Raw genomic sequence first — 72,089 nt, forward strand, 5'->3', positions numbered from 1 at the left:
TTTATTTTGTTATTTTATTTTGATTAATGAAATTTAATATTTATTTTATTATGTATGGAGGTATGGGTCATACTGATGGAATGATTAATTCCAAAATGATTGGTGAAGATTTGTGTCTAGCAGACAGTTGTACAACGCACACAATTCTTAGAGATAAGAAATATTTTCAATACTTAATATTAAACAAAGCTAGTGTCAATACAATATCAGGTTCATCAAACCTAATTGAAGGCTCTGGAAGAGCAAATATTATATTGCCAAAAGGAACAAAATTTTGTATTGATGATGCTTTGTATTCTTCTAAATCTAGAAGAAATTTAATCAGTTTTAAAGATATTCGTCTAAATGGTTATCATGTTGAAACCACTAATGAAGGCAGTGACGAATATCTTTATGTTACTTTAATAATTTCGGGCCAGAAGCTCATATTGGAAAAACTGCCTGCTTTCTCTTCCGGGTTGTATTATACAACAATAAGAACAATTGAATCACATGTTGTGATGCACCAGAAGTGCTCTAATCCAAAAATGTTTATGCTTTGGCATGATCGTCTTGGACATCCGGGAGCAATTATGATGCGTCGAATAATTGAGAACTCTCATGGGCATCCCTTAAGGAACCAGAAGATTCTTTTACAAATTGATTATTCTTGTGCTGCATGTTCTCAAGGTAAACTAGTAATAAAACCATCCCCTTCTAAGGTAATTCTTGAATCTCCATCATTTTTACAAAGAATTCAAGGGGATATATGTGGGCCAATTCACCCTCCATGTGGGCCATTTAGATATTTTATGGTTTTAATAGATGCATCAACTAGATGGTCACATGTTTATCTACTTTCTACTCGTAATGTTGCATTTGCTAGACTTCTTGCCCAAATAATTAGATTACGGGCACAATTTCCTGATCATCCAATTCAATCTATTCGGATGGATAATGCGAGTGAATTTACATCTTAAGCATTTTATGATTATTGCATGTCAATCGGTATTAATGTTGAGCATCCTGTTGCTCATACACACACTCAAAATGGTTTAGCTGAATCGTTTATTAAACGACTTCAGTTAATTGCTCGACCTTTGCTTATGAAATCAAAACTACCTATTTCTGCTTGGGGACATGCAATATTACATGCTGCATCATTAGTTCGGATCAGACCAACATCTTACCAAAAATATTCTCCTTTACAACTTGCATTTGGTCAACCACCAAATATTTTTCATTTTCGCATTTTTGGTTGTGCTGTATATGTTCCAATTGCTCCACCTCAGCGCACTAAGATGGGACCTCTACGTAGACTTGGGATTTATATTGGTTTTGATTCTCCATCTATTATTAGATATCTTGAACCTTTAACTGGTGATATTTTCAAAGCACGTTTTGAAGATTGTCATTTTGATGAAAATATATTTCCATCACTAGGGAAAGAAAAGTCATTGCCAGAAGCACGACAAGAAATCACTTGGAATAATTCGACGTTATCTCATTTTGATCATCGTACAAATCAGTGTGAACTAGAAGTTCAGAGAATCATTCATTTGCAGAGTATTGCAAATCAATTGCCGGATGCATTTACTGACAACAAGAAAATAATTAAGTCTCACATTCCAGCTGCTAATACTCCAGCAAAGATAGAAGTCCATGTAGGACAATTAACTAATACAGCAGCAAATGAGTCTAAGGCACGCCTGAAGCGTGGAAGACTTATTGGTGCAAAGGATAAGATTTTCCGGAAGAGAAAAGCACAAGGAAATGAAATCGGCACTCCTGAAGAGGCCTTACCCACAACAGGAAACGGAAATCGATCCATCCAAACTTTCTGTACAAAATTCTCCTGGAAAAAAATCCCCTTAAGAGGAATCTCCTGAAGAGCTACCCCCTAAAGAGGAACAGGTACCTGAAAATAATGAGATCTCAATAAATTATATAAGTACAAGAGAAATATTGGATAGAAACAAAATTGTTGTCGACAACATATTCTCATTTAAAGTTGCATTTGACATTACCAGAAGTAATGATGATATTGAACCACAATCCGTCGAAGAATGTCGACATAGAAATGATTGGCCAATGTGGAAGGAAGCAATTCAGGCAGAATTGAACTCACTAGCAAAACGTGAAGTATTTGGACCTGTAGTCCAAACACCAGAAGGTGTGTCACCTGTTGGATACAAGTGGGTATTTATACGAAAACGTAATAAGGAAAATGACAATGTGAGATACAAAGCAAGACTTGTTGCACAAGGTTTCCTGCAAAAACTAGGTATTGATTATGAAGAAACATATTCCCCTGTAGTAGATGCAATTACATTTAGATTTTTGATTAGCTTGGTAGTTATAGAAAGTTTGGATATGCATTTAATGGATGTGGTTACAGCATATTTATATGGATCACTTGATAATGATATATACATGAAAATCCCTGAAGGATACAAAATGCCGTAAGCATATAATTCAAAATCCCGAAGTATTTATTCTATCAAACTACAAAGATCTTTATACGGGTTAAAGCAATCCGGACGCATGTGGTACAATCGTCTCAGTGAATATCTATTGAAAGAAGGATTTGAGAATAATCCAATTTGTCCATGCGTTTTCATTAAGAAATCAGAATCTGGATTTGCTATCATTGCAGTTTATGTAGATGATTTAAATCTTGTCGGGATTCCAGAAGAGCTCACAAAAACTGCCACTTATCTAAAAAATGAGTTTGAGATGAAAGATCTTGGGAAGACAAAATTTTGTCTTGGCTTTCAGATTGAACATTTTCAAAATGGAATTCTTGTTCATCAATCAACATACACATAAAAAGTCCTGAAGCACTTTTACATGGAGAAAGCTCATCCTTTGAGTACTCCAATGGTTGTTCATTCACTTGATGTGAAAAAGGACCCTTTTCATCCTCGAGAAGATGACGAAGAAATTCTTGGTCCTGAAGTACCATATCTTAGTGCAATTAGCGCACTCATGTATCTTGCAAATTGCACACGACTTGATATAGCATTTTCAGTTAATTTACTAGCAAGATACAGTTCTGCACCAACTCGAAGGCATTGGAATGGGGTCAAACATGTTCTACGTTATCTTCGTGGAACAACTGACATGAGATTATTTTATCCAAGAGGTTCAAATTCACAGTTAGTTGGATATGCAGATGCGGGTTTTCTTTCTGATCCGCATAAATGTAGATCTCAAACAGGATATCTATTTACATGTGGAAGTACTGCTATTTCATGGAGATCTGTCAAGCAAACACTTGTTGCTACTTCTTCAAATCACTCAGAAATTATTGCAATTCATGAAGCAAGTCGGGAATGCATATGGCTAAGATCACTAATTCAACACATTCAAGAAAAGTGCGGTTTATCCACAATCAAAGATAACCCGACAATATTATATGAAGATAATGCTGCTTGTATCACACAGATCAGAGGAGGATACATTAAAGGTGATAGAACAAAACATATTTCACCAAAATTCTTCTATACACATGAGCTCCAGAAGAGTGGTGATATTGATGTGAAGCAGATACGATCAAGTGACAATTTAACAGATTTATTTACCAAAACATTACCAACTGCAACATTTAAGAAGTTGGTGAATAACATTGGAATGCGCCGACTCAAGAATCTTTCATCATAAACAATTGAAGCTATTCATGCTAATGAGGGGGAGTAAAATGATTATGCTGATTGTACTCTTTTTCCTTCGCTAAGGTTTTTCCCACTGGGTTTTCCTTTGCAAGGTTTTAATGAGGCAATCCTAAAGCATATGACGACACACAAGAATAATGTACTCTTTTTCCTTCGCCACTGGTTTTTCCCACTGGGTTTTTCTTGGCAAGGTTTTAATGAGTCATATTCTTAGTGTATGGTCATCCAAGGGGGAGTGTTATTGTTGGGGATAAATCCCACTCAACCCGATCCAAAGAGGAGATTCAAAAGTCAAATAGGTCCAAACAAATAAGAATAATGATCAGATAAGAATAATGATCATATCAGAAGTCTAAGAGGATATCAGATCAGAAGTCTAAGAAGATATCAGATTGGAAGTCTAAGAAGATATCCAGTTAGAAGTCTAGTAAAGGATTGAAGTCCAATTAGAACTCGGACAGCAGTTCTAGATCAACAAGGAGCAGGAGTCCTAATCCAGGTTTGACTCCACCTCTATGCCTATAAATAGGCTCATACCCCAGGTATAAACTAAGACTCAATTTTATGCATAGAGCATTATTTTCTCACAGAAGCTAACTTAGGCATCGGAGCGGGACCCCCGGAAGGGTCCCTAGGTTTTGTTGTTTTGCAAAGTTATTGAGAAGCGTGAAGAACATCAAAGGAACGTGCAGATTCACACCATACCGGAAACTGTACCAACAGTTTGGCGTCGTCTGTGGGAAACGATTATTCGTTCCTCATAAAAGAAAAAGAAGATCCAGCATGGTGATGAACACACGTTCCGGAAGCCAGACCAATCGATAGCCCGTGGCCCCACAGGAACCGGTTATTCAGAATAATTTGCAGCCTCCACCGAACCCTCCCCCGGGGGGTGGAGATCAAGATCGCATAGCAGCGTTGGAAGCCCAGATTGAATCCTTAACACAGTGGAATGCCGAGTTACTGCGAAGGAGGCCGGAACAGCCCAATCCCGAGATGAACAGGGATGAGCGTGAGGAAGAAGATCACAACAGCAACATTAATCCTCAGAGGGAGGATGACCACCAAGGAGATCTGAGCAGAGTTATTGCCGAGATGGAGAGAAGGTGCACGTACATGGAGATGGAAAGAAATGACAAAAGTAGATCCGTAATGGTGGACAAGCTCCTAATGGGTACAGACTCACCCTTCACCAGACGGGTGGCAGACTATCAGCTTCCCGATAAGTTTAAGGTACCCCAAATTCTAAGTTATGCAGGAGACAGAGATCCCTTGGATCACCTAGAGAATTTCAAAGCTCATCTAGACCTTCACGGGACACCCGATGAAGTAGCATGTCGGGCCTTCCCTCTTACTCTTTCGGGGAATGCCCGAGACTGGTTCAGGAAGCTGCCCCCGAATTCCGTTGATCAGTTCAAGGAACTGTCCAAGATATTCCTAACGGAGTTCTTGGCTTTCCGGACAAGGAAGAAGCCTTCGGGATATTTGCTATCATTGCACCAGCAGGGCAACGAGAGTCTTAAGGAGTTTATGGCTTGGTTCAACCGAGAGAAGGCTACGGTCGAAGATCCGACCGAGGATATGATCTTTGCTGCCATTTATCAGGGAATTTCACCCGAGGAGCCTTTGATGAAAAAGTTGATCCGGAAGCAACCGAATACCTTGCAGGGCCTCATGGATAAGGTAGAAGAATTCATTAATCAGGAAGAGACGCTGAAGTCTATGGCCAGTTCTAGACTACCCCGAGAGACAGCCCCAGAAAAGAAAAGGAAAGAATTCAGGAAAGCTGATGGGGAAGAGCAGAGGCAGGTAAAGAAGTTCAAAGATTACAACTTTACACCTCTCAATGCCGAGATATCAGAAGTCCTTATGGAGATCAAGAGAGATCCGGCGTTTCGGGAACCGCAAAAGATACCAGGTAATCCTCCTTATAGGAATGCAGGGAAGTATTGTGATTTCCATAAACAAGCAGGTCATTACACCGAGGGGTGCGTAACCCTAAGGTTGTTAATAGAAGAATTCATAAAAAATGGCAAGCTAGTTCGGTTCTTGGGAGAGCGACGGAACCATCCAGGAAATAACAGGCCTCGGAATCATCAGGACTATCAGCCTCGAGATCAACAGCCACGGGATTACTATCCCCGAGACCGTCCTCAGCTAGACGAGAGGCATCAAGAGAATGCTCCCCGAGATGACATAGAAAGAAGAAAGGACCGAAGAAGCAGAAGCCCACAGCATAGAGAGTCGAGGCAACAGCAGTATCTGCCCGTGATCCCATAAAAAGGACTCTCGGGAATTTCAAGCTTGCTTTTATTTTTTAGTATTTATATTTGCAAAGAACTAGACTTTTATTTTTAATTCAGACTAGACAGAAAATTTCCCAGATTTTGGGAATAAGTATATTCAGAATAAATGAATAAAGCTGACTTAAGCATCGGAGTGTTTCCGGTCTAGGGACCGGGAACCCGTTGATGTCGCTTCTTTTGCAGGCAAAAACTCTCGGATCAGTCCTAGCTGAGAGTCTCGGATCAGTCCTAGCCGAGTGCAAGAAGAAATCTCTCGGATCAGTCCTAGCCGAGAGTCTCGGATCAGTCCTAGTCGAGAGTCTCGGATCAGTCCTAGCCGAGTATAAGAAGAAACTTCTCGGACCAGTCCTAGCCGAGAAGGAGGCTCTCGGATCAGTCCTAGCCGAGAGCAAGAAGAAACTTCTCGGATCAGTCCTAGCCGAGAAGGAGCCTCTCGGATCAGTCCTAGCCGAGAGCAAGAAGAAACTTCTCGGACCAGTCCTAGCCGAGAAGGAGCCTCTCGGATCAGTCCTAGCCGAGAGCAAGAAGAAACTTCTCGGATCAGTCCTAGCCGAGAGCAAGAAGAAACTTCTCGGACCAGTCCTAGCCGAGAAGGAGCCTCTCGGATCAGTCCTAGCCGAGAGCAAGAAGAAACTTCTCGGATCAGTCCTAGCCGAGAGCAAGAAGAAACTTCTCGGACCAATCCTAGCCGAGAAGGAGCCTCTCGGATCAGTCCTAGCCGAGAGCAAGAAGAAACTCTCGGATCAGTCCTAGCCGAGAGCAAGAAAAAACTTCTCGGATCAGTCCTAGCCGAGAAGGAGCCTCTCAGATCAGTCCTAGCCGAGAGCAAGAAGAAACTTCTCGGACCAGTCCTAGCCGAGAGCAAGAAGAAAGGGGGGTTGGATTTAACCCTCGGTTTTTGCAGGTTTTTCAGGAGTTAGCCATTCCAAGAGACAGGGAGAAAACCCTAAGGAAAAACAAGAAAGTAATAGGGGGTAAGATTTAACCCTCAGGTTTTGTAGGTTAGCAGGTTTTCAGAAGGAGACAAAGATCGGGTTTCCTTAGACATGGAATTCCCATTATTCAAGCAAGCTTCGGATAAGGGAATTAGGGGGTAACTGTTGGGGATAAATCCCACTAAACCCGATCCAAAGAGGAGATTCAAAAGTCAAATAGGTCCAAACAGATAAGAATAATGATCAGATAAGAATAATGATCATATCAGAAGTCTAAGAGGATATCAGATCAGAAGTCTAAGAAGATATCAGATCAGAAGTCTAAGAAGATATCAGATTGGAAGTCTAAGAAGATATCCAGTTAGAAGTCTAGTAAAGGATTGAAGTCCAATTAGAACTCGGACAGCAGTTCTAGATCAACAAGGAGCAGGAGTCCTAATCCAGGTTTGACTCCACCTCTATGCCTATAAATAGGCCCATACCTCAGGTATAAACTAAGACTCAATTTTATGCATAGAGCATTATTTTCTCACAGAAGCTAACTTAGGCATCGGAGCGAGACCCCTGGAAGGGTCCCTAGGTTTTGTTATTTTGCAGAGTTATTGAGAAGCGTGAAGAACATCAAAGGAACGTGCAGATTCACACCATACCGGAAACTGTACCAACAGTTATGAATGCATTCATGCATTTGGTGGATGACCATTTAGTTTCAGCTATTGGAATTCTACACATTCATGTCATCTTTTAGAATTCCATAACATTCATGTTATACATTGATGTAGCCTTTTAATTCATGTCCTATCATTTCCTATTCCTTAACCTCCCACTATGATTCTATATTTATAAAAGGGAGTATTGGGTACTTTGTAAAACACACAATTATAGAGAAGAATCATACATAGTTCCTGAAGAACTAGTTTCATATTTACAATGTCTTTATCTTGTCTTGTTATTTTCATTAATTTTACAACAATATATATATATATATATATATATATATCAACAGAAAAGAAAGACTTTCTCTCTCTGTGTTTTTTCTACCAAAAATAGCAGAGAATCACTTGAGCACCACTTTTATTTATCCTTCTTTAGTCGTGAAAAAACCCACCATATTCATACTTAACATAAAGCACAATGTAATGAGTCTAGAAATATATCCTTGCATGAATATCAACACACCTAGAAAGATGTACAAAAAATGGTTGTAGGTGTGTCCGGTTTTTGCAATTACTCTTTAACCTTTTTTCTTTAATATAATTCGGTCGTTTGGTTTTGTCATTCTCGTAGATCTTATCACCTAAATCCATTGTAACATAACATGCTTTACTAAAGCAAAAGCGAAAAAAAAAAAAAAAAAAAAAAAAAAAAAAAAAAAAAAGGAAGGAAGAAGAAGAAGAAGAAGAGAGAAATTCAAAAAGGAGGTTGAAAGGCTGTGAAGGATTTCACCTTAAAGAGAGACATTAGGTCACAAGGTGGAGACTCTAATAAGTACTAAAAAAAAATAAAAAAAAAACTTAAACCCTAGAGAGAGAGAGAGAGATGTGAGTCACAATGCTGGTCCAGTCGTGGCTTTGGTGGTGACTCAAGCTAGGTCACCCAATCGTGACCTACAATCGGTCACATCACAGGGTCACAAGGTGACCCAGTTGTGATGCGCGCGGTGGGTCTCAATTTTTTTTTAAAATAATAATAATAATTTAAGCTCTTTTTTTTAAAAAAAAAAAAAAAAAAAAAAAATTGAAATTAATGTTCCTTTTGTTTCAACCTAAAATGTTTTCCTTCTTAAAATATTTTCGACGAAATTCGAAAAACGATTTCCCTGAAAATATTTTTCGGCATTTGGTTCTTATGAAAAAAACACTAACAGTGACAAGATTCCGTCACTGGCCTGCAAAATTCTGGCTTTCACCGGTTCTAGCTACTATTGCTGGGTTCTGACAATGGAGGACGTAATCTGCCCATTTGTGTGAAACTGACGGCAATGGTTTCTTTGGTGACAAGTATTTCAATGTTTAGATCAACGGACTAACTCAAGTGGCCTCCATGTTTAAAGGTGTTGCCAATTTCGTCGGCATGAGCTTAAGGAATGAGCTCCGAGTCCCCAAACAGAACTTGAACAATTGGTACAGGTATTTAGGGAAACAAATCATCTTCAGTTCAAACAAATCAGAGAGTATTCAATTTCTTTTTACATTTTTTTGGACAAAAAAGCCCCTACACTAAACGGAACTAGATATTCTCCAGTTCATTTGAACCTGGCGAGTATCGTAATACTATATACATGGATGATCCATTTTTTGTAATTCTTTACCTGATTTTTCTTTCTGGGGTTAATTAATTTCGCTTTTGTAAATGAAATGATCGAGAAGGTACATGCAGAAACAAGCAGAAGCAGTGCACTCGGCGAACCCAGATCTTCTTGTGATTCCCAAGCCTAAGCTACGACACAGATCTATCATTCCTCCGAAATCAGCCGCTTAGCCTCACATTCACCGAAAAGCTGGTATTTGAGGCGCATAGGTACGGATTCACATATGACTACCTGGAGAAATGGCGACGCAAACGAAGCGTGTGGGCAGGATTTTCACCGGCATCTGGCCTAGTATGGCCGGATTCTGGCATATATGACTAGATTATGACAATTTGGCTAGAATTTGGTTTATCAGAATTTGGTTAATATATATAACCAGAATTTGGTTATATATATTAACCACATACTCTAAAATTGCTATATATCCACATCTGCACATGCGTATAGTAATTTTTACTAATCGCATCTGTATGTGCGAATAACGAATACGAATGGATTAATATCCACTCGAGCACTCCTACAAAAGACCCTTGTTATTCGAAACCTCTCATGAGAGTTTCTATACAATTCAGATTCTGCCTCGGAAGCATCTCGTCTTAACTTGAGACTTGAGTGACTTGCTGAAGATGCATGCATCATCTATCTGTTGAGTTCCTTGGTGAAAAACAAAATGAAAAATAGTAATTCAAACTTTTTTCTTTTAAAATAAACATCCCAAGCATTGTTAAATATTTCTCAAAGAATCGGTAAATCATGTTTGGGAAGAGCAGTGATCTCAGGTTTTACGGACTGAATGAATCGATTGAGTAATATTTTTCTATCAACAGAAAAGAAAGCCTTTCCCTGTGCGCGTGTATTTTTTTTTTTTTACCAAAAACCACTTGCATCGCTTTTATTTATTTTTCTTTAGTATTAAAGAAACCTCTTATTCATACTTCAAATTATTCCACCTCCTTATTTTGAGGTATTAATAGTAGTGTCACGTGAAAATTTAATTATTTTTACTTTCTCACGTGTATTTTATGGTGGGGTGTTAAACCTCTTATTTCAACTCGTTTTCAGCCGCCAGAGAGAGAGAAATGAGAGGGAGAGGAAGCTTTGGAAAGACTAGTCAAGGAGAAAATTACGATTAAATCAAAGTTCAACAGTACTAATTTATTCTAAATTTAATGATAATTTTAAAAGCCACATTATATATATTACATTTGTAGGGATAATAGAGAGATAAAAGTCTTTATTCTAACATTACTCTTCACAATAACATTGGCCGACCCTAAATCTTTCGTGTCAAAATAATTTCATGCAGCGTCTTGGTAGAATTAATTAATTTGAATCTACTGTCGGTAACCATATTGGGGGTATAAAGATCTCCAACAATTTTACTATGAAAATCCCATATACAGCCCGATAAATAACCATATATATATGTTATACTGTACTATAAATAAATACATCAATCACTTTCCATTCACGTTAATTTTAGTCATTGCTAAGTGTACAAGATCAATTTGTTCACGTCACTGCTTTGGTATTTGTCTCAAACCATATAAATAATTAAATATTAAGCAATTCAAATAATTAATTCTTGTCGTAAACCATCCCACCACCAAGAAAGGTTGATCCATCGAGGGAACATATATATTTTTAAAATATTAATTACTTAATATACAGATTACAAATTATGAATGGCAGCAATAGAACCAAATGCCTGACAGAAACAACTTCAACGAAAATTTCGATTTCTTCTTTTTGTTTAGAATTAATCTTTGAAAAAATAATAATAATAATAATAAGTGAGCATGCCATCAGTCTTGATAGCATGGTTGTAATCAAGGCCAGCTAATACTCTAGGCGAAGTAGACAATTTCCAAAGGCCCCAAAATAACAATAGCATAATTAAGTTTCCTTTTATTAACAAAAGTTTTAAGGCCTTAATATAATTATGACAAAAAATGTTAGCCAGTAAAAAATAATTACAAAGAATTGAGTCTCAAAATATTGACTTTAGAGAAAAAGAAAAATGAAAAATTCGAAAGTCACATTAATGACACCCTTAAATCAGTAACTAAACTCATAATTTCACCTCAACTTAATACAAACATGTCGACTAAGGTCGTTCATTTAAATATTTTTAAAAGAAATTAAATTTTACTTTGCACAAATTAAATTCTACATAAAAAGAATTATATGCAGCTCAATACAAAATATGTCATTTGCTGAAATTAAATTCTACATAAAATAAACTATATGTAGCTCAACATAAAGTAAGCCTCAAAATTTATCAAGCCAGTCTTAAATGTAATAAATAATGTAAAGAATATCATTATTCATGAAAACTTGGCAATGTATAATATAATGCTCTATTTGTTAATTTGGGTGTAAAATATTTCCTGTATTTTTTCAATGTTTGGTGTAACAAAAAATGATGGTCAACAGAAATCATTTTTAGTATGAATGTAAAAGCCTCTTTAATTTTTGGAAAACGATTTACGGTTTTCAAAACTATGAATCGTTTTCTGGATTTAAACTCTTCATTCGAGTATGTTGGTGGCTTGAATCTACTGTCGAAGGTCCTTAAATTTTGGTATTCAATCGCTAGATGCAGGCGCCGGCGATCGCCGCCGAAATCAAGCTGGTGCTAGAATCTGGCACAGGTCCATCGGAATCCATCACTATCGCCAGATTCCAGTGACTAGATTCCAGCCAGTACAACCGAATTCCAATCAGCTTGTCAAAATTTGATCAATACGGCCAGAATCCAAAACGAATGGCTAGTACAACCAGAATCTGGCCAGTTTGCTGAAATCCGCTACAAATTTTCAGATTCCGACCACCTTCATCGGAATCTGGCTGTACTGTGCCAGATTGGCTAGAATTCGGCAGTACTGGGCCAGATTCCGACGAAACTGGTCAGAATCTAGCCATTATCGTCGGATTACGGCCTTCATCACCAGAATCCAGCAACAGTAGCTGAAATCCGATAAAAGTGGTCAGAATTCTACTGGCAGTGATGAAATCTTATCACCGGTGATTTTTCGTATGAACCAAACGATAGAAATAATTTCAAAAAAATCATTTTTTCTGAAAAATAATTTTGTTAAAAATATTTTCAAACAAAAAACAATTTTATTTTATTTTTTTACATCAAAACAAACAGAATATAAGAAAGTTAACGGTGTGTTAACTAGGTGATTGCCCGCCACCAGCTGCCTCAATAATTATTACCATTTATCTTAATTATTCCTCGTATTTTTTTCTCAATCCTGACAATCTAACTAGTTTTTTCTTACCTACCAAAAATAAAAATAAAATAAATAAAAACTAGTTTTTTCGTATCTACAAATAAATAAATAAAATAAAATAAAACTAGTTTTTTCTTACGCGGAATGGTACGTACAGCTAGCATGCGGTGCAACCCCTCAATCATTACAAGACAAAGGTGAGCCCCAGCTGCTGCTTTTCAGTGTGGACTTGGAGTGTGGAACCCCCCGCCGCCTTTGCTTACTTTCTTCCCCAACTTTTGACCTCATAATCATGTTCGAATCTATATATATATATATAAACGATGATTTTGACTGGTAAACTACATTTAAAAGACTTATTTCCAACTTCAATGTGAATTATTTCAATCTTGAAATGCATAGGCTTCATAGTAAAATGTTTTTTTTTTGTTTTTTCTCATGTTCTGCTGTTCTGGTGTTTATTATTGAGTTATCCACTCCTAATTTATTATTCTTGATCGGTCGTAATTCTTCTTTTATATACTTATTAAAAAAAAAATGTTTGATGCAACAAGAGAGAAAGAAGAAGGGAAATCTCTAGGAAAATGCTATAACTAGTCTCCTGTCTCCGTACAATTATACCTCACAATTCAAAAGTTCAAGAAAGATCAAAATAATGAGCAAAAAATAAAAATAAAAATAAAACAATTCTGGCTGGGTATCACACCTACCCCAAACAACTTTTTTTTTTTCACTACTTTTTCAAAAATATTTGTCCAAGGTTATAATTATATTTTCATATTGTTTACGTTATCTATTTTACAGGAAAAAAAAAAAAAATTGATGGAGATTTTATTTACAAATATTCAAAGACTCTTTATTTCTTAAATAAAAAACAATTGTCTCAAAATAACATGCACGAGAACACGAGAGAATTGTAAAATAATTTTGCTAAATACATGCGGATCAGAACAGGCTAAGCAAGTAGCAACATATATGAGAAGGAAAAATTACAGTGTCTATCAGCTTTTAGATTAATTTTTGTTAAAAAAAAAAAAATTAAGAACTGGTATGTACTGCATGTACGTCAAATCAATTAATCTTATAAGATAAATGTATAGTATATATATATATATATATATATATATATATATATATATATATATATATATATCAGTTACCTAAAAGTGTCTTATTTTTCTAACCACAATTAGGAAATGCAGGAAAATGCGAAAAAATGCATATTCTAATGCTGATACGTACTTATGTATACTCATCCGATCGATGCTATCGTTTCCCGTTTGGGTTTTCTTTTCAAATAGTGGATACTGGATAGTGATAGTTCCAAGATTCAAGATTCAAACCAAATGACCAAAAATAAATAAATAAATTACTTGTTACTTAATTATGCTTCATTTATTTTGACATAAAATCTTTTATGAACATTGTTTTTTCTATTTTTCAGTGTATGATACAATGCAAAATGGTAGTCAAACTAAAAATATTTTTGGTTGATCAGAAAATCTTTTCAAAATCATAAATTATTTTTCAAGTTTGAAATTCTGCTATAAATAAATTGCCAGACCACAGAAACTCTGATGTGACAATTCATACAACTCAAACTTTTAGGTTGATATATATATATATATGTGGATATGATTTAATAAAAATATTAAAAAAATAATAATTATAATTTCTTGAAAAATAATTTCTCTAAAACATTTGCCCGCTTTTCTTGTACTCTTGTGCTGAGTAGAATTGGATGGATTGAGACTGCTCTTGTGCACGATAAATATTTTTATTTCAAACTTTTCTCCCCTTCCTCTTGCTCGATCTTGTCAATTATCTGATCTGTTATAGCTTCTCAAATATGAGATATGCATGAATTGAAAGGTGATCCTTCAATCATTTTCGTGGCTGAGATATTACCATTATCTTATTCCTCCTCATTGTCTTTATCTCTAAATTAATGGACAATCTATATATCTACTTTATCCTCCACAACGACTAATTCTTACGCGGCATAGTACCATGCAAGTATGCAACCCCACAATCATTACAAGACAAAGGCCCCTACTGCATCTCCGTGATCAGCTACCGACGTACTTCAGTGTGGGCGGAACTTTCCCCGCCGGCTTTGCTTACTTTCTTCTCCGACCTTTGACCTCACATTATCCTATAAGAACATGTGATCGACCTCTCCTTTCCCACAACATCCCTGTCATCCCAAGCCAAAGCAAATTAAGAGTTTTCTTTCTTCTTTTCACCGCATCAAAAATGGAAAGTAGGGGACTTTCTAGCCGAACATTCCTTTTGACGTTTCTCCTGCTCGGCTTGGGTGCCTCTTTTGCGAATGCCCAAGCCACACGCGTCGGGTTCTATGCTGCCACATGCCCTCGAGCCGAGTCCATTGTCCGCTCCACGGTTCAAGCTCATTTCCGGTCCGATCCCACAGTCGCTCCCGGACTGTTGAGGATGCATTTTCATGACTGCTTCGTTCAGGGCTGCGACGCTTCTGTGCTTATTGACGGGCCCAGTGCCGAGAAAACAGCCGCACCCAACCGTTCGTTGAGAGGATTTGAGGTCATTGACGATGCCAAGGCACAGCTTGAGGCTGCGTGTCCTGGGGTTGTCTCTTGTGCTGATATTCTTGCCCTTGCTGCCCGCGATTCTGTTGTTCTGGTAAGTATTTCCCATGTTTTTATTTGCCATACATGTATGGTAGCTCCATGCCTCCATTGATGATTTCCTGCATTTTTTTCCCTCCAGACAAATGGACCGACTTGGCAGGTGCCCACTGGACGCAGAGATGGTCGTGTATCGTTGGCCACTGATGCTGCAAATTTGCCTGGCTTCACTGACTCCATTGATGTGCAAAAGCAAAAGTTTGCCGCAAAGGGTCTCAACACTCAGGATCTTGTCACCCTTGTTGGTAAGCAATATTAATATTAACGCAGATATACTATATATTCACTACAGTTCGTTACAATATCAATATGAGGTTGAGCTCACTATGAGCGGGATGACAAGGATTTTTCTATATTTCCTAATCGGGATTTAAAGTTATATAATGCATCTATTTGTTTACATAAAATTAATATTAATACGTATTTTAAAAAATTTAAATAATGTGACATCATTTACATCGTTTAGATATACTAACGTTAAATGATCATAAAATAAATATTATCCATTTCATTTGAAAATGAGAGGATCCTATTCATTGGTCAACTTGAGCTCATCCTATTCCAGGATGGTCATATGTGACGTAAAATATTGGTCAACCTAAAAATATTTTCAGTTGACTAAAGAAATAATCTACATTAGACGTAAAATGGTTTATGTTTCACATCTGCGTGCGTCAACCATTTTTCATTGCTCTCACACTCTTCTAGGCGGGCTATTATGAGAAGCCTCCTTATGAGCCAATTTGTCTGAGCAAGTCTCGGACTGCCCGATCAAAGCCTCTCACAATTGCCTGTCCATATCAATATGGGCGCATGCAATTGCACTCATGAATTTCAATCTCACCATCGAACATCTTTTATTTTCACTTACTCTTTTAAACGCTCTCTTTCTTTGCAAATATTTTGCTTAGGTTATATGAAAATAAAGAAATATTTTGTTGATTTTCCGTATGAGTCAAACACCAAAAAATGTTACTTTTCTAAAAAAATCATTTTAGATGATTTTATGCCAAAATAAATTGAGCCTAAATTTGATTTGGTTGGATATAGTAAAAACAATACTTCGTGTGTGTGTGTATATATATTTATGCTTTAAATTTGATTTCCTTAAATATTTAGATTTGAACTAATTAAATTGTATGCATTTTTTTGGGATGATAAGGTGGGCACACCATTGGGACATCAGCTTGCCAGTTATTTAGGTACAGACTATATAACTTCACTACAATCGGAAATGGTGCCGATCCCACCATTGCTGCCGCTTTCCTTCCTCAACTACAAGCGCTCTGCCCACAAAATGGCGACGGGACAAGGCGCGTCGGACTAGACACAGGCAGCCCAAACAGATTCGACACATCTTTCTTCACAAACTTGAGGAGCGGGCGGGGAGTTCTGGAGTCTGATCAGAAGCTATGGACCGATGCCTCCACCCAAACTTTTGTTCAGCGTTTCATGGGGTTGAGAGGCCTGCTTGGGTTAAGCTTCAGTGTAGAATTTGGAAAGTCCATGGTGAAGATGAGCAACATCGGGGTCAAAGGTAGTACTGATGGTGAAATTCGCAAACTGTTCTCTGCGATCAACTGATCGACAAGTGCAACAAAAAAGAAATGTTCCGATCACTTTTTCCTTTCAGATTTCCATGTCCGGTAAGCTAAGGATATGGGAAAAGAACAAAAAAAAAAAAAATTGATGTACTGAATTTTCTTTTCATCGGCGTAAGCAAATGAATAAGAACGATATATTTTGTTGTGTAATAATAGAAAGAATAGTTTGAACATAGTCCAAGATGTAAATGGGATGTTTCATAACCTATTAGATCTATAACAAGAATATATTTTTCAAACTTAACAATAAGTGATCATATTAAACATTCTAATTTGAATAAAACTTTAAAAAAAAAAAAAAAATCAAACTAATTAACATCCCAATCGTTTTTTTTTTCTTTTTTTTTTTTCACAACAATGGAAAGAGAGGAAGGGGTCAAGGGGACTAGGCAACTTTTGAGAGAGAGAGAGAGAGAGAAATCAGATTAATTTTTTTCAATCATGTGGTAACCAAAATTAAATGAAAGGTGAGTTCCCACGTTTAACTCAAAATGGATTTTATTTTTTATTTAAGGGTTACATAAAATTGATTAATTTTTTAATTACAGTTGGAATTCAGGAAGAAGTTATCCATAACAGGGCATATTCAGAGCTGTATATTTTATTGACCCCAGTAATTATAAGTCTTTCCCAATACTTTGTGGCTTGCTGTTGGGCGTTGGAAACCGGGAAGAAGTTTGAGAGCTGCTTTTATTCAATCAATTAATGTAGTTATTTTACTTACTTATCATGTATCGTTCTTGTTTTATGGAAGCAAGATAAGCAACAATGGTCGACAGTGTTGTGAATTTTCTCCTACAGCGACTGCCCCAACTCATAGAAAGAGCAAGTTTCCCTTCTAGAGTGGAAGATGAAGTCAAGTCATTTCGAAGGGAGCTCGAGAGGATAAATGTCTAAAAATCGGGGGTGCTACATACCTCCCCCTTAACAGAATGGTATCGGAGCGGTTTGCTCTGTGGCCTAGTGAACAGTCTGAGTAAGTTACAGAATGGTGTCAGAGTGGTTTATTCTAAGAACTGTTAGACTTGATCCTAGATGTCTAAGAATAACACAAGAGCTATAGATATAAAACATTTTTTTTAAAACGTATGTCTATCAATACTGTTTTATGTTTTGTCATACTGTGTCGTATGCTTTTTTGTTATATTCCATGTTTAATAATTAGATGTTGCACTTAAAATCTGTATCACTAGATTTAAGATTTAGGAATCTAAATCTTTCCTTAATGTAAACTTTATGCGAAGCATAGTTTACAAATTTCGAGGACGAAATTTTGTAAAGGGGGGAGGAATGTAGCGCTCCTGATTTGAAGATATAAAATATAATGTCTTAAATTAGATTTAAGACCTAATGATAAGGCAAAAGAATAAATATGAATATTTACGAAAATAAATATGCATTGATTAAAAAAAGATGTTTATAGTTTCAATTCAATAAAAGTTCAAACGAACTTTAAACTTTGGAACGACGGAACTGGGTTAACCAAACTCTGATTTGGTCGATTCTAAAACTGACACGCTCGTTTCAAAATCCCCTAGCTACCCCTTGAATTTCATAGTTTTTGGACTTCGTTAAGGATGCGAAAACATCCGCCAAACATAGTACCTCTATTTTAGACGAAAATTCATATATAGCATTATTTAATATTTTCTTTTGGTTGGACAACTCATCACCCACTTCCTTTGATTTATGCACTCATCACCACAAGTGTTGCCCACATCCCACATCTAGAATGCACTACCTTAGTAATGATGCAACCCGTGTGCCTTGAAGATAAGGTTAAGACGCATCAACTCCCATCCATTAGATCAAAATGTGTCTTCTTGATCCTAACCATTCATTCTCTTATAAATAGAACCAAGGTGGAATGATGCAATACTCATCAAGTTTCACACACACACAGCCAAAAGAAAATAAGTCATCTAAGCTCCCCCTCTCTACTCTTCTTGCTCGGCCAGTACGCATAAAATAGAAAGCAAATCAGAAATTTTGACTCACCAGAACTGAGTCATAATGAATTCGGATTGAGTCGAACCAAAAAAAGAAATTGTTTGTTTTTAAGTCTTCTATTTACCCTCAAAATTTCAAATTAATCGGAGTAGGTTTGACCATCAAAAAGTAGGTCGGAGTAAGCAGCCCTCTATTTGGACGGAAACCCTGAAATCAAATAGATGATAAAAGAACTTTTGTTTCAGAAAACTTACCAAACAATTTCTGAAACAAAAGTCCATTTATTTTCTATTTGATTTCAGGATTTCCGTCTAAATGGAGGCTAGCTTACTCCGACCTACTTCTCGATTTTCAAACCTACTCCGATTGACGTGAAATTTTCAGAGTAGATAGAAAAATTCAAGACAAACACTTTCTCTTTTTGGTTTGACTCAATCCGAGTTCGTTATGACTCAGTTCTAGCCAGTCAATTTTTTTGGTTTTCTTTTTATTTTCTGGGTACTGGTCGAGCAAGAAGAGTCGAGAGGGGGAGCTTAGAGGACTTCTTCTCTCTTGGCCGTGTGTGTGTGTGAAGCTTGATGGGTATTTATAAGAGAATGAGTAGTTAGGATCAAGTAGACACATTTTGATCCAATGGATGAGAATTGATGCATCTTAACCTTATCCAAGGCACATGGGTTTCATCATTACTAAGGTCGTGCATTCTAGATGTGGGATGTGGGCAACACTTGTGGTGATGAGTGCACAAATAAGAGGAAGTGGGTGATGAGTTGTGCAACCAAAGGAAAATATTTAATAATGCTATACATGAATTTTCGTCCAAAACAGAGGTACTATGTTTCGCGGGTATTTTCGTATCCTTAACGAAGTCAAAAAAATTATAAAATTTGGAGGGTTGCTAGAAGACATTGAAACGAGCGTTCCAGTTTTTGAATCTACCAAAACGGAATTTGTTTGACCCTGTTTCCATCGTTCCAAAGTTTAAGATCCGTTTGAACTTTTATTGAATTGAAACTATAAACGTTTTTTTTTTAATCAATGAATATTTATTTTATTCTTTTAGCTTATTAGTAGGTCTAAAATCTAATTTAAGACATTCTATTTTATGTATTAAAATCTGGGTCACTACATTCGCTCCCCCTTAACAGAATGGTATCAGAGCAGTTTTGCTCTGTGGCCTAGTGAATAGTTAGTGGCATACTGTAACTTGGGTAAGTTACAGAATAGTATCAGAGCGGTTTGCTCTGAGGACCGTTAGATTTGACCCTAGATGTTTAAGAATAACACAAGAGCTATAGGTATAAAACATTGTTTGAAAAACACTTTGAGTGAAATGTTAGTATTGGGTGATGTATGCTTATGTATACTGTTTTATGTTTTGTCATACTATGTCGTATGCTTGTTTGTTATGTTTCATGTTTAATAATTAGATGTTGCACTTAAAATCTGTATCACTAGACTTAATATATAGGAATTTAAATCTTCCCTTAATGTAAACTTTATGCAAAGCATAGTTTACGAATTTCGGGGACGAAATTTTGTTAAGAGGGGAGGAATGTAGCGCCTCAGATTTTAAAACATAAAATATAATGTCTTAAATTAGTTTTAAAACCTAATAATAGGCAAAAGAATAAATATGAATATTTATTAAATATTCATTGATTAAAAAAAGACGTTTATAGTTTCAATTCAATAAAAGTTCAAACGGATCTTAAACTTTGTAATGACGGAAACAGGATCAAACAAACTCCATTTGGGTTGATTCAAAAACTGAGACGCTTGTTTCGAAGTTCTCTAGCTACCCTCCGAATTTAATAGTTTTTGAACTTCGTTAATGATACGAAAACACCCGCAAAACATAGTATCTCTATTTTAGACGAAAATTAATATATAGCATTGTTTAATATTTTCCTTTGGTTGGACAACCCATCACCCACAACCTTAGCAGATTTGTGCACTCATCACCACAAGTGTTGTCCACATCCCACATCTAGAATGCACTACCTTAGTAATGATGAAACTCATGTGCCTTGGAGATAAGGCTAAAATGCATCAACTCTTATCCATTGGATTAAAATGTGTCTACTTGATCCTAACCATTTATATATTTGAAAAACGATATTTATATATTTATTGATATGTAATAATGATATTCTGAGTAATTTGATTGTAAATTATATTTGTCATACATAGCATAAATACTATTTTTAATGTGTAATTATTCAATTACACTCTTTCTATATATTTTGAAGTATTTTTGTTAGATGCTCTGATGTATTATCATTAGAAAAAAGTACATTTCACTGTCAATTTATAACTCTGATGATGTCGTAATGTTACGTAAAATTTGAAATTTTCATTTACGCATTTTTGTAAAAGGTGGGGCGTTACACAGAGGTAGACAAGACTCTTTGCAATGTTCAAGAAGTCGTGCCTCTTAGTTTGATTTTTATTTACAGTCCATTGGTTGCATTTCCATGGCTTCTATTCCAAATTTTCTCTAAAAGTTAAATGTTAAAAGTTAAAAATAGTCGAACAAAAAATATTATAAAATGAGGAGTAGTAAAAAAATAGGGAGAATGCCCAAAACTCTTTGGGTTTGGCCTAAAGTGAATGTTGATGAGTTTTTTCAACCTAATTTTCATACATCTCTTGAGTGTAGGTAGAGGGTATCAGATACCCTCTTATACAAGTAAGCCCAATAAATGCATTAATTCCACTTATATTTCTATATGTTTGGCTCGACTTACACGTTAAACGTACTATCTTAAGTCCTCTCTCTAAGTGTTTCTCTCTGAGAAGACTTACGAGGTGAGTGTTGTAGTCCCTGGTTAGGCTCGTGCTGACTAGTTGTGTTGGTCTTTCTCCGATCGAGGGTAGGGTATTGGTTGTTAGCTAGTATTCTTTCCGTAGAAAGGATGGAAGAGTTAATTGAAGGTGTGTGTAGTAGTATGAAGTTATTGGACAAGGAAAAGGCTGGAATATTGATTACTGAAGATGATACTGCGGAGTTGCGAATGAGGAGTGGCCGATGTCTTGTTGGAAGAATTATGTCCGAAAGGAAAATCCAAAAGGAAGCTTTCAGAACGCTTATGGCTAGGCTGTGGAAAACATTTGGGGATGTTGCTTTTAAGGAGTTAGATGTTAATCTATGGTTGATTGAGTTTTCTAATGGGGATGATAAACGTAGAGTTTTGGAGGGTCGACCTTGGTTATTTGACAGGAATATTTTGGTATTGAAGGAGGTTGTTGAAGATGTCGCTCCAGTCCAAATGGATTTTTCTAAGTCGTTGTTTTGGATTCAGGTGCACGATATGCCTCTCATTTGTATGAATAGGGAAGTGGGTTACAAGATTGGAGCTACTATAGGTGTAGTGGAAGAGGTGGACGTTACTGGGGAGGGAGTTGTTTGGGGTCGTTGTTTGAGAATCCGAGTGGAGGTTGACATCACCAAGCCTTTGGAACGTGGTTGTGTCCTTGACCTCAATGGTAAACCAGTTTGGGTCAGTTTTAGGTATGAAAAATTACCTTATTTTTGTCATTTTTGTGGAAGAATTGTCCATGATAAGGAGTCATGTGATGGTAAAAGGGGTTTTAGACAGAATGCTGGGGATTCATCGAGGCAGTGGGGTTCATGGCTCCAAGCAGATGATCTGAGGAGTCATAAAGGATAGTTCTGGACTGGTGGAGGGAGGTTTGACCGGCAGAGGAGGGGTGTATTGTTCAACTCTGGCGGAGGAGATTCCGGTGATGGGAGGAAGAGTAGTGAACAAGAAAGTGAGGGGGGAGAAGCCGGATGGGAGTCTCTAGAAGCGGTAATTCCAAGAGTGGAGGGTACATCAAGTGTTGGAATGTGTGTGGAGGGGTGTGCTGTACGAGAAACTGATGAAAAGAAGTCACAAGAGATGAGTTCTATGGTGGAGGGGCGGAATCAGAGTATAAGTGGACAAGGTGATTCAATGCATTTAATAGATTCCAGTACTAAGGAATATGAAGTTGACTATTCAAAAGACTTGGATTCTTTGCCAAATATACCCTTAGTGGAAGCAGAAAATCAATATTCCATGCTTGGTTTGACTAAGGATTATAAGGTGGATCAGGGTAAAGAAGTCAAGTCGACAGGGGATGGACTTAAGCTAGCTACAGAGATCAGCGGGGCACAGGAGCTGGTTTTTCAGCAAAAAGGTGTGACCACTGTTGCTTTTGACGATAATGCTGGAAAATCCAAAGATGAAGGTGCTCACCCTCGGACCTGGGTTCGCAGGGCCAGAATTCAGTCAAAATCTCAGGGGTTGGCAAAAGGGGGTAAAAGAAACATTGAAGATATTCTTCTTGGTGGGGATGATGCAGAGATGCAAGTTAAGAAGGGAAGGTTGGTTCAAGAGGAGTATCCAAGATTTGGCGGTGGCTGGTCTCCAGCCCCGCCAATCGAAATGAATCTCTTAAGCTGGAATTGCCGGGGGCTTGGGAACCCCCGGACAGTTCGGGATCTTCACCAAATGGTGAAGGAAAGGAGGCCCAATCTTGTTTTCTTGATGGAGATTTTGTGTTCAAAGCAGTATATGGACCGTATCAAATTGAGACTCGGTTTTGAAAATCTTTTTGTGGTGGACCCTGTAGGTAGGAGCGGTGGTTTGGCGTTATTGTGGAATAAGGAGGATAATTTGAAAATTTTTAATTATTCCAGAAGGCACATTAATGCTGTTGTGAAGGACATGGGGGGACAGCCAATTTGGAAGATGACTGGCTTCTATGGTCATCCTGACAGCTCCAAAAGAGATGAGTCTTGGGCTATTCTCCGACATCTGAAGCTCTGCGGTCCGATCCCTTGGCTTTGTGAGGGTGACTTTAATGAAATAGTAGACCAGTCGGAAAAGGAAGGATATGCAGTGAGGAGGCAGGCTCAGATGGTTAGATTTCGGGAAGCTTTGGAGGAGTGTCAACTTGGTGATTTAGGCTTCGTTGGCCCTTTCTTTACGTGGTCTAATCGCAGGATGGATGACACATATACTAGAGAAAGACTAGACCGCGCAGTGGCAAACCCAGAATGGTGTTCCATTTTCCCCATTGTCTCGGTGTTGATATTGGCCGCTAGAACTTCAGACCACAACCCCATGGTAGTGAAGTTTCAGGAGTGCCCTCCTGAGAGATGTTCTGTTCGGAGAGGTTTTAAATTTGAGGCTTGTTGGATGAAAGATAGGGAGAGCTTTGAAGTTATTAAAGAAGCTTGGTGTAATAGGGCGGAAGAGGGAGTGTCTATGAGGGCTATCCAGAACAATTTGGCGAGTTGTCAAGAGGCTTTGCCTAGGTGGAGTTGCCGCAAGTTTGGTAATGTAGAGGACTTGATTAAAAGGAAGTCTGAACAATTGATGGCATTGCAACAAAGTGCTTTACCTTCTAGAGTTGATCAGATTAAATTGCTTCAAAATGAACTTGATGACCTGCTGGAGTGTGAAGAGATGAAGTGGAAACAAAGAGCAAAACAGCATTGGTTCAGTCATGGGGATAGGAATACAGCCTTCTTCCACTCTTGGGCTAACCATAGAAGGAAGATCAATAGTATCCGATGGATTTATGATGAGCAGGGGCAGGTATGGAGAAAGTATAAAGATATAAGCAGGGTTGTTGTGGGGTATTTTAATAGTCTATACACCTCTCAAGGTTCAATCCGGGTAGAAGAATGCTTACAATCAGTGTCCCCCCAAAGTTACGCAGGAGATGAATGCTTGGCATCTACATCCTTTCTCAGAAGATGAAGTAAGGGCAGCGCTTTTTCATATGCACCCTCTCAAATCTCCGGGGCCAGACGGATTCCCAGCAATCTTTTATCAAAAGAATTGGGATATTGTGGGTAAGGATGTGTGTTGTGCAGTTTTATCTTTTTTAAATGGTGGCCAATTTGACTCCAGTTTGAATGCTACAAATATTGTCCTTATTCCTAAGGTAAGCCCTCCTTCTCAGCTAACTGACTTCAGGCCTATAAGTCTTTGTAATGTTTTATATAAGATAATTTCTAAAGTGCTAGCAAATCGGTTGAAATCTATTTTGCCTCATATCATTTCTCCGGAGCAGAGTGCTTTTGTTCCGGGCTGTTTAATTACTGATAATGTTCTAGTGGGTTTTGAAACACTTCATACCATGGCAACTAGGCTTTCGGGTGAGGAAGGTTTTATGGCCATGAAACTCGATATGAGTAAGGCATATGATAGAATAGAATGGGACTTCTTGGAGGCAATATTTAGGAAGCTAGGTTTTGCAGATCAATGGATCAATCTTATTATGCCTTGTGTTAGAACGGTGTCTTTTTCTATTCTTATTAATGGTAGGCCTAATGGTCAGTTTATTCCATCTCGAGGTCTCAGACAAGGGGACCCCTTATCTCCCTATTTGTTTATCTTATGTGCTGAGGCTTTGTGTTCTTCTATTAATAAGGCTGTGATGGATGGTGATATCCACGGAATCCCTATTTCTAGAAAAGGAATTCGTATTAATCAATTATATTTTGCAGATGATTGTCTTCTGTTTTGCAAAGCCAATATGGGAGAATGGAGGAGATTTCAAGGGGTCCTTTCCACCTATGAAGCTGCTTCGGGACAGAAGATTAATAGAGAGAAGACTGCCCTATTTTTCAGTAGGAACACTAAACAGGAGGTGAGGGAGGCTATCTCTCAGGAGGTTGGTGCTGGTTGTTCCCAGCAGTTTGAAAGGTATTTGGGTTTACCGACCCTCATTGGCCGTTCTAGGGTTTCATCTTTTAATTATATTAAGGGCAGGATTTGGTCTAAGCTTAATGGGTGGAAGGAGAAGCTTCTTACACATGCTGGAAAGGAAGTTCTTTTAAAGTCAGTCATTTAAGCAATCCCTACCTACACAATGAGTGTGTTCCGTCTCCCAAAAACTTTGTTTAAAGAGATTAATTCTCTGATGAGTAAATTCTGGTGGAGCTTTAAAGATAATTTCAACAGAATTTCTTGGTGGTCATGGAAGAAACTGGGATGGAAGAAGGAGTTTGGAGGGATGGGCTTCAGAGAGCTGGATTGCTTTAACATGGCTATGCTAGTTAAACAGGGGTGGAGGTTGTTGAAATTTCCAGATTCTCTTGCAGCCCGAGTGCTTAAGGAGAAATATTATCCGAAGTCAAGCTTCTTGATGTCAAATTTAGGCAAAAGGCCTTCTTTCGCCTGGATAAGCATTTGGAACGCCAAAACATTGATTGAAGAAGGGATTATGTGGAGAGTGGGGAATGGATTGAATGTTAAGATTTGGGAAGATAAATGGATTCCATTTTCTGTTTCTCATAAGATTCAAGATCCTGTAAGGGTTTTATCCAGAGATGCAAAGGTAGCGGAAATTATAAATTTGGAACAAAATTGGTGGAATATACCTTTAATCGAGCATATATCGTTTAATTAAAGAGTAGACAAATTGTCTTCAGTATGCTACAATGGTTAGATGTATTCCAATTATGATGGGTAACCTATAGCTAGTTTGTAATGCTTTCTAAACAATGCATAGGAATTATGTACCTTTATGGAGATTATGATCATTAGAACATAGTTTCATGATTTCTGTATAAGCACCTACGATGAGACACAAGAGAGAATAATAACAAAGAAAATTAGAAAGAGATAGAAATTATGTAAAAACACTTAGAGATTGATCAATAAATTAATTAACCAACTTGTCATTTTGAGGGAATTTTTTTTTTTTTTTTTCTGCCCAATGATAAATAAGGAGATCTTATTCCAATGATCTCTTAACACAATAATTAAGTCTTTTAAGAATTAAATAGTTAGATTAATTTGTTTAAAGAGTTTGAATTTTGAATGATTAACTCTAAAGGATGCTTCATTCTTCTTATTATATGATTTGTTTTTGGTACTCCATATATGTAAAATCCAAAATAGTTTGATTAGATTAATTTAATGACCTAATTAATAGTTAAGAAAGGAAATTAAAAGAAATTTAGTGCCAATTGTCTGATAGGAACTTATGAAAACACATGGAAGCTGTAACGATTCAGATTGAGCTATGATTCTAATTTAAATTATTGTACTTAACTTTTTCCAAAATATAAACATACTATCCTAAGATCTAGGTCCGTATCAAATCCTAAAAGTTTGCCTAGTAAATCCCTTTTTTTTTTTTTCTTTTTTTTTTTTTTATTCTTCTATTCTTACATCTTTAAATTATGGGAAAAATGCAAAAATGGTCGATCTTATTGGCTTAATTTACAAATTGCTCCATGTGATAAAAAATAATTCAAAAGTCTCTGTGGTAGGTGAAAATGACAATTTACTCCCGGCAGTCAATTTTCGTCCCCATGCAACTTAACAATTATCCATTTGCAGGTTGCCATATCAGGCCCAATAAAAATGCTACATGCGTCACTCTTTAATTAAAAAAAATATAAATATATAAAAGTAAAAAACTTATAAATATATAAAAGTATAAGAATTAAAGAAAGAAAAAAAAGGAAGGGGCAGCCCCCCCTTCATTTTTTTCTTTGTTTTAAAAAAATAATAATAATAATTTTTTAGTGTTATATATTTATATTTTTCATTAAAAAAGTAACACGTGTCGTGCTTTTATTGAGCATGAAATGACAATCAAACGGATTCTGTTAAGTTGTGAATATAAATTTACTCCAATAACTAAATTGTTATTTTCACATAACACATGAACTTTTAAATTATTAATCATACTTAAAAAAAATGATTTATAAATTAAGTCAACCAGTCACATAAATTATAGATTTATCTCTTAAATTATTTATAAAACTTTATCCTTTAATGGACAATTTATATGTCATCATCGGAGAAGATATGTGAGAGAAGAAGTCAGACGTGGTCGGGGATATGCTTTTCCAGTCCAAGTTGTAACAACCATTAATGCTTGGAATGGGAGCACATGCACTTTTATCTGGACAATGTCAGATCGCTAGCGCTGGTCAATTACCGTCGGCATGCCTCTGTCAATTGAAAGCATGCAATTTCAAGTTACACGAATCTATGAAATCACGTTCTTAGTTCATATTTTATAAATTTAAGGTTTCTTAAATTCCAGTCTGTTTTTAATATACTTAATTTTCCATACATATGCAGTAAAATAACTATAGCAGAAGATGCGATTATTTATAATATTCACACAAAAAATATAAATATTACTTTCAGACATCCACATTTGCATTATTTTTTTACTATTTGCATCGCGTGGTTGGTGCGGTTGTTAACTGCGGTTATTATCCGCTATCCACAAATAGGTAATGAGCTTATTTTAAATGCTTTCAAAAATAATTTTGATCAATTTTTAGTCTTTAGACTTATTTTGAAAATTATAATGCAACACCGAAAATATGTATAACCGAAAAAAAATGGGGTGATCAATGATGGATAAGATTTCAAAATATTTATATTAATCAATGCTCACAAGAAACACCCTGTTTTTTTTATCCATAATTAATTTTTTTACAAATCCAACATAATATATATATTACAAATTCATAACATAAAAACATAAAATGTCTAAATATAATACATTCATAAGTGGATGTTGATGGCGTTGTGTTATGTTGAATATATTAGCTATAATATATATTAATCGCATACTCTAAAACTGCTATATATTCGCATCCACACATGTGGATAGTAATTTTTACTAACTGCATCCATATATGCGATTAATATCCGCTCGCATGAGCACATAGCACTCCTACAAAAGCCTCTTGTTTTACGGATCCTCTCATGAGAGTTTCTATACAATTCAGATTCTGCCCGATCTGAACCATCACGTTTTAACTTGAGACTTGAGTGACTTGCTGAAGATGGATGCATAATCTCCATCCGTTGAGTTCCTTGGTGAAAAACAAATTGAAAAATAGTAATTCAAACTTTTTTCTTTTAAAATAAAAATCTCAAGCATTAAATTATTAAGAGGTAATTATCTTTTCCCCCCATGAACTACCGGCCAATGTCATTTTGCCCCCACGAACTACCACTTCGACCAAAAGATAGCATCAAACTACCATTTTTATACACTTTGCCCCTTTCCGTCAGGAATCCCGTTAAGTTGGATGGAATATGCCATTTTTTTCTGTTAATTTTGATTTAAAGACCAAAATGCCCTCTACAGTAATTAATAAAAAAATATTAAAATTAATATATTAAAAAAAAAAGGGAAAACCTCAGGGGTGGCGACAGCCACCCCTGAGGTGGCCGGGTGGGCTGCGAGCCACCCCCAGAGGTGGCTCCGGCCACCTCTGGGGTGGCTTGCAGCCCACCCCGGCCTAAGGGGTGGCCGCACGGCCTCCCCAGAACCTGGGGTGGCCGCGCGGCCACCCTAGGTCATTTCTAGGGTGGCTGGAGCCACCTCTGGGGGTGGCTCGCAGCCCACCCGGCCACCTCAGGGGTGGCTGCTGCCACCCCTGAGGTTTTCCTTTTTTTTTTTTTTTTTTTAATATATTAATTTTAATATTTTTTTATTAATTACTGTAGAGGGCATTTTGGTCTTTAAATCAAAATTAACGGAAAAAATGGCATATTCCATCCAACTTAACGGGATTCCTGACGGAATGGGGCAAAGTGTGTAAAAATGGTAGTTTGATGTTCTCTTTTGGTCGAAGTGGTAGTTCGTAGGGGCAAAATGACATTGATCGGTACACTACAAAAATCACAACAATTGGACGCGTGTCTACAGTACTCGGTACTGTAGACACGCGTCCAATTAGACACGTGTATATTAATACACGTGTCTAATTGTACCGTGTCCACAATTGGACACGCGTATTAAATACGCGTGTCCAATTGGACACGTGTATTAAATAGACGTGTCCAATTGGACACGCGTATTTAATACGCGTGTCAAACTGTTATTTTTTTCTAAATATAATTTTTTTAATTAAATAAAATTTCAACAATTGGACACGCGTATTAAATACGCGTGTCCAATTGGACGCGTGTATTTAATACGCGTGTCCAATTGGACACGTGTATTAAATACACGTGTCAAACTGTCATTTTTTCCAAATATAATTTTTTTTTTAATTAAATAGAATTTCAACAATTGGACACGTGTATTTAATACACGTGTCCAATTGGACGCGTGTATTTAATACGCGTGTCCAATTGGACACGTGTATTAAATACACGTGTCAAACTGTTATTTTTTTCCAAATATAATTTTTTTTAAATTAAATAGAATTTAAACAATTGGACACGCATATTTAATACGCGTGTCAAACTGTTATTTTTTTCAAATATAATTTTTTTTTAATTAAATAGAATTTTAACAATTAGGGACGTGTATTTAAATACACGTCCCAGATTGGGCACGTGTACTGAGTACACGTGCCCAATTGTTTGGTTTCTCCCGGTTAAAAGTTTATTTTTCCCGCTTATATATGTGTATATATATATATATATATATATATAATTTTTAAAATTCAAATAATATAATAATATAATAATAGATTAAATATATATATATATATGTACATACAGATCGGAACCGAAATGGGTTCCGATCTGAATTCTCTCTCTCTCTCTCTCCCTCTCTCTCTCTCTCTCTCTCTCCCTCTCCGTCACAGTTTCGCCGGCCAACGTCCGGCCACCGCGCATCAGCCCTTCCCGCCGGTGAGACGCCCTCTCTCCACCTCTCTCTGCTCGGTACAGTGTTCTCGGTCTCTCTCTCTCTACCTCTCTCTCTCTCCCTCTCTCTCTCTCTCTCTCTCCCTCTCCGTCACAGCCGCAGCGGCCAGTTTCCGGCCACCGCGCTTCCGCCCTTCCCGCCGGTGAGCCGCCCTCTCTCCAGCTCTCTCTGCTCGGTCTCTCTCTCTATCGCTCTCTTCCTCTCTATCTCTTTCTCTCTCTCTTCCTCTCTATCTCTTTCTCTCTCTCTTCCTCTCTATCTCTTTCTCCTCTCTCTCTACCTCTCTCTCTCTCTCTCTCTCTCTGTGTATCTCTCCCTATCTCTCTCTGCCTCTCTCTCAGTATCTCTATGTCTCTCTCTCTACTCTCTCTCCCTATCTCTCTCTGCCTCCCTCTCTCTCTCTACTCTCTCTCCCTATCTCTCTCTGCCTCCCTCTCTCTCTGGATCTCTACGTCTCTCTCTCGAAAATAATAAAATTTGGAAAAAAAAAAAAACAAAAATTTATTAACCCAAATAAATTTAAATAAACAATAACAAAATTAAATTGAAAAAAAATTCCAAATTTAAGTTTTAAAAATTCAATTTGGATTTTTTTTTTTTAAAAAAAAAAACGTTTTGACACGTGTATTTAAATACACGTGTCAAACGGTTTGACACGCGTATTTAAATACACGTGTCAAATTTGACACGTGTATTTCTGTACACGTGTCAAAATGTGCAATTAGAGTCTTGCACATCTGACACGCGTAAGACGCGTGTCAAAATACTCGTGGCAAACATTTTGACACGTGTACAGTGCCGTACACGTGTCAAAATGCACGTGGCAATTTGACAATATTTTTGTAGTGGTAGTTCATGGAGAGAAAAGGTAATTACCCCAATTATTAAATGTTTCTTAAAGAATCGGTAAATCATGTTTGGAAGAGCAGTGATCTTAGGTTTTAAACTTACGGACTGAATGAATCCATTGAGTAATATTTTTCTACCAACAGAAAAGAAAGCCTATCCCTGTGCGTGTGTTTTTTACCAAAAAAATAGCAAAGAACCACTTGCATCGCTTTCATTTATACTTCTTTAGTATTAAAAAAACCTCTTATTTATACTTCAAATAATTATTCCACTTCCTTATTTTGAGGTATTAATAATAGTGTCATGTGAAAATTTAATTATTTTTAGTTTCTCATTCGTATTTTAGGGCGAGCTGTTAAACCAGCCTCTTATTTCAACTCGTTTCCAGCCACCAGAGAGAGAGAAAGGAGAGGGAAAGAAAAAAGTGGAAGCTTTGAAAGCTTGGTTAAGGAAAAAATTATTATTAGATCAAAATTTAACAGTAATTCATTCTAAATCTAATGATAATTTTAAAAGGTACATTACATTACTTTTTTAGAGATAATAAAAGAGTGACAAAAGTCTTCATTTTAACATTATTCGATCTTTACAATAACATTGACTTGCCCTAAATCTTTCGTGTCAAAATAATTTCATGGAGCGTCTTGGTAGCTTTAATTTGAATTTAGTGTCGATAACCATATTTGGGAGATAAAGATTTCCAAGAATTTTGCTCTTAAAATCTCAAATACAGCCAGATAAATAATCAGATATATGTTCTACTGTACTAATAAATAAATACATCAAGCACTTTCCATTCACGTTAATTTTAGTCATTACTAAGTTTACAAGATCAATTTGTTCACGTCACTACTTTGGTATTTGTCTCAAACCATGCATATAAATAATTAAATATTAAGCAATTCAAAGAATTCTTGTCGTAACCCATCCCACGACCAAGAAAGGTTGATCCATTGAGGGAACATATATATTTTTAAAATATTAATTATTACTTAATATACAGATTACAAATTATGAATGGCAGCTATAGAACCAAATGCCTAATAGAAACGACTTTAGGGAAAATTTCGATTTCTTCTTTTTGTTTAGAATCCTTGCAAAAAAATAAATGAATTAACATGCTATCAAGACTGAAAGTTTCAGAGACTGACGTAATTAATATTAGGGTTAAACACCTTTTTAGTCCCTAAGTTTTAGAAACTTTATTTTTTAGTCCTTGAGTTTCAATTTGCATCATAGATAATCCCTCAGTTTTGGGAAATGACCGAATAAGTACCTCGGTTAACTTCTCCGTCCAAAAACTAACGGCTCGCCACGTGTCAACCTAAGAAGTTGACACGTGAAACTATATCAAAAAATTAAAAATTAAAAACTAAAAATCTTTAAAAATGAATTAAAAAATATATAATAGTAAAAAGAAATATATTAAAAAATCAAAAAAAATTGAGAAAACAAAAAAAAAAAAACAAGGGGTGGTTGAGCCACCCCCCTTGGCCGGTCTGGGGTGGTTCAACCACCCCTTGACAAAAAAAAAAAATAAAAAATTCAAGATCGGTTTTGAATTTTCTTTTTTTATTATTTTTAATTTTTAATTTTTATTTTTTGTCAATGGGTGGCCAGCCACCCCCGACTGGCCAAGGGGGGTGGGTCAACCACCCCTTGTTTTTTTTTTTTCTCAATTTTTTTTAATTTTTTAATATATTTTTTTTACTATTTTTATTTTTTAATTCAATTTTAAAGATTTTTAATTTTTTTAATTCTTTTATATAGTACCACGTGTCAACCTCTGAGGTTGACACGTGGCGGGCCGTTAATTTTTGGACGGAGAAGTTAATCGAGGTATTAATTTGGTCATTTCCCAAAACTGAGGTATCATCTGTGATGCAAATTGAAACTCAGAGACTAAAAAATAAAGTTTTCAAAACTCAGGGACTAGAGGAGTACTTAACCCTTAATATTATCATTTGGTTAATTTTCTTGTCCCCATTGACACATGCAAACTCACCACAAATGTTCTCTAGACAAGATTAGGGTTTGTTATAGAAGCAGCATCATGGACATGAATACAAAATCAACAATTTGGGAAAGAATAATATTACAATGGCTGATATGGCACATTTTATATCTGCCAATGTGACATGGGTGTAATCAAAGATGGCTAATAGTCCAGGGGAATTAGACAATTTCCCAATGTCCCAAATAACAATAGTATAATTAAGTTTCTTTTTATTAACAAAATTAATTTTTAAGGCCCTAATATAATTATGACAAAAAAAGTTAGTCAATACTCTTTAACTAAAGCCCCAATTATAGTAAAAAATAATTACAAAGAATTGAATCTCAAAATATTGAGCCTTTAGAGGAAAAGAAAGAGAAAAACGGAAAGTCACATTAATGAGACCTTTAAAACAGTAACTAGACCCATAATTTCACCTCAACTTAAAACAAACAGGTCGACTAAGGTCGTTCATTAAAATAATTTTTAAAAGAAAGTAAATTTCACTTTACACAAATTAAATTCTACATAAAAAGAACTATATGCAACTCAATACAAAATATGTCATCTCTTGAATTAAATTCTATATAAAATAAACTATATGTAGCTCAACACAAAGTAAGCCTCAAAATTTAATTATCAAGCCAGTCTTAAATGTAATAAATAATGTAAAGAATATTATTATTCATGAAAACTTGGCAATATATAATATAATGCTCCGTTTGTTTGGGCGTAAAATATCATTTTCAGTATGACCGTAAAAGCCTCTTTAAATTTTAAAAAACGATTTACGGTTTTAAAAACTGTAAATCCTTTTTCTAGATTTTGCAGGCACATTTGTAGGTATCTGCCACCGTCGAGCATTCGAGTATGTTGGTAGCTTGAATCTACCATCGAAGGTTCCCAAATTTTGGTATTCAATCGCCAGATTCTGGTGCCGGCAACCGCCGCGGGAATCCGGCTGGTGCCAGAATCTGGCACTGGTTCGCTGGAATCCATCACCGTCACAAGATTTTGGTGACTAGATTCCGGCCAGTACAACCGGATTCCAACCAGTTTGTCGGAATTTGACAAGTACAAATGGCCAGTACAGTTGGAATCCGGCCAGTTTGCTAAAATTCATTACAAATTTCCAAATTCCAGCCAATTTGGTCGGAATTTGGCGGCTAGCTATTGCCGTCGGATTACGGCCTTCATCGCCAGAATCCAGCAACAGTAACTGAAATCCAGTGAAAGTGGTCAGAATCTTGCCGGCCAGTGACGAAATCTCGTCATCGGTAATTTTTCGTATGAGCCAAACAATGAAAAAAAATTATTTTTTTTGAAAAATAAATTTGTTAAAAATATTTTAGAATGAAATTTTATTTATTTATTTATTAATTATTTATTATTTATTATTATTATTTTTTTATGTTGAATCAAACAGAATATAAAAAAATTTAACAGTGTGTTAACTAGGTGATTGCCCGTGACCAACAACCTCAATAATTATTACCATTTATCTTAATTATTCCTCATAGTATTTTTTTTCCTCTATCCTGACAATTTAAGAGTACTAGCAGCAGATTCTCAACAATTTTCCTTAATTTAGGGAATCAAACCACATTTTTTTCCCTATCCAAAAACAGCCCACAACAACTTCCCTTTATCTCTCTCTACATGTTAAAATAATATATATATATATTTTTTTTATCTTTTACTTTTTTCTTTCCTTTTTAACTTTATCCCAGAAACATCTTTATTCGACAACCACCGCTCATGAGCTCATCTCCTATATCCATCACCAAATCCTCGGTTCTCTCTTAGATTTCTAATTCTGTTTTTTCCATCAAATCCTCCTATTCACACACAAACACACTCAAAAACCCTATTTTATCGTTTTGATTCTAATGGCTACGAACTACTGTAGTGCTAACAACACCAATCGGCCTCCTCGGTGAAGATTTCTCAATGGACAACTAAGGAGTTCAAGTACGAGGACGACGACGGTAACATTACAAAGCCATCCTTGAAGACCCTTTTCTTCTTAAGGATGGCGGCGTCGCTGGAGATCGGAGCTGTGGCTTCGCGTTCGACGGGGTTCTTGGCGATGGCTATCACTACGACGGAGAGGCGTTCAAAGGGGTTCTCAGAATGTTGGCCCACTCATTTTCGACCGAGAAATCGCCGATGTCTTTGGGATCAGACAGTGTTCATGGTTTTCTTTGTTTAGATTTCTCTCTATTTGGCTGCACGTTAAAAGAATGATCGGAAATTCAACAGTACTCATGGTCTATTCGAGTTTGGCAGGGGAGAGAGAGAGAGAGAGAGAGAGAGAGAGATCTGTTTTTGTTGTTTTGTGAGAAATTTGAATAAGATTTGGGCATTTGTGTTTGCAACTTTGTTTGGTTCATGAGAAAATTGAAGAAGAGAAGATTGTGCAGAGGTTGCAATCACGGGAAGAAAGAGAAGGAAAGAAAGATAAAAAGGAAGAAGAGGAGTGAATCGAGAGAGAAACTTTTTTTTTATTATTATTAAAATAATTTATTAGGAAGCTACAGTACTTCTCAATACATTGGGAAGCACTGTAACTTCTCAAGGATCCTCATCTAAAATGAGGAAGCTGCTGTGGCTCGTATTTTACACATTTTTATTTTTCAAATTTTTCTTATTTTAGGGAATAGAATTACTTATAAGGTATCTGCTACTAGTACTATTACTAGTTTTTTCTTACCTACCAAAAAATAAAAATAAAATAAATAAAAACTAGTTTTTTCGTACCTACAAATAAATAAATAAAAAGAAAAGAAAAAACTAGTTTTTTCTTACGCGGAACAGTAGAGCATGCGATGCAAGCCCCAAATCATTACAAGACAAAGGTGAGCCCCAGCTGGCAGCTGCTGCTTCAGTGTGGACTTGGAGTGTGGAACCCCCGGCCGCCTTTGCTTACTTCTTCTCCCACTTTTGACCTCACAATAATGTTCGAATCTATATATATATACACGATGATTTTGACTGGCAAACTACATTTAAAAGACTTATTTCAATCTTGAAATGCATACGCTTCGTAGTAAAATGTTTTATATATATATATATATGCGTCATTGATTTGATGCATTTTTTTTTAATTTTTTTTTTAATTTTTTTTAATGTTCCATCTGCCGTTCTGGTGTTTATTATTGAGTTATCCGCTCCTAACTTATTATTCTTAATTGTTCGTAATTCTTCTGTTATATACTTATTAAAAAAAAAATGTTTTATGCAATGAGAGAAAGAAAGAAAAAGGGAAATCTCTAGGAAAATGCCATAACTAGTCTCGTGTCTCCGTACAATTATACCTCACAATTCAAAAGTTCAAGAGAGACCAAAATAATGAGCCCAAAAAAAATAATAATAATAAAACAATTCTGGCTGGGTATCATACTATCATGCACACCTAACCCCAACCACTTTTAAAAGTGTCTTAATTTTCTAACCACAATTATGAAATGCAGGAAAATGTCAAAAATGCATATTCTAATGCTTGATTCGTACTTATATATACTCATCCGATCGATGCTATATATCGTTTTCGATCTGTTTGGGTTTTCTTTTCAAATATTGGATACTGGACAGTGATAGTTCCAAGGTTCGAGATCCAATCCAAATGACCAGATAAATAAATAAATTACTAGTTACTTAATTATGCTTCATTTATTTTGACATAAAATCTTCTAAGAAAATTGTTTTTTCTATTTTTTAGCATTTGGAACGATGAAAAATAGTGGTCAAACTAAAAATATTTTCGGTTAATCAAAAAATCTTTTATTTCTATAAAATAGTTTTCATTTTTGAAAATTGTAAATTATTTTTCGAGTTTGAGATTCTACTTCTTAAATTGCCAGATCACAAAAACTCTGACGGGAACATTGCTAGAACTCAAACTTTTAGGTTGATTTTTATATATATGTTGATATGATTTAATAAAAATATTAAAAAAAATAATTATAATTTCTTGAAAAATAATTTCTCTAAAACATTTACCCCCTTTTCTTCTACTCTTGTGCTGAGTAGAATTGGATGGATTGAGACTGCTCTTGTGAACGTACGATAAATATTTTTATTTGAAACTTTTCTCCCCTTCTTCTTGCTCGATCTTGTCAATTATCTCATCTGTTATAGCTTCTCAAATATGAGATATGCGCGCATGAATTGAAAGGTGATCCTTCAATCATTTTCGTGGTTGAGATATTACCGCCATTATCTTATTCCTCCTCATTGTCTTTATCTCTAAATTAATGGACAATCTATATATCCACTTTATCCTCCCCGACGACTAATTCTTACGCGGCATAGTACCATGCAACCCCACAATCATTACAAGACAAGGGCCCCTACTGCATCGTGCTCCACCGACGTACTTCAGTGTGCGCGGAACTTTCCCCCCCCAGCTCTGCTTACTTTCTTCTCCGACCTTTGACCTAACATTATCCTATAAGAACATGTGATCGACCTCTCCTTTCCCACAACATCCCTGTCATCCCAAGGCAAAGCAAATTAGAAGCTTTCTTTCTTCTCTTCACCGTATCAAAAATGGAAAGTAGTGGACTTTCTAGCCGAACATTTCTTTTGGCGCTTCTCCTGCTCGGCTTGGGTGCCTCTTTTGCGAATGCCCAAGCCACACGCGTCGGGTTCTATGCTGCCACATGCCCTCGAGCCGAATCCATTGTCCGCTCGACGGTTCAATCTCATTTCCGGTCCGATCCCACAGTCGCTCCCGGACTGTTGAGGATGCATTTTCATGACTGCTTCGTTCAGGGCTGCGACGCTTCTGTGCTTATTGACGGGCCCAACGCCGAGAAAACAGCCGGACCCAACCGTTCGTTGAGAGGATTTGAGGTCATTGACGATGCCAAGGCACAGCTTGAAGCTGCGTGTCCTGGGGTTGTCTCTTGTGCTGATATTCTTGCCCTTGCTGCCCGCGATTCTGTTGTTCTGGTAATTATTTCCCATGTTTTTATTTGCCATATGTATGGTAGCTCCATGCCTCCATTGATGATTTCCTGCATTTTTTTCCCTCCAGACAAATGGACCGACTTGGCAGGTGCCCACTGGACGCAGAGATGGTCGTGTGTCGTTGGCCACTGATGCTGCAAATTTGCCTGGCTTCACTGACTCCATTGATGTGCAAAAGCAAAAGTTTGCCGCAAAGGGTCTCAACACTCAGGATCTTGTCACCCTTGTTGGTAAGCAATATTAATATTAACGCAGATATACTCTATATTCACTACAGTTCGTTACAATATCAATATGAGGTTGAGCTCACTATGAGCGGGATGACAAGGATTTTTCTATATTTCCTAATCGGGATTTAAAGTGATATAATGCATCTATTTGTTTACATAAAATTAATATTAATACGTATTTTAAAAAATTTAAATAATGTGATATTATTTATATCGTTTATACATTGACGTTAAATTTTAATCATAAAATAAATATTATCCATTTCATTTGAAAATGAAAGGATCCTATTCATTGGTCAACTTGAGCTCAACCTATTGCAGGATGGTCATATGTGACGTAAAATATTGGTTAATCTGAACATACTTTCAGTTGACTAAATAAATAATCTTCATTAGACGTAAAATGGTTTATGAGAAGGCTCCTTATGAGCAAACTTGTCTGAGCATGTTTCGGACTGCCCGACCAAGGCCTCTCACAATTGTTTGTCCATATCAATATGGGCGCATGCAATTGCACTCATGAATTTCAATCTCACCATCGATCGAATATCTTTTATTTTCACTTACTCTTTTAAACACTCTCTTTCTTTGCAACTCATTTTCATCGTCTTTATCTTCCTCGCATCTCTTTAGATTATATGAAAATAAAGAATATTTTGTTGATTTTCCGTATGAGCCAAATGCCAAAAAATGTCATTTTTCTAAAAAACTCATTTTAGATGATTTTACACCAAAACAAACTAAGCATAAATTTGATTAATTTGGTTGGATATGTAAAAACAATACTTCGTATATATATATATATATACGCTTAAAATTTGATTTCCTTAAATATTTAGATTTGAACTAAATTGTATGCATTTTTTTGTGATGATAAGGTGGGCACACCATTGGAACATCAGCTTGCCAGTTTTTCAGGTACAGACTATATAACTTCACTACAACCGGAAATGGTGCGGATCCCACCATTGATGCCGCTTTCCTTCCTCAACTACGAGCGCTCTGCCCACAAAATGGCGACGGGACAAGGCGCGTTGGACTAGACACAGGCAGCCCAAACAGATTCGACACATCTTTCTTCACAAACTTGAGGAGCGGGCGGGGAGTTCTGGAGTCAGATCAGAAGTTATGGACCGATGCCACCACCCAAACTTTTGTTCAGCGTTTCTTGGGGTTGAAAGGCCTGCTTGGGTTAAGCTTCAGTGTAGAGTTTGGAAAGTCCATGGTGAAGATGAGCAACATTGGGGTCAAAGGTAGTACTGACGGTGAAATTCGCAAACTGTGTTCTGCGATTAACTGATCGACAAGCGCAACAAAAAAGAAATGTTCCGATCACTTTTTCTTTCAGATTTCCATGTCCGGTAAGCTAAGGATATGGGAAAAGAACAAAAAAAAATTGATGTACTGAATTTTCTTTTCATCGGCGTAAGCAAATGAATAAGAACGATATATCAGGAAAGTTTTTCTCGTGTATAACACTAATTAATTTGCATCTCCAGAAAGGAAAAGAATATGGAGTCTGTCGTAAGATACCAATGCAAATAACTCTAATGTTTAGCTCTAATTCTTGGGCAGCAGGAGCTAAGGGTTAACAAGCGGAGCAGTTATTAATTGCTAATAATCAGTAACTATTAATAACTGTCAACAACCGTTAATTGAATAACCGAAAAATAAAAAATAATCGCAACCTGAGAACCGGATAACTGGGTACCCCAGCTGCAGTTACCGGTTATCGGGTTTTGAAAAACCTGTTAATAATCGGGTAACTGGTAACCGGGTTTTATATATATATATATATACACAAACACACACAAATAATTATATTTATTGTAGATGAATCCCAAACTCAACCTTTAATTCAATAAATTAACCATCTTAAGTTTTTTAATAATGAAGGTTTGATATTTTTTTTAAAATTTTCATCATATTTTAATAATAATACAATTGTCATTATATTTTATAATATTTGTTTGTTTGATTTTCTTTGCAATCATTTTATTTAATATATGGACTTGATTGTGAGCTCATTAAGATAAATGAAAGGTGAATGATAAATGAAATTATGCACGTCCACTGGTATTTACTATTTAGAATTGAATATTGAATGATAGATTGGATATTAGATTAAAAAATAAACAAAATAAAAAGAAAAGAAAAGAAAAAGGTATGAAAACTAGTTATTCAGTTAATAATCGAATTACCGGCGGTTAGTAATAATTGGATACTCCGATTGTAGTTACAGTTATGAAAAAGTAATCGCAACCGTAATCGATTATACAACCCTAGCATAGCCAAAAAGTCCAATTTACTTTGTTGTGATTTACCTTTTTATAGTGATATTGGATGACTTATTTGTAATGTTGTATAGCACAATTATGCCTTGAAAATTGATTCCATGTTTCGCACGCGCAGAATTCCCGAGCGTTAATTAACTGCATTCTATATCGTCATAATTGTACAAATCATGCCTCCTTCGGACTCTTTAAGGGTCAAAGTGAAATCACTTTAAAGTTAATCACTTGATTTCTAAATTGATTTATGAAAATCACTTAGTTTCTAAAAGGGAGGTGGCCCGGGTCGGATTAATTAAGAGTAATATAAAAGTAAAAATAAATTGCCCTTTTCTGAATATGAATGACAAAGTCAAATTCACGTGAAATGTATCCTAATCTTGCACTTCATGATCATGACTCAACATCTTTTATGTCATTCTAGATTTTCTCCTGTAGAAAGCAGGCAAGAATATGAGAAATTAAGCGTATTAATGCTTGTTTTTGAAGAAAAGTTGCGTCAAATTTGACCACGTAACATGAAATTCGATGGCCTAGCTAGGTTTAATTTCGCACGTGCAGAATTCCCAAGTTAATTAACGGATTAATCTTAGGCTCGATATATGGGTCATGTGGGCTCACCGTTTAAAATGAATATACGCCACATCAACCAGTTTAAAATGGATATACGTGATAAATATATGCGAAGAGTAGCATTACTCAATATTTTAAGTAAACTTAAATTCAATGCATTACACTCTATATATTTTGAGCAAATACTGTTTTACTGTGCATGTTTGCCAGTGTACTTAAATTCAATATAGTTAAGATTTTATTTTACAAATCTAATAGTGTACATGATATCATGAGATGAAAAAGTGTGACATGCCATATGCATTTAAAATTTTTAAATGATATGATATCATATACGTCATTAAATACAACATCACTTTAAATAGAGAGGATCATTGTCCTCTAGTATGCAATTGTCTGATCCAAAAAGCGAAGAAAAAGACGAGAGGAGAGGTATATATAATAGGTAATGTATTAATTGAATGTGAGGGTGCATGTTACGTACAAACTTGAAGGGTCCAGCTCATGCTCAGTTGTTATAAGATAGCTAGTGGTGTTCTATGGTCAGCAGGCAGTTTCATGTGACAAATCTACATGCTACAAATTTATTAACAAATCAAAACAGTGAGCCACCAGGAGAATTTAAGTCAAGGAACAGAGCAATGAAAATCGGTTGGAATTTCACAAGACAATGTCACGAGCATATATAAGCTAAACTCAGCTGCAGGCAATTTATTAATTTTCTATTTTGATTCTCTGAGAGACAGAGAGAGAGAGAGAGAGAGAAGGAGCCGAACAAAACAACTAATAAATGTTTTTTTTACATGTTTCATTGCCGTAGTTTGTTTGATGTGAAGTTGAAGATATATATTACTCGTTGGCACCAATGAAGATTCCATGCCATGCTACTTCCCATTATAATTATTGTACTGTCATTTTACCTAATCCTTGAAAAACACGATGGCTTAGGTCAACTAACCTTTAACCTAATCAGAACTCATTGGACACTTAAATAAGACTACTTTTGACTAAGAGATCGATCGATTGGGATCAAATTAATCAATAACAAAAATCAAATCTAAAACTTTAGAGTTTCTCGGACCATAAAAGCACTTACACGAAAATTTAAGCCAAGGCAAACATGCAACAGTAAAACAATATTGGCTCAAAATAGAATGTCATGCTTTGAATTTAGGTATACTCAAAATATGGACTAATGCTACTCTTTACACCTATTTATCAAGTATATTCATTTTAAACTGGCTGATGTGAAGTAATGCAACTCTTCACATCCAACAGAAACTTTTCATGCTTGATGTATGTTGTTTATTAGGGCTTTTAAGACCACTAAGAGTTTTGTTTAAGCTTGTGATTAAGGTACAGTAAGAGCTTTCAAGATTGTAATTTATGGTGGTTACCGAACATTCCATCCTCAAAGGTCAAACTATCGATCCTAGTTTGTATTTTTCAGTGTTTGGTACAACCGAAAAATGATGGTCAACAAAAATCATTTTCAATTTGACTATAAAAGCATATTTAATTTTTAGAAAACGATTTACAATTTTAAAAACTGTAAATCATTTTTCGGATTTAAACTTTTCATTCTTGTAAACACATTTGTAGGAATCCACTACCACGGGGCATCTAAGTATATTGGTAGCTAGAATCTACCGCCGAAGGTCTTTGAATTTTGGTATTCGATCTCCAATGTCGATAATCGCCGTCGAAATCCAACTAGTGCCAGAATCTGGCACTCGTTCGTTGGAATCTGTCACCGTCGCCGGATTCCATTGACTAGATTTCGGCCAATTTGTCGGAATCTGGCTAGTACGACCAGAATCCGGCCAGCACAAATGGCTAGATTCTAGCGAAACTGGTCGAAATCTATCCAATACAGCCGAAATTAAGCTAGTTTGCTAAATTCCGTTACAAATTGCCAGATTCCAATCACCTTCACGGGAATCATGCATGTTGTACTGTGCTAGATTCCGGCTAGTTTGTCCAGAATTTGGTGGTACTGGGCCAAATTCTGGCAAAATTGGTCGGAATCTGGCTACTGCCGCCGAATTCTGGCCTTCGTCACCGAAATCTAGTAAAAGTGGTCAAAATCCTACTGGTCAAATGATGAAATCTCGTCACCGATGATTTTTCATATGAGTCAAACGATGAAAAATAATTTCAAAGAAATTATATTTTCTAAAAATAATTTTTTTGAAAATATTTTATAACGGAAAATTTTTTTATTGAAACAAATGGAGTATATATAAGAGAGTTAACAGTGTGTTAACTAGGTGATTGCCTGTGACCAGCAACCTCAATAATTGGGCTTGCTTGCCAAGCACCCAAACAGAATAGAGTAATGCTGTTACTGTTCACGTACTTCTTTTTTTTTTTTTTTTTCACTTTTTTATATTTTCCCCTACTAATCAATATCAAAATATTCTTACTTTTTTCACTTTTTATATCACATCAATAATTTTTTATTACTATTTAAATAAAAAAATTTACTACAATACAAAACTTTTTCACTTTTTTATACAAATTCTTTCTATTTTATATAACATCATCACTTTTTACAAATTCCAAAATTAACAACCTACTACTATGTTCTGTTCTATACATGTCTTTGCCAAACAAATCTATTATTACCGTTTATCTTAATTATTCCTCGTATTTTTTTTCTCTATCCTGACAATCTAACTAGGTTTTTCTTACCTAACAAAAATAAAAATAAATAAATAAAAACTAGTTTTTCAGTACCAACAAAAAAATAAAAATACATAAATAAAAAGAAAAGAAAAAACTACGCGGAATAGTAGAGCATGCGATGCAAACCCCAAATCATAATGGAGACAAGACAAGGTAGGGTTAGCAATTTTTGACACGACCCGCGAACCCGACACGAACACGACACGGAAAAATAGGGTTTGAGTTTATTGTAATCGGGTTCGGGTCATAATCAAGTCAACCCGATTAAAATCGTGTTTGGCGGGTCAACCTGCGGGTTGACCCGTCATACACGATTAGAAACGGTTTTTTTTTAAAATAAAAAATAAAAAAGAGGAAGAAAGGCCGAAGTCCGAAAGACAAGTCAGTAAGTCACAAAACGTAGACTGTAGAAGAACAATGAAGATTGAAGAATCTAGAAACAAAGAATTGGAGAAAGCTGAGAAACTGAGAAAGTAAGAACGAATCGGAACCCTAGCCCCTTAGTCGACGTAGCTGCACCGGCTAGCAGCCCCGCACGGCGCACGCCCGTCGCCACACTCCACAGTTGGAACCCTAGCCCGCTAGTTGGCGTAGCCGCACCACCCGCACAACACACGCTCGTCGCCCGCGCTTTGTAGTCGAGACCCTTGCCCGCTAGTCAGCGTAGCCGCACCACCTGCACAGCGCACGCTCGTCGCCCGCATTCTGCAGTCAGAACCCTAGCCCGCTAGTCGGCGTAGCAGCACCGGCCCGCACGATGCACATCCGTCGCCCGCAGTCCGCACTCCCGCACGGCTGCACTTCTTGGGTTCTCATCTTCTCTTGAATTTCTTCCAGATTTTCACTTCAGTGTTATACAACTTTCACCCTTCAGTAGTTTGGTCCTGTGCCGATTTAGGTGAATTTCCAATTAGATTTGTTAATGCTTGTATTGATTTTGTTTTGATAAACATTGGATTCTCTTCTCAGTTCTTTACTTTTCTGATCAATCAAGGATTCACCAATTCAGATTTCAAGGTTTGGTTGAAAGTAAACGTGTTACTTGAGTCGTGTTCAGGTAACACAGCTCGCAGACGAGTCTTATTTGGGTTCAAAAATTCAACTCGATTAATAATCTAGTCGGGTTCGTGTCAGACCCGATTGTGTAATCGGGTCAACCGGGCCGACACGAACCCGACTCGTCGACCCGAATTGCCAACCCTAGACAAAAGTGAGCCCCAACTGCTGCTTCAGTCTGGACTTGGAGTGTGGAACCCCCCACCGCGCTCCTTTGCTTACTTCTTCTCCCAGTTTTGACCTCAAAATCATGTTCGAATCTATATATATATATATATATATATATATATATAAACGATGATTTTGACCGGTAAACTACATTTAAAAGACTTATTTCCCACTTCAATGCGAATTATTTCATTCTTGAAATGCATAGGCTTCATAGTAAAATGTTTTATACATATATTTATGTGTGTGCCATTGATTTGATGCATTTTATTTTAATTTTTGTTTTGTTTTGTGTTTTTTTTTTTTTTGAAATGTTCTGCCGTTCTGTTGTTTATTATTGAGTTATCCACTCCTAACTTATTATTCTTAATTGTTCGTAATTCTTCTTTTATATACTTATTAAAAAAAAATATTTTATGCGACGAGAGAGAGGGAGAAAGAAGAAGGGAAATCTTTAGGAAAATGCCATAACTAGTCTCTGTTTCCGTACAATTATACCTCACAATTTAAAAGTTCAAGACCAAAATAATGAGCCAAAAATAATAATAATAATAAAATAATTCTGGCCGTGATAATCACACCTATCCCAAATCACTTTTTTTTTTTTGTTCTCACTACTTTTTCAAAAATATTTGTCTAGGGTTATAATTATATTTCATATTGTTTATGTTATCTATTTTACAGAAAAAAAAAATTGATGGATTTACAAATATTCAAACTCTTTATTTCTTAAATAAAAAACAATGCTCTCACTATAAAAAGCACGAGAACACGAGAGAATTGTAACATAATTTTGCTAAATACATGTGGAACATACAGGCCGGCTAAGCAACCGGCAACATATATGAAAAGGAAAAATTATAGAATTTATCAGCTTTTAGATTAATTCTTGTTAAAAAGAAAAAAAAGAAAAAAAAAATTAAGAAGAACTGATATGTACTGTCAAATCAACTAACCTTGTAAAGATAAATGTAAATGTAGCATTTTCTCTCCACATATATATATATTACACCCACCACAAGACGTAGACCAGGCAGTTAACTCTGGACAGAATAATGATTATTCTATAGGCTAATTAACAGGTAGTTTGCAAGGAAGAAGACAGAAAAATTATCCCATAACACAGAGAGAAACTCTAAGAAAAAATATCGATCAATATTCAATTGTCTGTCGAAAAACGCCTACAAGTCGGACTATTATAGCTGAAAATTGCCAAAAATAACAAAACCCTAATAACATTATTAAAACGAAATATGGAATGAAATAAGTCGGCTGCCAAAAATTTGGCCCAAATCGGGTTCAAAATCACCTCCTAAACGGTAAACGAAAAGTTACCATAAAAGGAAAAAAAAAAAAAAAAAATCTAAAATTAAGGTTTTCGAAAGGAAAACAGCAAATGTTGGGATCAAAATGAGGTGCACCAAGCGTAGCTGGTGGCCACGACGTGCGCGCCAAAAAGAGCTTTTCAAATTGGAGTCAAATGCGCGAATCGGATACTCGTAATTAAAGTTGTGGCCAATATATTGCAGTGCACTCAAAAATTACCCCAATTAGGCTATATCTGCATCATCAGTTTTGAACAGTTAAAGTGAAATAAGATCTGATTTTCTTTCTCTTTTTCCTTTTCTTCTTTCTCAGTTACGTAATTAAAAGTGTCTTATTTTTCTAACCACAATTATGAAATGCAGGAAAATGCGAAAAATGCGTATTCTAATGATTGATACGTACTTATATATACTGATCCGATCGATGCTGTCGTTTTCTGTTTGGGTTTTCTTTTCAAATAGTGGATACTGGATAGTGATAGTTCCAAGATTCAAGATCCCATCCAAATGACCAAAAAAATAAATAAATCAATTATTTGTTACTTAATTATGCTTCGTTTATTTTGACGTAAAATTTTTTTTAAAAGTTGTTTTTTCTATTTTTCAGTGTCTGAAACAATAAAAAATAGTAGTTAATTAAACTGAAAATATTTTTGATTATCAGAGAATCTTTTTTAATTTTTATAAAATAATTTTTTTATTTCAAAACTGTAAATTATTTTTCAAGTTTGAGATTCTACTTCTTAAATTGTCCGGCCACAGAAACTCTAATGTGACCATAGCTAGAACTCAAACTTTTAGTTTGATTTTTATATGTATGTTGATATGATTTAATAAAAATAATAAAAAAATAATAATTATAATTTCTTCAAACATAATTTCTCTAAAACATTTGCCCGCTTTTCTTGTACTCTTGTGCTGAGTAGAATTGGATGGATTGAGGCTGCTCTTGTGCACGACAAATATTTTTATTTCGAACTTTTCTCCCCTTCCTCTTGCTCTTGTCAATTATCTGATCTGTTTATAGCTTCTCAAATATGAGATATGCATGAATTGAAAGGTGATCCTTCAATCATTTTCGTGGCTGAGATATTACCGCCATTATCTTATTCCTCCTCATTGTCTTTATCTCTAAATTAATGGACAATCTATATATCTACTTTATCCTCCACGACGACTAATTCTTACGCGGCATATATAGTACCATGCAACCCCACAATCATTACAAGACAAAGGCCCATCAGGCTTACTGCATCTCCGTGGTCAGCTCTACCGACGTACTTCAGTGTGCGCGGAACTTTCCCGCCGGCTTTGCTTACTTTCTTCTCCGACCTTTGACCTCACATTATCCTCTATAAGAACATGTGATCGACCTCTCCTTTCCCACAACATCCCTATCATCCCAAGCCAAAGCAAATTAAGAGCTTTCTTTCTTCTTTTCACCGTATCAAAAATGGAAAGTAGTGGACTTTCTAGCCGAACATTCCTTTTGGCGTTTCTCCTGCTCGGATTAGGTGCCTCTTTTGCGAATGCCCAAGCCACACGCGTCGGGTTCTATGCTGCCACATGCCCTCGAGCCGAATCCATTGTCCGCTCCACGGTTCAAGCTCATTTCCGGTCCGATCCCACAGTCGCTCCCGGACTGTTGAGGATGCATTTTCATGACTGCTTCGTTCAGGGCTGCGACGCTTCTGTGCTTGTTGACGGGCCCAACGCCGAGAAAACAGCCGCACCCAACCGTTCGTTGAGAGGATTTGAGGTCATTGACGATGCCAAGGCACAGCTTGAGGCTGCGTGTCCTGGGGTTGTCTCTTGTGCTGATATTCTTGCCCTTGCTGCCCGCGATTCTGTTGTTCTGGTAATTATTTCCCATGTTTTTATTTGCCATATATGTATGGTAGCTCCATGCCTCCATTGATGATTTCCTGCATTTTTTCCCCTCCAGACAATTGGACCGACTTGGCAGGTGCCCACTGGACGCAGAGATGGTCGTGTATCGTTGGCCACCGATGCTGCAAATTTGCCTGGCTTCACTGACTCCATTGATGTGCAAAAGCAAAAGTTTGCCGCAAAGGGTCTCAACACTCAGGATCTTGTCACCCTTGTTGGTAAGCAATATTTATATTAACGCAGATATACTATATATTCACTACAGTTCGTTACAATATCAATATGAGGTTGAGCTCACTATGAACGGGATGACAAGGATTTTTCTATATTTCCTAATCGGGATTTAAAGTGATATAATGCATCTATTTGTCTACATAAAATTAATATTAATACGTATTTTAAAAAATTTAAATAATGTGACATCATTTAAATCGTTTAGATATACTAACGTTAAATGATCATAAAATAAATATTATCCATTTCATTTGAAAATGAGAGGATCCTATTCATTGGTCAACTTGAGCTCAACCTATTGCAGGATGGTCATATGTGACGTAAAATATTGGTCGATCTGAACATATTTTCAGTTGACTAAAGAAATAATCTTTATTAGACGTAAAATGATTTATGCCTCACAGAAGCATAAACCATTTTACATTGCTCTCACACTCTTCTAGGCAGGCTATTATGAGAAGGCTCTTTATGAGTCAACTTGTCTAAGCAGGTCTTGGATTGCCCGACCAAGGCCTCTCACAATTGTTTGTCCATATCAATATGGGCGCATGCAATTGCACTCATGAATTTCAATCTCACCATCGAATATCTTTTATTATCACTTACTCTTTTGAACACTCTTTCTTTGCAACTCATTTTCGTCGTCTTTATCTTCACCGCATCTCTTTAGATTATATGAAAATAAAGAAATATTTTGTTGATTTTCCGTATGAGCCAAATGCCAAAAAATGTCATTTTTCTAAAAAAACTCATTTTAAATGATTTTACACCAAAACAAACTAAGCATAAATTTGATTAATTTGGTTGGATATGTAAAAACAATACTTTGTATATATATATGCTTAAAATTTGATTTCCTTAAATATTTAGATTTGAATTGTATGCATTTTTTTGTGATGATAAGGTGGGCACACCATTGGGACATCAGCTTGCCAGTTATTCAGGTACAGACTATATAACTTCACTACAACCGGAAATGGTCCGGATCCCACCATTGATGCCGCTTTCCTTCCTCAACTACGAGCGCTCTGCCCACAAAATGGAGACGGGACAACGCGTGTCGGACTAGACACAGGCAGCCCAAATAGATTCGACACATCTTTCTTCACAAACTTGAGGAGCGGCCGGGGAGTTCTGGAGTCAGATCAGAAGCTATGGACCGATGCCTCCACCCAAACTTTTGTTCAGCGTTTCTTGGGGTTGAGAGGCCTGCTTGGGTTAAGCTTCAGTGTAGAGTTTGGAAAGTCCATGGTGAAGATGAGCAACATTGGGGTCAAAGGTAGTACTGATGGTGAAATTCGCAAACTGTGTTCTGCGATCAATTGATCGACAAGCGCAACAAAAAAGAAATGTTCCAATCACTTTTTTCTTTCAGATTTTCATGTCCGGTAAGCTAAGGATATGGGAAAAGAACAAAAAAAAAAAATTGATGTACTGAATTTTCTTTTCATCGGCGTAAGCAAATGAATAAGAACGATATATTTTGTTGTGTGTAATAATAGAAAGAATAGTTTGAACATAGTCCAAGATGTAAATGGGATGTTTCATAACCTATTAGATCTATAACAAGAATATATTTTTCAAACTTAACAATAAGTCATATTAAACATTCTAATTTGAATAAAACTTTCAAAAAAAAAAAATCAAACTAATTAACATCCCAATCGTTTTTTTTTTCTTTTTTTTTTTTTTTCACAGCAATGGAAAGAGAGGAAGGGGTCAAGGGGACTAGGCAACTTTTGAGAGAGAGAGAGAGAGAGAGAGAGAGAGAGAGATCAGATTAATTTTTTCAATCATGTGGTAACCAAAATTAAATGAAAGGTGAGTTCCCACGTTTAACTCAAAATGGATTTTATTTTTAATTTAAGGGTTACATAAAATTGATTAATTTTTGAATTGCAGTTGGAATTCAGGAAGAAGTTATCCATAATAGGGCATATTCAGAGCTGTATATTTTATTGACCCCAGTAAGTCTTTCTCAATACCTTGTGGCTTGCTGTTGGGCGTTGGAAACCGGGAAGAAGTTTAAGAGCTGCTTTTATTCAATCAATTAATGTAGTTATTTTACTTACTTATCATGTATCGTTCTTGTTTTGTGGAAGCAAGATAAGCAACAATGGCCGACAGTGTTGTGAATTTTCTCCTACAACGACTCCCCCAACTCATAGAAGGAGCAAGTTTCCCTTCTAGAGTGGAAGATGAAGTCAAGTCATTTCAAAGGGAGCTCGAGAGGGTAAATGTCTTAAAATTGGGGGTACTACATACCTCCCTCTTAACAGAATGGTATCGGAACGATTTGCTCTGTAGCCTAGTGAACAATCAGTGTCATACTGTAACTTGGGTAAGTTACAGAATGGTTGTCAGAGCGGTTTGCTCTAAGGACCGTTACACTTGATCCTAGATGTCTAAGAATAACACAAGAGCTATAGATATAAAACATTTTTTAAAAAATGTATGCCTATCAATATTGTTTTATGTTTTGTCATACTGTGTCGTATGCTTGTTTGTTATATTCCATGTTTAATAATTAGATGTTGCACTTAAAATCTGTATCATTAGATTTAAGATTTAGGAATCTAAATCTTTCCTTAATATAAACTTTATGCGAAACATAATTTACAAATTTCGGGGACGAAATTTTGTAAAGGGGGAGGAATGTAGCGCTCCTGATTTGAAGACATAAATATAATGTCTTAAATTAGATTTAAGACCTAATAATAAGGCAAAAGAATAAATATGAATATTTTGAAAATAAATATGCATTTATTAAAAAAAGACGTTTATAGTTTCAATTCAATAAAAGTTCAAACGAACTTTAAACTTTGGAACGACGGAACTGGGTTAAACAAACTCTGATTTGGTCGATTCTAAAACTGACACGCTCATTTCAAAATCCTCTAGCTACCCTTGAATTTCATAGTTTTTGGACTTCGTTAAGGATGCGAAAACATCCGCCAAACATAGTACTTCTGTTTTGGACGAAAATTCATATATAGCATTATTTAATATTTTTCTTTGGTTGGACAACTCATCACCCACTTCCTTTGATTTATGCACTCATCACCCACTTCCTTTGATTTATGCACTCATCACCCACTTCCTTTGATTTATGCACTCATCACCACAAGTGTTGCCCACATCCCACATCTAGAATGCACTACCTTAGCAATGATGAAACCCGTGTGCCTTGAAGATAAGGTTAAGATGCATCAACTCCCATCCATTGGATCAAAATGTGTCTTCTTGATCCTAACTATTCATTCTCTTATAAATAGAACCAAGGTGGAATGATGCAATACCCATCAAGTTTCACACACACACAGCCAAGAGAAAATAAGTCATCTAAGCTCTCCCTCTCTACTCTTCTTGCCCGGCCAGTACCCATAAAATAGAAAGCAAATCAGAAATTTTGACTCACCAGAACTGAGTCATAATGAACTCGGATTGAGTCGAACCAAAAAAAGAAATTGTTTGTTTTGAAGTCTTCTATTTACCCTTAAAATTTCACGTCAATCGGACTAGGCTTGACCATCAAAATGTAGGTCGGAGTAAGTAGCCTTTCATTTGGACGGAAATCCTAAAATCAAATAGATGATAAAAGAACTTTTGTTTCAGAAAACTTACCAAACAATTTCTGAAACAAAGTCCATTTATCTTCTATTTGATTTCAGGATTTCCGTCCAAATGGAGGCTAGCTTACTCCGACCTACTTCTCGATTGACGTGAAATTTTGAGGGTAGATAGAAAAATTCAAGACAAATACTTTCTCTTTTTGGTTTGACTCAATCCAAGTTCGTTATGACTCAGTTCTGGTCAGTCAAATTTTCTAGTTTTCTTTTTATTTTCTGGGTATTGGTCGAGCAAGAAGAGTAGAGAGGGGGAGCTTAGAGAACTTCTTCTCTCTTGGCCGTGTGTGTGTGTGTGTGAAGCTTGATGGTATTTATAAGAGAATGAGTGGTTAGGATCAAGTAGACACATTTTGATCCTGTAACACCCCAAATTTGAGCCAGCAAATTCGTAAGCAGAAACCTCCAGTTTCCGCGTGACGTTATTACATCAGATATAACTCTCACAGCGTAATATATTTTGTTCTTCTAAAGTCTTAGGAATTGATAGCATAACACGTTAGAGCTGACTGAAATACTTCGATGCATTAATTAAAAGTTGCTTAGGTTATCATTACACGCCATTTGCACACTAGGTGCATTAAAAATAAGTGCCACAAACGGCACATAAACATACAACATAAAAATATGCTAAACAAAACATAGTCATAATTATTACAAGCCATGAAATGAAACACACATAAATATGACTAGCACTTTCTAAGCTAGCACATATTCCTTCAGCAATGGATTCATAAACCATTAAAACTGGCATATGAGTCTATGCCTTCCTCTTCTAGATCTGCATCAGTAACTATGCAAATATGGCGTCATCATATTTGCATAGACAAACAAGTGAGTCATCTATTTTCATATCTAAGTTATCATCAAACTAATAACAGTTCATAAATAATGTAAATGTAAAGGTTGTATGAGTATGCATCGTAGTAACCATTTAGCTAGTTTGTATTTTATGATCATCTTTCTTCAGATCTCTCGTCCTAGGTTATCTGAACCCATTCACGTCCTTTGCCTCCCACTTAAAGTCTTACCTGTTTGCACTGGAATCTTACCGGTTCCAGCATTAGTTATATATTAGGACTTCGGACACCCCTGGGTCACTCTGAACCCTCTGGGTCCACTGATTAACCTTCCTTCCACTTACTACTACATCAGCTCATTGATGGCTATCTCCTCAGCCATTTTATTAATTGGACACAACATGCAATGCATGAACAAACACTCATGCAATGAACATACACCATACAATCCTAATGAAACATAGAATCATTCCTCAGTAAGTACATCCATACTTACACTCCTTTGTGTTATTTAGCTCCTTTTTCTGCATATAAATCAATCCACACAATGAAATATATATCAATTATCTATTAAACAAAATATTGTTTATAGACACTCATCTTTTTAAATTTATTATTATCCATCACTTCATTATTTTTGAGATGATCACTTATAACAATCTTAAAACCTTGGTTCATGATTTGGTGACGAGGCTATATGACCAATACCACCAAATACGAACTTAAAGGATTTAAAATATATCATAAGGAAAATAAAAGTAAATACGATCAACGATTCATGTTTAAACACTGAAACATAGTGCAGCTCTTGGTGACATAACGCTCAAACATGAATCTTAACAGTTTATATAGATGCGGATATATATATATATATATATATATAATGATATTATGATGTAAGGGGTAGGGTAATCAGGTGGCAGAGCCTCCTTAAAGGAATGCAAATGATAAAATCGATAAATATATATATATATATATATATATATATATATATATATATATATATATATATATATATATATATATATATATATATATATATATATATATATATATATATATATATATTAACAAGAATATTTTTATCATTTTACAAAGGTCATAAGATCAATGAAACTAATGATTGGAAACTTACCAAAATACTTCCTAGCATACTTCAAGCTTTGAACCACACAAAACTATACAACTTCACAATTTTCTCTCTTGGTTGTAGGTGTGTGTGTGTGTGAGTGAAGCTTAATGGGTATTGCATCCTTCCACTTTGGTTCTATTTATAGGAGAATGAATGGTTAGGATCAAGTAGTCTTATTTCGATCCAATGGATGAAAGTTGATGCATCTTAGCCTTATCACCAAGGTACATGGGTTTCATCATTACTAAGGTAGTGCATTTGCATGATGATAAAAGAAATGAAATTTAAACCAACTTTCTCTCTTTCTCTCATGATGGCTTAGCCACAAAGGAGAGTCAAAAACAAAAATACAGATCTGGAAGATATTTGGGCCGGCTAGTGTTAAGCTTCTAACTCATTTCTGCTAAAAATTCAACAGTTGGATCAATTAGGCACCAGTTTTGGTCAAAAAGTCAACTGTTACCAAATTGAATTCTAACTTCACAAGATTCAAGTATGAACTTTATATATACTATATTGAGTAATTAAAAACCAGAAAAATATATTTATCAAACCTAATTTAGAGGTCAAAGTTCAACTAAAAGTGCCACTTGGCATCTAAATAGTCAACTATAAACCCAAAAAGTCAACCAGTGGACTTCTCACCAAATTTTGTGAGTACAACGGTCTTTGAATCAACTAAATCTGAGTCCGATTGACCTGTTTTGGTTCAGTCAAAGTTTGAGACTTAAAAGTCACCTATAGGTTTGCTTATAAAAATCAAAAGGATATTGTCTCCTCAACAATATCAATGTTTTCTTATGAGCTTGAAAATGCTGGGCGTCACAGATCCAATGGATGGGAGTTGATGCATCTTAGCCTTATCTCAAAGGCACATGGGTTTCATCATTACTAAGGTCGTGCATTCTAGATGTGGGATATGGGCAACACTTTTGGTGATGAGTGCACAAATAAGAGGATATGGGTGATGAGTTGTGCAACCAAAGGAAAATATTAAATAATGCTATACATGAATTTTCGTCCAAAATAGAGGTACTATGTTTCACGGGTGTTTTCGCATCCTTAACAAAGTCGAAAAATTATGAAATTCGGAGGGTTGCTAGAAGACATTGAAATGAGCGTTCCAGTTTTTGAATCTACCAAAACGGAGTTTGTTTGACCCTGTTTCCATCGTTCCAAAGTTTAAGGTCCGTTTGAACTTTTACTGAATTGAAACTATAAACGTTTTTTTTTTAATCAATGAATATTTATTTTATTCTTTTAGCTTATTATTAGGTCTGAAATCTAATTTAAGACATTCTATTTTATGTATTAAAATCTGAGGCACTACATTCGCTTCCCCTTAACAGAATACTATCAGAGCAGTTTTGCTTTGTGGCCTAGTGAATAGTTAGTGACATACTGTAACTTGGGTAAGTTACAGAATAGTATCAGAACGATTTGCTTTGAGGACCGTTATATTTGACCCTAAATGTTTAAGAATAACACGAGAGCTATAGGTATAAAACACTGTTTGAAAAACACTTTGTGTGAAATGTTAGTATTGGGTGATGTATGCTTATCTATACTGTTTTATGTTTTGTCATACTATGTCGTATGCTTGTTTGTTATGTTTCATGTTTAATAATTAAATGTTGCACTTAAAATTTGTATCACTAGACTTAATATTTAGGAATTTAAATTTTCCCTTAATATAAACTTTATGCAAAGCATAGTTTACGAATTTCGAGGACGAAATTTTGTTAAGGGGGGAGGAATGTAGCGCCCCAGATTTTAAAACATAAAATATAATGTCTTAAATTAATTTTAAGACCTAATATTAGGCAAAAGAATAAATATGAATATTTATTAAATATTCATTGATTAAAAAAAGACGTTTATAGTTTCAATTCAATAAAAGTTCAAACGGATCTTAAACTTTGTAACGACGAAAACAGGGTCAAACAAACTCCGTTTTGGTTGATTCAAAAACTGAGACGCTCGTTTCGAAGTCTTCTAGCTACCCTCCAAATTTAATAGTTTTTTAACTTCGTTAATGATGCGAAAACACCCGCAAAACATAGTATCTCTGTTTTAGACGAAAATTAATATATAGCATTGTTTAATATTTTCTTTTGGTTGGACAACCCATCACCCACTTCCTCTGATTTGTGCACTCATCACCACAAATGTTGCCCACATCCCACATCTAGAATGCACTACCTTAGTAATGATGAAACTCATGTGCCTTGGAGATAAGGCTAAGATGCATCAACTCTCATCCATTGGATTAAAATGTGTCTACTTGATCCTAACCATTTATATATTTGGAAAACGATATTTATATATTTATTGATATGTAATAATGATATTCTGAGTAATTTGATTGTAAATTATATGTGTCATACATGGCATAAATACTATTTTTAATGTGTAATTATTCAATTACACTTTTTTTTATATATTTTGAAGTATTTTTGTTAGATGCTCTGATGTGTTATCATTAGAAAAAAAAAAAAAAAAAAATACATTCCACTGCCAATTTATAACTCTGATGATTTCGTAATGTCACGTAAAATACAAAATTTTCATTTACACATTTTTGTAAAAGGCGGGGCGTTACGCAGAGGTAGACAAGACTCTTTGCAATGTTCAAGAAGTCGTGCCTCTTAGTTTGATATTTATTTACAGTCCATTGGTTGCATTTCCATGGCTTCTATTCCAAATTTTCTCTAAAAGTTAAATGTTAAAAGTTAAAAATAGTCGAACAAAAAATATTATAAAATGAGGAGTTGTAAAAAATAGGGAGAATGCCCCAAAACTCTTTGGGTTTGGCCTAAAGTGAATGTTGATGAGTTTTTTCAACCTAATTTTCATACATCTCTTGAGTGTAGGTAGAGGGTATCAGATACCCTCTTATACAAGTAAGCCCAATAAATGCATTAATTCCACTTATATTTCTATATGTTTGGCTCGACTTACACGTTAAACGTACTATCTTAAGCTATAAATTAATAAAGGATGAATAAGACTCCATTTTTATCCTGCTTCACTATCATTTTCATCTTCTTCCTCCTTCCCAATGGCGATATATAGTGAATCATTTTACCCTTTTGTTTAATTTAGTTATGCTTTAAATCGTTTAATTAAAGAGTAGGCAAACTGTCTTCAGTATGCTACAATGGTTAGATGTATTCCAATTATGATGGGTAAACTTATAGCTAGTTTGTAATGCTTTCTAAAAAATGCATAGGAATTATGTACCTTTATGGAGATTATGATAATTAGAACATTGTTTCATGATTTCTGTATAAGCACTTACGATGAGACACAAGAGAGAATAATAACAAAGAAAATTAGAAAAAGATAGAAATTATGTAAAAACACATAGAGATTGATCAATAAATTAATTAACCAACTTGTCATTTTGAGGGATTTTTTTTTTTTTTGTCTGCCCAATGATAAATAAGGAGATCTTATTCCAATGATCTCTTAACACAATAATTAAGTCTTTTTAAGAATTAAATAGTTAGATTAATTTGTTTAAAGAGTTTGAATTTTGAATGATTAACTCTAAAGGATGCTTCATTCTTCTTATTATATGATTTGTTTTTGGTACTCCATATATCACTACAAGAATTGTAGCATTTTGACGCGTGTCTACAGTACCGGTTACTGTAGACACGCGTGCAATTTGACACGTGTCCTATGAGACACGTGTCAAATTGTGACACATAAACAATTGGGCGCGTGTATGTTATACACGTGTCCAATTGGACACGCGTATTACATACACCCGTCAAATTGGACACGTGTATTCTGTACACGTGTCCAATTGGACGCGTGTAATTATACTCGTGTCCAAATGGACACGTGTACAGAATACACGTGTCCAATTGGACGCGTGTATTATTACACGTGTCCAATTGGACGCGTGTATTATTACACGTGTCCAATTGGACACGTGTATTCTGTACACGTGTCCATTTGGACACGAGTATAATTACACGCGTCCAATTGTGAATGTGTTACAATTTGACACGTGTCCCCTAGGACACGTGTCAAACAGTTAATTTTTCAAAAAAAAAAAAAAAGAAAAAAAGAAAAAAAAAGTGTTGTGTTACTTTTTTAAAACATAAAAATTCAAAGAAAAATACTCCTTATCTTATTAACCATACAAATCAATGAAAATACGGTGTACATAACTTATACACATAACATTTTCTTTGAAAACTATATGCTATATGTAAATTCTATGCTTGGAACTTATAATTTTTAGGCTCATTATTTATATATATATAGTATACTAATAATTACGTAAACCCTAATATATAAAGTATATACGATTAGGGTTAGGGTTTATAGGTATATATAATATATACACTTAGGACTATGGGTTAGGGTTTATATGCATATATAATATATATACTTAAAGCTATGGGTTATAATTTAATTGATTTTACATTTTATGAATAATAATGTCAATATATTTTTCATGTGTTATTATTGTACACTTTTAAATATATATATATTAAATCATGAGCAGTTCAAAATTAGATTGTTCCGATATATATATATAGTTATAGTTATAGTTATAGTTATAGTTATAGTACATTTACTTAGGGTTCAGTTTTATAGCTATATATATATATATATAGTATATACTTTTGGATAGAGGATTAGGGTTAGGGTTTATGACTAGATATAGTACGTACCCTCATGATTATAGTTTATAGCTATATATAGTCTAGCACTTAGGTTTAGAGTTTAATTTTATGGTTAGGTTTTAGTTTTTATTTTTTATGGTTTTAGATTTTAGTATATATACTTAGTGTTAGAGTTTTAATTTATAGTTTACGTACAGTTTAGTTTTAGGGCTGCATGGGCTGCATGGGTTTGTATTTGTACTTACTTGAATAAATTATATATATATTTATTCATATAATATTATAATATAATTTTTTTTAAAAAAAAGAAATTAAAAGGTATATACATATATACTTATATATATATATATACTATAGTATATATATATATACTATGGATATATATATATATATAGTATATAGTATATATAGTATATAGTATATACTTATATACTTATATATATATATATATATATATATATATATATATATATATATATATATATATATATATATATATATATATATATATATATATATATATATATATATATATATATATATATATATATATATATATATATATATATATAGTATATACTTATATACTTATATATATATAGTATATAGTATATAGTATATACTTATATATATATATATAAGTAGTATATACTTTTAGGGTTATGGGTTAGGGTTTATAACTATATATAGTATATACACTTAGGGTTAGAGTTTAATTTTTTGGATCATTAAATTATTATTTTTTAAATATATATATATATATATATATATATATATATATATATATATAATTATTTTTTTATTATATATATAGATATATTTATTATTTTTAAAATTAAATACAATTTCTACTATGGGGGACGTGTATTTTAGGGTTAGGGTTTTTTGCTATATATAGTACATACACTTAGGGTTATGGTTTTTTGCTATACAAAATACATACACTTATGATTAGGGTTTATATGATGAGTTCTATATATATATATATATGGTATACTCATAAGTACGTAAACCCTAACCCTAAATTAACATATTGTACTATATGCATAATTAAACCAACTTTGTGAAGCATATATGTAGACCCAAATAAAAAAAAAAAAAAAAAAAAAAAAAAAAAAAAAAAAAATTTGCAACATGAGTTTATGTTTTAGTTTTAGGGATTAGGGTTTATACATGTGTACATGCAGTACATGCACTGCATGAACTTAGAGTTGCATGGGTTTATATAAAATAGATAAAATATATATATATATATATATTAAATATATATAATATATTTTATATATAATTATAATATATGAAAAGTAGTGTGTGGAGACGTGTATTTATATACACGTCTCCAATTGTTTGGCCAGATGCTGCGCGGGAATTCTCCCGCGCGCCACCTGGCCAAACAATATATATTATTTATGTTTAAAAAAATTAATAAATTAAATATATATTATATTATTTAATTTTTATATATATATATATATATATATATATATATATATATTTATATATAAGAAATGGGTAGCTTCCAGAGGAAGCTACCCATTTCTTCTCTCTCGCTCTCTCTCTCTCTCTCTCTCTCATTTCTTCTCTCTCTCTCTCTCTCTCTGTCTCTCCGGCGAGCTCAGCCGGCCGGCGTGGTGAGCTGTCTGCCGTGGCTCCGGCGTCGTCACCTCTCCCTCTCACCAACTGTCTCTCTCTCACCGACCTTCCCTCTAGCTCTCTCGCTCTCCCTCTCTCACAGCCGGCTCTCTCTCTCTCACTCTCTCTCTCTCTCTCTCTCTCTTTCTCTCTCTACTGGGACGTCCCTCCGGCAGCTTGGCTAGGCCGTCGGTTCCATTTCCTCCGATCCGGTCAGTGGCTCTCTCTCTCTCTCTCTCTCTGTGTTCAGTCGCCGGTAGTTAATAAGTAGATATATATACATGTTATATGTTCTTAATATTATTTGCAGATAAATTTAGTGTTATATATATATACATTTGCTAACTTTTTTTTTCTTTCTCCATAATATAATCCGAATATGCAGGTATATATATATAGAAGGAGCCCTAAATCCACAACCTACCGTCAGTGAGTAATTTGCCCCTTAAATTTGTATTTCATTTTTTTTTTCAACATGTAAATGAAATACTAACTATATATATATTGTAATAATTTGGACATTTGTTCTTGATTGATAATTGTAATAATTTTTGGACTGTGTTATATTTTTTTATTGCAATGTTGTTGAATTAGTGTAATTTGTAAGCTTAAATTTCTGTTTTTTTTTTTTTTTTTTTTTTGGGGGTTTTCATGGACTAGGTATTTCATTTTTGATATAATTTGTGTTTTTGTTTTTAACAATGCTGCATGTATTTTTGTGTTAGTACACATTTGATAATTTGAAATTGTGTAGGCGTTTGTATTTTTGTGTCATTTAGTGTTATATGTATTTTTAATTTTTTGAAAGCCATGTTCTTTTTTGCCATGTTGTGTTTTTTTTTGTTTTTAATTTTTCCTGTCCTAATTTTTTATTTGAGAGGTTATATATATAGATATTTTTGAATGTGTTATTATGGATTACAATGTTTTTTTGTTAGTCAAACAAAATCAATCAATGTCCGATATTAGTTTAGCGTTATAAACCAACGATCACACTTTTGAAAATAATAAATGGGACAAACAAATAAAATGGGTACGAATAAAATAAGATAAAAATTAAAATTGACCGTCTACTTTTAAAGAAATACTTAAACTCCAACCCTAAACTTTATATCCTAAAATCATAACCATAAAACCAACACAATAATAAACCCTTAAATAAACTCTGAATCCTACACGTTCTAAAAAAAGAAACCCTAACCCTAAAAACAAAAGTCCTAACCTTATACCCTAAACCCTAAAGAAAAGGAAAAAAAAAAATCCTACACTTTCTAAAAAAAGAAACCCTAACCCTAAAAACAAAAGTCCTAACCTTATACCCTAAACCCTAAACCCTAAACAAAAAGAAACCCTACACTTTCTAAAAAAAAAAAACCTAACCTTAAACCCTCCTAAACCCTTACAAACCCTAAACCCTAAACCCTTACAAACCCTAACCCTAAACCCTTAAGAAAAGAAAAAAAAAAAAAAAACAAAATCCTACACTTTAAAAAAAAAAAAAAAAAAAAAAAAAAAAAAAAAAAAAACCTAACCCTAAACCCTAACAAACCGTAACCCTAAACCCTTAAAAAAAAAAAAAAAAACAAACAAAAAAATCCTACACTTTCTAAATTTATACCCTAACCCTAAACCCTAAACCCTAAACCATAACAAACCCTAAACCCTAACCGTAAACCCTTAAGAAAAGGAAAAAAAAAAACAAAATCCTACACTTTTTTTTTAAAAAAAAAAAAAAAAAAAACCTAACCCTAACAAACCATAACCCTAAACCCTTAAAAAAAAAAAAAAAAAACAAAAAAATCCTACACTTTCTAAATTTATACCCTAACCCTAAACCCTATACCATAACAAACCCTAAACCCTTAAGAAAAGGAAAAAAAACAAAATCCTACACTTTTTTTTAAAAAAAAAAAAAAAAAAAACCTAACCCTAACAAACCATAACCCTAAACCCTTAAAAAAAAAAAAAAACAAAAACAAAAAATCCTACACTTTCTAAATTTATACCCTAACCCTAAACCCTAAACCCTATACCATAACAAACCCTAAACCCTAACCCTAAACCCTTAAGAAAAGGAAAAAAAACAAAATCCTACACTTTTTTTTAAAAAAAAAAAAAAAAAACCTAACCCTAAAAAACCATAACCCTAAACCCTTAAAAAAAAAAAAAAAAACAAAACAAAAAAATCCTAAACTTTCTAAATTTATACCCTAACCGTAAACCCTAAACCCTAAACCAAAACAAACCCTAAACCCTAACCCTAAACCCTTAAGAAAAGGAAAAAAACAAAATCCTACACTTTTTTTAAAAAAAAAAAAAAAAAAAAAAAAAAAAAAAACCTAACCCTAACAAACCATAACCCTAAACCCTTAAAAAACAAAAAACAAAAAAATCCTACACTTTCTAAATTTATACCCTAACCCTAAACCCTAAACCCTATACCATAACAAACCCTAAACCCTAACCCTAAACCCTTAAGAAAAGGAAAAAAAACAAAATCCTACACTTTTTTTTAAAAAAAAAAAAAAAAAAAACCTAACCCTAAATATTTTCAAACCCTAACCCTAAACCCTAAACCCTTACAAACCCTAACCCTAAACCCTTAAGAAAAGAAAAAAAAAAAAAACAAAATCCTACACTTTTAAAAAAAAAAAAAAAAAAAAAAAAAAAAAAAACCTAAACCCTCCTAAACCCTAACCCTAAACCCTAAACCCTTACAAACCCTAACCCTAAACCCTTAAGAAAAGAAAAAAAAAAAAAAAAAAACAAAATCCTACACTTTTAAAAAAAAAAAAAAAAAAAAAAAACCTAAACCCTCCTAAACCCTAACCCTAAACCCTAAACCCTTACAAACCCTAACCCTAAACCCTTAAGAAAAGAAAAAAAAAAAAAAAACAAAATCCTACACTTTTTTTTAAAAAAAAAAAAAAGCCTAACCATAAACCCAACAAACCCTAATCCTAAACCCTAAACCCTTTCAAACCCTAACCCTAAACCCTTAAGAAAAGAAAAAAAAAAAAAAAAAAAAACAAAATCCTACACTTTTAAAAAAAAAAAAAAAAAAAAAAAAAAAAAAAACCTAAACCCTAAACCCTAAACTCTAACAAACCCTAACCCTAAACCCTCACAAACCCTAACCATAAACCCTAACCCTAAACGCTAAACCCTCACAAACCCTAACTATAAACCCTTTTTATAAAAAAATAAAACTAATTCTTACACTTTCTTAAAAAAAACTAAAACCCTAAACTCTAACCATAAACCCTTTAAAAGGGAAATAAATTCGTACACCCCATGTTGCGTGACATGCTCAACTTTTTTACACGTTTATTTGTTTGACGTATGATTTGTCTTGTCCTCTTAATCCTATACAGAGGAATATGGACAAGTCTTGGATGTCAACACCTAGGGGTACGACACGGTATAACGACGGGTGTAGGGCGTTTGTGGCATTTGCCGTTAGTAACTGTACGGCCGTCGATGGAAAAATTTACTGCCCATGCAAGTATTGTCGAAATAACCAGCGTCACCCTCCAGATTACGTTCTTGCTCACCTGACTGGAGGTAGGGGGATGAATCCGTGCTACAATTTGTGGTATATGCACGGCGAGACTACGACTGGGTCCGCTATTCCTGGTCAGTGTTCGAGTTATCACAGTGGCACAGATACTGCTGCCTGTAGCACTGAACATGGTGAAGTCACAGAACAGGAGGGTGTCGCCGTGGAACAGGATGATAACATGCACGCCATGTTGCGTGACGCCTTCGGCGTGTACGATGTTCCTGAAGCCGTCAGTACTCTTCCGCAACAAGAACAGGATGATACCTCTTGCGGGGACGCATTGAAGTACCAAGAGCTGTTAAAGACCGCCGAGAAGCCCCTTCACCCTGGTACAAAGCATAGTAAATTGAGTGCTACTGTACACATGTACAATTTGAAGTGCGTTGGAGGTATTAGTAACAAGATTTTTTCAGACATTCTCGAATTTATCAATCAGTTGTTGCCTCCTTGCGATGAGGCATTGCCAGATAACACGTATGAGGCGAAAAAGTTTTTAAGTGGCATGGGTCTAGGGTATGAGAAGATTCCGGCGTGCCGTAATGACTGTATGTTATTCTGGAAAGACAATAAAGAATTAGATTCATGTACCGTATGTGGAGAGTCTAAGTGGAGGGCTGATACACATGTAGATGATGATGGTGAGATCATATCAGCGAGAAAAAAACGCCCGGTGAAGATCTTGAAGTGGTTTCCACTCATCCCACGGTTGCAGAGGTTATTCATGTCTGAGCATACTGCGCCCCATATGAGATGGCATGCAGAAGGCCGCACTAGGGATGGCGTATTGAGGCACCCGGCCGACGGTGAGGCATGGAGATCGTTCGACATTTTACATCCAGATTTTATGGCAGAGAGTAGAAACGTCCGGCTTGGTTTGACAGCAGATGGATTTAATCCATTTGGGAACATGAGCACATCCCACAGCACATGGCCCGTAATGCTTGTGCCGTACAATTTGCCACCTTGGATGTGCATGAAACAATCGTCCTTCATCCTTTCCTTGGTTATCCCTGGACCGAGCTCACCAGGTATGGATATTGATGTTTACCTTCAGCCATTGATTGATGAGTTGCTGGAACTGTGGAATGTAGGGGTACGAACATTCGATGCTTCAAAGAAGGAAAATTTTATTATGCGATCTCAGTTGATGTGAACGATAAACGACTTGCCAGCGTATGCAGATTTATCTGGTTGGCCTAACAGGGGTGCGAAGGCATGTCCTTGCTGTATGCAATCGACGCGTTCTATACGCTTAAAGAACGGATGCAAATTTTGCTATATGGGGCACAGGAGATACCTGCCGCCTGAACATCTGTGGCGGCTTAACAGGAGGACATTTGACGGTACTGAAGAATTTGACAGCGCACCGATTGTGCCATGTGGATACGAGGTTCTCCAACAGTTGGACGGAGTTGCGTTTGGGGATGAGACCGCGGGTAAGAAGAAGAAACGGAAGAAGCGGAAGAAGGGTGCAGGGAGTTCCGATGTTATATGGAAGAAGAAAAGTATATTTTTCAGATTGCAGTATTGGAAAGACAATTTGCTTCGGCACAATCTTGATGTTATGCACATAGAGAAAAATGTCATGGACAATATACTTGGCACTATTTTGGATATAAAAGGGAAAACGTAGGACAACTTGGCAGCTCGACTGGACTTGCAGGAAATGGGGTTGAGACCTAAGTTGCATCCGTTCACGGCCGCCAACGGTAAAACGTATATTCCCGCTGCCTGTCACACAATGTCTAGAGAGGACAAAGAAAATTTTCTGAAGGTTCTTCGAAATGTTAGGGTCCCGGACGGATACGCTTCGAACATTTCACGATGTGTTCGGCTCAAGGACCGTACAATTTCCGGCTTGAAGAGCCATGATAGCCACATACTGATGCAACAGCTTCTCCCAATTGCACTGCGTAAGTCATTGCCTGATAAAGTGGTTAGACCTCTTGTGGAGATTTCTGCATTTTTTAGAGGCATATGCTCAACAAAGCTATCACAAGAAGATATGGATCGACTGCAGGGTGACGTCTGTATCACTTTGTGCAAGCTAGAACAGATATTCCCTCCAGGGTTTTTTACCAGCATGGTCCACTTGGTCGTGCATCTTGTGCGCGAGTGTAGACTGGGCGGACCCGTGCAGTATAGATGGATGTACCCGGCAGAGAGGTAAAATTCGGCGTAATATGTAAATAAATATTTTTATTTAATTGTAATCCTAATTGACGACAATTAAATTGTCGTGTATGTGTTTAAACCAGGAGTCTGGAGAATTTCAAAAATAATGTGCGCAATAAAGCAGCTCCTGAGGGGTGCATTGCGGAGGGGTACATAGCGACCGAGCTGGTAACGTTCTGTTCAAGGTATCTGAATAACGCACCAACATTCCACAACAGACCTCAGAGAAATCCTGATGGATCCAAGGGAGCGGGCACGCGTGTTACCATGAACCGGTTGATAATGCACCAGATTCATCGTTATATTGTGTTCAACTCTGATGAGTTTCACAATTTGCGGACGTAAGTAGTCCTAACCTCATATTTAGCAGAATTCGAATAAAAGTATTAATAACAATTATTACATAATTGTATACGCTGAATGTAGGATGCACAAAGACGCGCTTAGGCAATCATGCACTAGGGGTCGCATTACGGAGGCTCTTATTGAAGCACAACATCATGAGCAGTTCTGCGAATGGTACCGTGCATATGTAAGGAAATAGTTGTAAATTTGAAATTGGATAAATTTATGCGGGTTCAATATAATTACCCAATGTGATGTTTACTATTTGTAATTAAAACATAGGTCGATGGCCTGGACGATCAACGTAGGGAGGAATTGGGCCACAAGTTGGTTATGCGTTGTAGAGGGCTAAAGGAGACAGCGGTGAAGTACAACAGGTACGTGGTAAATGGAAAATTATTTCGCACGCTTGCTCATGATGTGGGAAGGAGGACTCAGAACAGCGGCGTATGTGTTCCTACCGTTGAAGGCGAAACGTACTACGGGCAGTTAACCGATATATTTGAGGTCGAGTACTATGACAGGACTACGTACGTCCTATTTAAGTGCAATTGGGCAGACCCCACGATGGACAGAGGATTCACAATAGACGAGTATGGCCTAGTGTTTGTCAACTTCAATCACCTCATCCACAGGGGAGAACTAATTCAGGACGAGCCGTACGTGCTTACATCTCAGGTGGATCAAGTATTCTACGTAGAAGATGGAAGGAACCCAAATTGGGTTTGTGCGGTTAGGACCAAACCGCGCAACGTATACGACGTTGGACAGGAGGATGGGAGTAATGAGGATGGTACAACCTACCATGAGTGCGTACCGCTCGTACTAGCCACTGATGACCTACCAGATACGAATGATGAATTCGAGTACGACAGGCCCGACATAGATCCGATTGAAGCTCCCGTGATACAATGATTGATGTATTTGTTGTGAGTATAATTAGCTTGAACTCAATACACTTGACTGATATATATATATATATATATTGTTTGTACAATTCGCTTGTACTCAATACAAATTTTTATTAATTGCATAAATTTCGTTGTTCTTTAGTATGTTCATTAAAAACATAATAAAAAAACATATTCTAATTAATTTGTCTGCATTTGTTCGCAGGTATTGATGGACCAGAGACCCCCTCATTATGCGTATCGGGCACCTAGCCCACCCGTGCCCCCCATGACCACGCCCACTGTTTCGACGGCATTGTATTCTGCAGCGTGGCCACACCACCCAGACGGGGCTTATAGACCATTGTTGCCGGGTACGGTGGCCGTGCCCACGTCAGATCACGGGCAGACCAGCACAGCTGGACCTTGCAGCTCTCCATTGCCGGAGCTGCCGACATTATCTCAGATAGGGTTCACCCAACCGGGTAACGCCTATCGATGGTGGGTGAGAGAGGGGATGGGGTCACAGGGTTATGCGCCGTACTTTCCGTATACGTATAGTGGACCTATGACGTGTAACCCTGATAGTGAGACGCAGGATGATAGATTTCCACTGTCACAGACCGGGGAGATGCAGATGCCGGCCATGGGGTTGGGACAGATACCGGCACAGGCGGCGATGCCTGGCCAGATTTTGGGGCCGAGACAGATGCCAGCATCGGGGGCGAGTCAGGGCCCGGGGCATGTAGAGAGCCAGATGCCTTTATCTGGTGAGAGCCAGATGCCACTTTCTGGTGAAAGTCAGATGCCAGATGTGGGGGGGAGCCAGAGTACCCATGAGGAGGACGTTGCGATGTTGGGCACCGATCAGTTGGCCCCCGGTAGTCCTCAGGATATGGATTCAGATGATGATCAGCAGGATCCACAAGCCGGAGGGGTTGGCGAGGAGGTTGCGGGTGACCCAGCGACCCAGCGACCCAGCACATACGGATTGAGCAGATTTGGTTGATGGGTAAGTACATATTTAGACATCCTTAAAACTCATATTCTGTTACCAAAATATTTTTTTTTTGGTTTTGAAATAAATAAATATTTGATTACAAATTGTTTATATATATATATATATATATATATATATATGTTCTTTAATCTTATGATTAAATGTTGAATATTTCTTTCATTAGGGTACAACCCAGACGAGACCATTTATTATGAGGTGATTGACGACCCAGCGAGAAACTGGGTCCTCCCGAGGGGGAAGAAGGTTGTATTGCAGTACAATGCTGCTATACAACCTGTAGGGCGGGCCTGCAATCGATTTCGGCGGGCTGAGGGCATGCTGATCAGGAGTGGGTCCTACATACACATGCGGGACGAATGGGCGAAGGTAAATAGGCAGATTAAGCAGGCAATGTGGGACGCGCTGATGGTATGTCTATGAATATAATTTAATTATTTATTTGAATTAAACTTGAGATTAATGTTTTTCTTGAAGTTTTTAAACCTATAAAAATGTGTTGAATGTGCAGGAGGAGTTCTATCTACCTGTATCAGTAGACGCGCGCAGGGCACAACAGGAGGCTTTATGTGATATTGGCCGTAAGCACCGCTCGTGGAAGTCGAGGTTCAAAACCAAACTATGTATTAGAGACGGTGACACGCCCGAGAGTATCCGTGCGAGAATGCCGGACAATTTTTTTGGCAACTATGACGCAGAAGATGTAGAGTTCCTGCTGAGAGATTGGTGCCGTGAGCAAAAAATCGTATGTAGGCCAAGAAAATGTTGTGGTTTTTTAATAACAGTTTATTTAATTTTAGTTTTAATTTAAGTGTGTCAATGTTTACATTTTTATTTTCATGTTAAATGCGTAGGCAACCTCTGAACGGATGAAGAGGCTGCGCGAGCAGAATGACCTTCCTCATTGTACGGAATCTAAAAGTTATGTCAGATTTAATCACAAGGAGGTATGAAAATATATATGTTTATGTTATATATATTTGTTGCTAATTGTTTTTATTTTTCTTTATACTATTTTTATCGCTATCTGTTTGTTATATATGTCAACTGCATGACGACAGACATGTACATCTGGCACGCCCCCCACTCGCGCCGCGTCGTTCGTGAAGACCCACACAAGGAAGGACGGCACTTACGTGAACGAACGTACACGGGTCCTATGCGTATGCTACTGATTTAATTTACTATTATTTTTAAAATTATGTGTGATTTGTCATTATTCAATATATGACTTTTTCATGTTGACGACGTACAGGAGAGGATGACACAGAGTTTATCCAGTGATCCAGCCGCCACGCAAAGCGTCTCCGCAGACACGGTGCGTTGGGCACCGAACGACGCTTACGAACAGGCGGTTGGGAGGTCTGAGTATGCAGGGAGGGTTCGGCAGGTTGGGCCGAACGTCACACCTGTTCGGGGGACATGTTTCTCATATAGGCCTCGGTCACAAGGGGGACCATCTCAGGGCACGTCTCGGGATTGGGCCGAACACACTCGAAAGATGGAAGAGATCCAAGCGGAGCTACAGGCTGAGCGAGCGAGGAATGACCTATTGGAGCAGCGCCTGTGACAAGTTGAGGTCTTCATGTCCTCCATGGGAGCATCAGCACCATGTCTTGGTACGCCTTCACCTGCACACGTAGGTAGTACGTCGTCTGTTAGTAGTGCATCTGCAGGTATGATTTATATTGTGTGTAGGACAAAATTAATTTCAATTTGTTTTAATTACCCCTTTAATTTTGCAAGTAATATTATATACTTTAATTGTCTATATTATTTGCAGGTAATTCGACAACGGTTGGTACGTTGTCGCCTGTTGGACGACGGCTGAGCCAGCATTCCATTGTCGCTACACCTTCGCCCGCTACACCATTCCTTGCGCAGCAATCACCGGTTGGCGAGAACACGCCTGGGACGGTACCTCCTCATTCGCAGGGACGCCCTTCAGATTTGTAGATATTTTGTGTAATTAATTTTTATGTGTAAATATTTGCTTAGTTAACGAGTACGTTATTAACTTATGATTTGTGTAATATTATTTTGTGCTGTTTTTCGGTAAAAGCAATATTGCGTTATTTGTGGTCGGAAATAATAAAATTTGAAATAAAGAAAAATTATTATACCAAATAATTTTAAATAACCAATACCAAAACTAAATTGAAAAAAAAAAATCCAAATTGGATTTTTTATTTAATTATTTAATCGTATTTTTAATTTAATTTAAAAATACAATTAAATAATTAAATTAAAAATTTATTTAAATGAAAAATTCGATTTGGATTTTTTTATAAAAAAAATAACCAATTTGACACTTGTATGTAATACACGTGTCAAAGTGTCTTGACACGTGTATTTAGATACACGTGTCAAATTTGACACGTGTATCTTAATACACGTGTCAAATTGTTTTGACACGAATATTTAAAATACTCGTGTCAAACGGTTTGACATGTGTATTAAGATACACGTGCCAAACCAATTTGACACGTGTATTGAGGTACACGTGTCAAATTTGACACGTGTATCTCAATACACGTGTCAAATTGTGCACTTAATGTCGTGCACATTTGACAAGTGCACGTGTCTAAATGTTTGACACGTGTACAGCACTGTACACGTGTCAAACTGCACGTGTCAAAATGCTGTAATTTTTGTAGTGTATGTAAAATCCAAAATAGTTTGATTAGATTAATTTAATGACCTAATTAATAGTTAAGAAAGGAAATTAAAAGAAATTTAGTGCCAATTGTCTGATAGGAGCTTATTAAAACACATGGAAGCTGTAACGATTCAGATTGAGCTATGATTAATTCTAATTTAAATTATTGTAATTACCTTTTTCCAAAATATAAACATACTATCCTAAGATCTAGGTCCGTATCAAATCCTAAAAGTTTGCCTAGTAAATCCCTTTTCTTTTTTCTTTTTTCTTTTTTTCTTCTATTCTTACATCTTTAAATTATGGAAAAAATGCAAAAATGGTCAATTTTATTGGCTTAATTTACAAATTGCTCCATGTGATATAAAAAATAATTCAAAAGACCCTGTGGTAGGTGAAAATGACAATTTACTCTTGGTAGTCAATTTTCATCCACATGCAACTCAACAATTATCCATTCGCAGGTTGCTACGTCAGGCCCAATAAAAATGCGACATGCGTCACTCTTTAATTAAAAAAAATATAAATATGTAAAAGTAAAAAAACTTATAAATATATAAAAGTATAAGAGTTAAAGAAAAAAAAAAAAAGGGGGGGTCATCCACCCCTTCATTTTTTTTCTTTGTTTTAAAAAAAAAATTAATTAATTTTTTAGTGTTTTAAATTTATATTTTTCATTAAAAAAGTGACACGTGTCGCGCTTTTATTGAGTATGACATGACAATCAAACAGATTCTGTTAAGTTATGAATATAAATTTACTCTAATAATTAAATTGATATTTTTTCCTAACACATGAACCTCTAAATTATTATTCATACTAAAAAAAACGATTTGTAAATTACATAAATTTTAGATTTATCTCTTACATTATTTATAAAACTTTATCCTTTAATGGACAATTTATATGTCATCATCGGAGAAGATATGTGAGAGAAGAAGTCAGACGTGGTCGGGGATATGCTTTTCAGTCCAAGTTGTAACAACCATTAATGCTTGGAATGGGAGCACATGCACT

General features: G+C 35.8%; 5 protein-coding genes across 5 annotated transcripts; all 5 read left to right on the forward strand.

Moving 5' to 3' along the window:
• Positions 1–14,476: 14,476 nt before the first annotated feature.
• Positions 14,477–16,892, forward strand: LOC133882229 (peroxidase N1-like). The gene is made up of 3 exons (XM_062321350.1): positions 14,477–15,108; positions 15,196–15,358; positions 16,276–16,892. The coding sequence occupies exons 1-3, from the start codon at positions 14,704–14,706 to the stop codon at positions 16,695–16,697; spliced, it is 990 nt and encodes a 329-aa protein (XP_062177334.1). The 5' UTR covers positions 14,477–14,703; the 3' UTR covers positions 16,698–16,892.
• A 4,693-nt stretch (positions 16,893–21,585) lies between these two features.
• On the forward strand, positions 21,586–22,341 carry LOC133881156 (uncharacterized protein At4g02000-like). Its single transcript, XM_062320110.1, has one exon. The coding sequence runs from the start codon at positions 21,586–21,588 to the stop codon at positions 22,339–22,341; it is 756 nt and encodes a 251-aa protein (XP_062176094.1).
• Positions 22,342–22,518: 177 nt separating this feature from the next.
• On the forward strand, positions 22,519–25,522 carry LOC133881157 (uncharacterized). The gene is made up of 3 exons (XM_062320111.1): positions 22,519–24,258; positions 24,362–24,610; positions 24,740–25,522. Exons 1-3 carry the CDS (start codon positions 22,519–22,521, stop codon positions 25,520–25,522), a joined length of 2,772 nt encoding a protein of 923 aa, XP_062176095.1.
• A 12,066-nt stretch (positions 25,523–37,588) lies between these two features.
• On the forward strand, positions 37,589–39,848 carry LOC133882187 (peroxidase N1-like). The gene is made up of 3 exons (XM_062321302.1): positions 37,589–38,114; positions 38,200–38,362; positions 39,241–39,848. The coding sequence occupies exons 1-3, from the start codon at positions 37,710–37,712 to the stop codon at positions 39,660–39,662; spliced, it is 990 nt and encodes a 329-aa protein (XP_062177286.1). The 5' UTR covers positions 37,589–37,709; the 3' UTR covers positions 39,663–39,848.
• A 7,866-nt stretch (positions 39,849–47,714) lies between these two features.
• Positions 47,715–50,026, forward strand: LOC133882582 (peroxidase N1-like). Its single transcript, XM_062321786.1, has 3 exons — positions 47,715–48,321; positions 48,409–48,571; positions 49,492–50,026. Exons 1-3 carry the CDS (start codon positions 47,917–47,919, stop codon positions 49,911–49,913), a joined length of 990 nt encoding a protein of 329 aa, XP_062177770.1. The 5' UTR covers positions 47,715–47,916; the 3' UTR covers positions 49,914–50,026.
• Positions 50,027–72,089: the final 22,063 nt, after the last annotated feature.

This window comes from Alnus glutinosa, chromosome 11 (assembly GCF_958979055.1).
Source record: "Alnus glutinosa chromosome 11, dhAlnGlut1.1, whole genome shotgun sequence".
Classification (NCBI taxonomy): Eukaryota; Viridiplantae; Streptophyta; class Magnoliopsida; order Fagales; family Betulaceae; genus Alnus; species Alnus glutinosa.

Coding starts and splice junctions, on each gene's coding strand:
- LOC133882229 (XM_062321350.1), top strand. CDS start 14,704: ATGGAAAGTAGGGGACTTTCTAGCCGAACATTCCTTTTGACGTTTCTC. Junction 15,109..15,195: donor CCCGCGATTCTGTTGTTCTG/GTAAGTATTTCC, acceptor TTTTCCCTCCAG/ACAAATGGACCGACTTGGCA. Junction 15,359..16,275: donor GGATCTTGTCACCCTTGTTG/GTAAGCAATATT, acceptor TGGGATGATAAG/GTGGGCACACCATTGGGACA.
- LOC133881156 (XM_062320110.1), top strand. CDS start 21,586: ATGGAAGAGTTAATTGAAGGTGTGTGTAGTAGTATGAAGTTATTGGAC.
- LOC133881157 (XM_062320111.1), top strand. CDS start 22,519: ATGTGTGTGGAGGGGTGTGCTGTACGAGAAACTGATGAAAAGAAGTCA. Junction 24,259..24,361: donor TTTATGATGAGCAGGGGCAG/GTATGGAGAAAG, acceptor GCTTACAATCAG/TGTCCCCCCAAAGTTACGCA. Junction 24,611..24,739: donor ATATTGTCCTTATTCCTAAG/GTAAGCCCTCCT, acceptor TCTCCGGAGCAG/AGTGCTTTTGTTCCGGGCTG.
- LOC133882187 (XM_062321302.1), top strand. CDS start 37,710: ATGGAAAGTAGTGGACTTTCTAGCCGAACATTTCTTTTGGCGCTTCTC. Junction 38,115..38,199: donor CCCGCGATTCTGTTGTTCTG/GTAATTATTTCC, acceptor TTTTCCCTCCAG/ACAAATGGACCGACTTGGCA. Junction 38,363..39,240: donor GGATCTTGTCACCCTTGTTG/GTAAGCAATATT, acceptor TGTGATGATAAG/GTGGGCACACCATTGGAACA.
- LOC133882582 (XM_062321786.1), top strand. CDS start 47,917: ATGGAAAGTAGTGGACTTTCTAGCCGAACATTCCTTTTGGCGTTTCTC. Junction 48,322..48,408: donor CCCGCGATTCTGTTGTTCTG/GTAATTATTTCC, acceptor TTTCCCCTCCAG/ACAATTGGACCGACTTGGCA. Junction 48,572..49,491: donor GGATCTTGTCACCCTTGTTG/GTAAGCAATATT, acceptor TGTGATGATAAG/GTGGGCACACCATTGGGACA.